General features: G+C 42.5%; 1 protein-coding gene and 1 pseudogene across 2 annotated transcripts; both read left to right on the top strand.

The window, feature by feature from the left end:
* The first annotated feature begins 5454 nt into the window (after window positions 1–5454).
* On the top strand, window positions 5455–6450 carry LOC115862136 (14-3-3 protein gamma-like; annotated as a pseudogene).
* Window positions 6451–31866: 25416 nt separating this feature from the next.
* On the top strand, window positions 31867–55301 carry CLDN18 (claudin 18). Of its 2 annotated transcripts, none has more exons than XM_030873532.2 (5): window positions 31867–32086; window positions 49537–49701; window positions 50321–50438; window positions 52447–52557; window positions 53551–55301. In XM_030873532.2, exons 1-5 carry the CDS (start codon window positions 31867–31869, stop codon window positions 53720–53722), a joined length of 786 nt encoding a protein of 261 aa, XP_030729392.1. In that variant the 3' UTR covers window positions 53723–55301. The 2 variants fall into 2 exon arrangements, with proteins under 2 accessions (XP_030729392.1, XP_030729391.1); XM_030873531.3 differs by lacking the exon at window positions 31867–32086 and adding an exon at window positions 41277–41573.
* Window positions 55302–72089: the final 16788 nt, after the last annotated feature.

Raw genomic sequence — 72089 nt, 5'->3', positions numbered from 1 at the left:
TCACAAGAGCACAGCTGAGCGCTCTAAACATTTAGCCTCAGGTATCACCTCTCCTAGTGACACTGCCTTCCAATGGCAGGAACAACCTTCTTTTCTCAGTCTTCACAAATCTCCAGGAGGAGCCTGAACTCTCTCTCTCTCCCCACCCCCTGGGTGGCGGTGGTCACTTCCAGCAGGTACCACACATCTCTGTATCGCTTGGGAACTCTCATCACGATGTCTACGTTTCATAAAATGAATTCTGAAGGTTGGAAATCAAAATCCTATCGGGGTTGAGTTTCAGGTTTCCTGGTTCAAAGAGGAAACGGGAATCTTTTGGTTCAGTGGCACTTTTCAAAAGAAGTGTAATTGAGGTCTGAAATGTTGCATAAATGGAAGATATAAGTTTTAATTGAAAAATAATTATAACCACTTAATCATTTTTAAATGAGGGCTGTAATTGCAGTCAGCGCACAATAGCCACATACAGACACTGAGATTTGCGCAATAAAGCAGGGATGGTACAGCTCGATTTGCTAATAGCACTTCCACTTCTCCTCCCTTTGTCTCAAAGATTAATTCAGGCAAGGGCTATTAGTGCTGTTAATTGGTTCTGCAATTTAGACCTTGTGCCTGTGAATGAATGACTGATGTAGTCGCTCAGCCAATAAATGGGAGCACTCTGTCAACGCTCCCCATTGTCCAGCAGGGCACCGTCCTGCTGCCCAGCTTCCCTCCCGCCAGCCCTTGGAGACAAAAGAGGCACAGCGCCTATTCTGGGTCACAGCTTCAGCAGGACCTGAGATAGGTCAACAAGATGACTTTGAAATGAGGCTGACTTATTGAGTCTAGTGGACACTCAACTAGCACTCTTCCCCCTCACCGGAGGAAGGGTTTTCTTTTGATTTGAACCCTCCTCTTACTCCATGGGAAGGAATAAGAGGCCCAGTTGTTACGGAGCTTTGGCAAAAGAAAGCGCCAACCGTAACATTAGCTTGAAGATAAATGCACCGCAGAGCTCAGGAAGAAAACATTCTTTAATTGCCGCAGCACCTTCCTGGCATGGGCACGGCACCCCCAGGGACGCTTTGGAGAGTTATCAAACCCAGTGGGGGTCCATACAGATTGTGCCAACCCCTGAGGACTTTGGAGCTAATTGCAAGCTGAAACACCACCAAAGAGGCATCCTGATTGAAGACTCACTCACCAGCGTGGTCATTTGCAAAGCCATGCTGGATTTCAGGATTCAGAAAAATTTCCATTGCTCTACGAAAGAGTCCCCCTCTAGGACGGCAGGTCCCTCCCTCGCTGCCACAGATATTCAAATAGATGCCCTTCAGAATGAAGACATTGGGAATGAACGGGCACCTGCCATTTTAGCTCCTGAGAGCAGCCTCAGGCCAGGGATTGGCAAAGAAGATGGTGTGGAATGCCCTGAAGAGGGGAGGGGATTGGAGATGAAAGGGGCTTCTGTGACCCACTTGACATTGAGCGTGGTTGTTCCCTGAATTCTGTGCAAATCGTGTACTGAGGTTACACATTCGTGCTTCTGCCTCACCCACCCACCCCAAGGGGGGGCGGGGAAGGCTGTGCTTGGTTTGGATCCCATTTACAAAGCGATTCTTCTCTCCAAAATAAAAGTTTAAAATCTCTTCTACCCATACAACGAACTACACTATACGGGCTCAGATGAGAGAGAGAAAGGGGATCAGCAAGAACCAAGAAGCTGTTTCTGGAACAACAAGCTACAGATTTCCAGCCACACACTCAGATGTTTAAGAGAGTAACCTTTTCCATTCTTTAATAACTGAGCATAATTTTTACTTTGAGCCCCATTTCACTCAACAACCGAAACTCACATCTTCCTCCTATGTTTTCCTGAGGGTTGAATCCAAGCTCCAGAGCTGATATGGTATCAAGGCATCAGGTAGGCATCGTCTGTAGAGAATTTAAAAGCAATAATAAAGTCTAATCCACGTCAATCTGATTTTTAGCATCATCATGTGACAACTCTATAGCATGTCAGTGATAAACTTCTCCCCCAAAAGTATCTTTTGTTGGTCTAATATCTAAACAATTGCTGTGGATACTCTTGAGTACTATATATGTAGGCTCCAAATTAGGATATTTTTATTACTTCTCTTTTAATACAGAGTTTCTGCCTGGAAGTTAGTTCAGAAAGTTTCCTGCTGCCCAGTTGGCCCCAACACACTCGAACTTAGCTGCACACATTCGTTTTAAGAGTAAATTTTAAGGGTTCAGAATCATTGTGTTTGCTTCAGGCACAGTTTAATATCTCCAACTCCTGTGGTACTTCATATCCCTGCATTTAATCAGTAGATTTGAAATAAGCCATGATAGCATGGTTATTGTAAAGATAAAGAACATATGTTACTTCAATTCTGTCGTTCTCTGAGACCACTTGGAGTTTTTCTTGGTTTAAAATTTAAAGCCGAGTGCAAACTACAGTGTAATTTTTTCTTTCTTTAAAATAATCATAACCTACGTAGAAAGTATTAATTCACTACTTTTCCCCTTTCCTGTATTGTAGTATTTGTTTTATTTTTACTTACTTTTTGTTACCTGACATGATTATATATGTCATGTTTGAGAAAAGAAAACTTTGAGACATTTGAGAAAAGAAAACTTTCACTGTTTACGTTTTTTTCTTTGGCCATTGTTATTATTTGTTTCCTTTCATGATTATACTGAAAATAATTTGGTCCTATAGAGGGAGGAAATGTTGACAAGTGATCCTCTGTGGGTGTCAAATAACAGTGGACACACACCGTAGTTAGAGTGGACATAGTGATCACTGAAATGGGACCTTTTCTTGGTCTCTGATTTGTGGACCTTTTGTGTCTAAGGATGATTGGGAAAGCAGGGTCTGCTTGGGATGTCATCCACGAGTAGTGGAGGACTATTCCAAGACTGGGTTTGAGTAGACACCGGGGAAGGAAAATTGTCTTAGGTTTGTAACCTGTGTATTCAGCTCCTTCACTGTATTTTGCAAAACATACTGGAGGGAAGAAAATCCCTGAGCTTTACTCTCATGATTACACTGGGCCCTTACACTGAACTGAAACATGACATACATCTCATGTAAAGATGTGTCTAGCACAGCAAGAACTATGGAGACACAAAGAAAAGGTTCCCAGAAACCCGGTCTCTGCCAAAGGGCCAGGAGTGGCCATTCTATTCCTCATCCCAGGTGAAGACTTTCAAAAACCTCCATAGTGAAGAGAAAATTGAAAGTGATGACAGAACCTATCGGTATATGCTTCATCAGATGGATATATTTAAGTTAACTGTCCAGCAAAAAAAGTTGAGTTCAATCTCATTAACAAACTTCTTTTCGGTCTTAATAAACATCCTCAAAGATTGTTTCAAATAGATCTGGATGGTCTGGCTTTTAGAATCGATGAGTAGGTCCCACAGAGAGGCAGCTCCCTTCCCTACCAAAGACCACATTAGCAACCTTATTTCTGTCTGAGCGAGCTTCACGCTACACTCAAATTCTTCTAAAAAATAAATAAAAATACCATAAAACCTTGAGTTGCACAGAAGATAAGAACCTGAAAAGTACTTTAATCCAAGACAGTAATTGGAGGCATTAATCATATATAATTGGAGGGTAGAGACCTCTGCCCACCAATTTGACATTAATTTCACTGAAAGAAGATATTAAGACACAACCTTGTAATGGAATTATTAATCTGATTAAAACTTTACTCATGAACGTGAACAAGCAAATCGAAAGAGAAGAAATAAAGATGTCCGCAAATACAGAAAAAGGTACTTGGCAGACAATAACCAAAGCATTGCAGGTTAAAATGGGGCGTCACTTCCATCTATTCTTTCTTGAAAGTAGTAAATTACTGATAATCCTGTTTTTGAGGGTATGGAAAATTGTCATTTAAATATACTGGTTTTTAGCAGGAGTGTAAGCTGATCTAACTTTTTGAGAGGACAATATGATCAAAATTTTAAATGCGTATTTTTTTATGCTCATACCAGATATTTCACTTCAGGGGGTTTATCCTAAGGAAATAATGAAACGAGGGGGAAAAGATTAATGTTCTAAGATATCAATATCATTGATGTCATTATAAATAATTATAATTTAAAAATTGGAAACAACTGGGCTTCCCTGGTGGCGCAGTGGTTGGGAGTCCGCCTGCCGATGCAGGGGACACGGGTTCGTGCCCCGGTCCGGGAGGATCCCACATGCCGCGCAGCGGCTGGGCCCGTGAGCCATGGCCGCTGAGCCTGCGCGTCCGGAGCCTGTGCTCCGCAACGGGAGAGGCCACAACGGTGAGAGGCCCGCGTACCGCAAAAAAAAAAAAAAAAAAAAAAAAAAAAATTGGAAACAACTAAATATACATTATATGCGATTGATTATTTTTTAAACTAGCTGAATTTTTTCCTTTTTTTTTTTTTTTTTTTTTGGCGGTACGCTGGCCTCTCACTGTTGTGGCCTCTCCCGTTGTGGAGCACAGGCTCTGGACGCGCAGGCTCAGCAGACATGGCTCACGGGCCTAGTCGCTTTGCGGCATGTGGGATCTTCCCGGACCGGGGCACGAACCCGTGTCCCCTGCAGCGGCAGGCGGACTCTCAACCACTGCGCCACCAGGGAAGCCCTTTCCTTTTTTTTAACTGAAGTATAATTGATTACAATGTTTCATGTGTATAGCAAAGTGATTAGAAGATATATATAGATATATAGATATATAGATATACATATATTCTTTTCCATTATAGGTTACTACAAGATATTGAATATAGTTCCCTGTGCTATACAGTAGGTCCTTGTTGGTTATCTATTTTATATATAGTAGTCTATAACTGTTAATCTCAAATTCCAAATTCATCCCTCCCCCCCGTTTCCACTTTGGCAATCATAAATTTGTTTTCTATGTCTGTGAGTCTATTTCTGTTTTATAAATAAGTTCATTTGTATTATTTTTTTAGATTCCATATGTAAGTGATATCATATGATATATGTCTTTCTCTGTCTGGCTTACTTCACTTAGTATGATAATCTCTAAGTCCACCCATGTTGCTGAAAATGGCATCATTTCATTCTTTTTTATGGCTGAGTAATATTCCATCATACCACATCTTTTATCCATTCATCTGTCAATGGACATTTACATTGCTTCCATGCCTTGGCTCTTGTGAATAGTGCTGCTGTGAACATTGGGGTGCGTGTATCTTTTCAGGTTAGAGTTTTCTCTGGATATATGCCCAGGAGTGAGATTGCTGGATCATGTGAAATAAATTACAGTATAGACAAATGATGCAATACTACACAGGGTTTTAAAAGACTGGGGTAAATTTTGATGTAATAGCATAAAAAATTATCCCATTATATTAAAAAAAAATGAAAATAAAGAGGTTAAGAGCCGCCTCGCGCCGGGTCCCGCGGTCTCAGCTTGAGCCGCAGCCTTCACGCCGTCACCTCAGCCGCTCGCTTCGTGGGTCGGTCCTTCCGGCACACAGGCTCCAGCCGCGCCCGCAGCCGCCCTCCAAGCCCTTCAGGCCGCCCCGGTCTCCTCGCCTGGCCCGACCCAGCCCATGAAGATGGTGGACCGCGAGCAACTGGTGCAGAAAGCCCGGCTGGTGGAGCAGGCGGAGCGCTACGATGACATGGCCGAGGCCATGAAGAACGTGAGTCCCCCCACCCCCGCCACCCCACCCTTCGCAGACGCGGGTTTTTGTTGGGTCGACTTGGGAACTAGTCGTCCGTCCCTCCTGCAGGTGACAGAGCTGAATGAGCCACTGTCCAATGAAGAAAGAAATCTCTCTGTGGCCTACAAGAATGTAGTTGGGGCACGCCGTTCTTCCTGGAGGGTCATTAGTAGCATTGAGCAGAAGACATCTGCAGATGGTAATGAGAAGAAGATAGAGATGGTCCGTGCGTACCGTGAAAAAATAGAGAAGGAGTTGGAGGCTGTATGTCAGGATGTGCTGAGCCTACTGGATAACTACCTGATCAAGAATTGCAGTGAGACCCAGTATGAGAGCAAAGTGTTTTACCTGAAGATGAAAGGGGACTATTACCACTACCTGGCCAAAGTCGCCACTGGAGAGAAGGGGGTGACCATCGTGGAGTCATCTGAGAAGGCCTACAGCGAAGCCCATGAGATTAGCCAGGAGCACGTGCAGCCCACTCACCCCATTAGATGAGGCCTGGCCCTTAACTACTCCGTTTTCTACTATGAGATCCAGAACGCCCCAGAGCAAGCCTGCCACTTGGCCAAGACCGCTTTTGATGACGCCATTGCTGAGCTCGATGCTCTCAACAAGACTCCTACAAGGACTCCACGCTCATCATGCAGCTCCTCCGCGACAACCTCACGCTCTGGACAAGCGATCAGCAAGACGACGACGGTGGAGAAGGCAACAATTAAGGCCCCCAGGTGGGCTGGCAGCACACGCTGATGCTACTACTGCAGTCTTTATTTTTTTCCCATGAGTTGTGGGCTGGGTGGGGGAGGGAAAGGGAGCGATGACCTTCCTAGGGAGAAACCCACGACCTGTCCTGTCTTTGATCGCCTCTTTGACATTTTTGCCAAAATACCACTAGTGGAAAGTCAGGCTAGCTGTGCTGGTATTGGAATAGCAGCCTCACACTGGCATATGGACTGTTCTGTAGACTAATGCAAGTGGAGCTGTCCTTAATTTAACTTATTGCTAGAAAATAGGGGTTTTTTTTAACATCTTTATTGGAGTAAAATTGCTTTACAATGGTGTGTTAGTTTCTGCTTTATAACAAAGTGAATCAGTTATACATATACATATGTTCCCATATCTCTTCCCTCTTGCGTCTCCCTCCCTCCCACCCTCCCTATCCCACCCCTCCAGGCGGTCACAAAGCACCGAGCGGATCTCCCTGTGCTATGCAGCTGCTTCCCACTAGCTATGTCTACCTTATGTTTGGTAGTGTATATATGTCCATGCCTCTCTCTCGCTTTGTCACAGCTCACCCTTCCCCCTCCCCATATCCTCAAGTCCGTTCTCCAGTAGGTCTGTGTCTTTATTCCTGTCTTACCCCTAGAAAATAGGGTTTTAAGATGAAAAGAAAACGTAAACGGAATAGCCCCCATTCAATAAGTTCTGTGGTTCCAGTAAGGATTTTTATGTACATATGCTCTTGTCTTTTAAGTTCTGGGTACTTTCTAGCTCATCCGTTTTAGCTGTGCATTTTGTTTTTCAGGGTGTACTCTACCAGACATGGAATAGTTAAAATCCCAAACTGATAGACTTAGAACATAAGGTATATTTATCCTTGTGGTTTAGGCCTTGCCAGTTTTCAGAAGTTTCTGATTAGTTGACAGTATTAACACTAAATTGCAGTTTACAGTATTTCTACATTACAGCCATATATGACATCAAGCCATTGATTGTGTGTTTTTTCTTATTTTGGCTTTTACATCCTTATTCCGCCTCATCCAGGTTGGTTTTGCTGTTATCTGTCTCCTAGGCCAAAAGGCTTGCCTGAGGAGAATCAAAGCTACTTTAGGTTTTGTTGAATAGGTGCTTGGCAGGTGGCTGTGGGATTTTTGTCCTTCTTTCTTCTTAACTTAAATCCACCACAAAAATGATTAATCACTTTAATAGAAACGTTAAACACCACAAAAATAGAGGAAAATTCAGGTCTGTATGTCATTTATTGTGCTGATATTTCCAGAGAGATCCTGATTTTTTTCAGCTGCCATAGCTCCTTCCTCAGGGACTGCACTGCTGTCTCACTCCTCACCTGAGTCTTCCCTACTGTACCTTGTGCCCAGGGTATGCACTCGGGTGGGTTGAAAAGCTGTTGGGTCATAGAAGTTGGCGGTCGTTTTGAGAAAGTTTGTGGTGCAGTGTGTGAAAATTCAGGTGCTAGGAGCTCACTGGTAGAAAAATCCTAAAGGAAGAGCTCTATTCATAAACATTCTGTCCAATTTCGGGAGCCTTGGGTGTCAGTTTTTCCTCCCTGAAAACATTCCTTCCCCAAATAATCGTTGTAGGAAAATAAACTAAAATCATTATCAGATAATAAATACTTAACTCCTATTTGACCAAAACTTTTTCTATGTATTTTTTTTCTTTTTAATGAAAGCATAGAAGTTGGAAATTGATTTGTACCATCTGTACACGTTTTAGAATTGAAGGAACCCACGATGCTATTTCCACAAGTTTGTTCAGTTAGCCTTAGGTCCTTGGTTCTCATTTTGGATAAGTCTTAACACACGACCTGTTGCGTGTACATTCAGCCTTTTTTATAAGGTCAGTAACAGCGTGAACTGCTGAGATAGGTAATGACACCAGACTTGTTTGTTTCTTTGTTTTATTTAGGCAGGGAGAGGAATGAATAGTAATTGAGGAAAACCTGACAGTTGCTTTTGCTAAAACCAAAAGGGAGCTTCCAGTTGTGAAATGCACGTGTTGACCAGGATCTAGGTGACAGTGAAGATAGAAGGGTGTGCCTATCCTCTGTAATGTGGCACAGTTACCCAGCATGACTTTCCTTAGAAGGCCCCCTCCATGTGCTAGAGCGGAAGTCCCAACAAACCAAACCTACCAGAAGAACTAACAGAAGAGAGCTTTATAGCTTCTGTGCCCTAACAGGGGCCTGAGGTCAATGGCACGGATGGGAACAGATTTGGTGGTGGGGGGGGGGGGGAGCGTAAGTGGGGATTTCCTTAATTTATCTTCATGCCCTGTGAGCAGTGTTGGGTCCTTCCTTGTAGCGTTTGGAAATGATTTACTGGAACTACAAAACCTATTTTTCTTTTACATTTCAGTTTAGCTCTGGCTGCTTTTTAGAATAATGCAAGGTAAAACCATATCTGAGGGCTAAAAATGGAGGGAATGGGAGACCTGATTTTTTTTTTGCGGTACGTGGGCCTCTCACTGTTGTGGCCTCTTCCGTTGCGGAGCACAGGCTCCGGACGCGCAGGCTCAGCGGCCATGGCTCACGGGCACAGCCGCTCCGCGGCATGTGGGATCCTCCCGGACCGGGGCACAAACCCGCGTCCCCTGCATCGGCAGGCGGACTCTCAACCACTGCGCCACCAGGGAAGCCCGAGATTTGATATTTAAGCAGCTTGAATGGTTTATTTTCTTTTCTTTATTTTTAAAGAAATGCACTTGCCTATGATGCTGTCTCTCCAGTGAAATGATTACTCCTCCATTACCCTATTGATACAATACTGTGCATGCTAGTGTTGTAGTTCTATACAGTAGCTTGAAATTTAGTAACTTATACTGTAGGTGTTATGTATTTCTATGACAAAAAAGAATTAAGTCTTCAAATTTTTAAAAGTTTTTTTAATTTAATTTTTCCTTTTGGGGGTAAAGTTTGCTCTACCGAATAGTGACCGTAACAAATTGATCTGTTTTGGATGTTGCTATAGTGACATGCAGTTATATATTTTGTTTTTAAGGGTGGGGGGGGAAGCAAAAGAAACACCAGTGTTAGCTTAATCTTAATGTCTGGCGTTTGTCATGGTGAAATTATAACTATTATAGTGTAGGAGAACAACGAATATATTCTCTGAATGAGTCTTTTTGCTTTTTGTCATGTTATGCAGTGAACTATTTTTAAGGTCTAATCAGTAATTATTTTTCCAACTCCATGTTTCTCTAAGGAATTATTTCACACACGGACCATCCTTAGCAGTTTTCCTCAGTGGTGGAAGATCATGAATGTGACTCATTATGTAGCTGTTGTACATTGAGCAAATAAACTTACAGATCTGAAAAAATAAATAAATAGATAAAGAGGTTAAGAATACTGGGTATGACCAGTACATTGAATAGTTACCAATGCTGACATAATAAAAATGCAATTTTATTTTGGGTCTGGTATTGTCACTTTAAAGTTTGGTCAGTGAGTGTAAATTTCCTCTACAACTAGATGAAAACTGTAGCAAGCCCTTGATTTTTCTGCTCACTCTTGGTTGACAATCCTACAGTCACTTTAAGATACAGTTACTGTCTCAAGTGTGAAAAATCAGAATGTTTAATCCATGATATGAATCAAAACTGCAAACTTCATTTAATATCATTTATATATGAGACCTGGTAAGATATTAACCTTTGGGCATTTGTCCTCTAGCTTTGTTTTTGATAGGTTTGCTGTAGAGCAAATCTGTTTCAGACCAAAACCTGCAAAGGTTGTCTTCTTTGTTCTTTCCCACATGGAACTTCTCCTCTTTCCTTCCTCTATGGCACACACCGCCTCCCATGAAGACCTGTCAGCTAAGTCCGGCTCCTTGGGGCTGAGTGAAGTGTGAGACAGGGTGGGGAGTAGGGTGGGAAGAGTGGTGAGGAGATAGAAAAGGCCACATTTGAATTGGCCTAAGGATAAACTCATTGCTCCATCAAAGAAACTGAATCCGAAACCAGGGCGGAGCAATAGGACACTAAAGACAGAATCTAATAAGTCCAAGGGAAGCAAGAAGGCTGTTGGTTTAGCTGGCCCAGCTCGGACAGAGAAAGAAGCGGAGGACATCCCAGTAACAGGAAAGGTGTGGAGTGGTTGGGAGGTGAGAAAGAATGGCCTGTGCAAGAAACAGTAGGAAGGCCAGGGACTTGGGAAAGAGGGGGCATAGGAAGGGGTGGGGAAAGGATGGAGCATGGCTGCCCAGCCCTTACTCTGCCTTATATATCTTACCACCCCCTGGGCAGGGGTCTTATACTGTCTCCTTTAGCAATGGCATGACAGAGGCTCAGAAAAGTTAGGTAAACAGCAAAGCATGAAGTGAAGCCCAGGACCCCTGATTGCGAATCCCGTTCCTTCCACATGTCAGTGGTTCCCACACGAGCCACAAAACCAGTACCAGTCTGGCTTCTCAGAATCACCTGGAGAACTTCTTTAAAATTCATAATCCATAATCCCTGGCCTCATCCCAGAGCTACTGGAGCAGAATCTCTGGGAGGATCAGGAAATAGGATTTATGCGTAAGTTTGTTCAATGATCCTGTGGTACAGCCAAGTTTGGGAGCTAATATGTTAGGTGTGTCACGTTACCTCCAACACATCTGCAGGGGGGCAGGCGGGGAATGAACCGTTACTCCCTGAGCACTACGTCGCTTCATTTTCTTAGGAGTATCTCCTGGACACTAAGTATATCATCACATGTTGTCCTTTCTCGACATGCTTATGCGATTGATAGTATCTCCACACTAGTGAAGAAGCTGGCAATGATTACGGGAAGCCCTGAAAGGGCGCTTGGCTCGTCAGTAGCAGAGCTGGAATACGACCCCAACCTCTAGGACCCCTGGTTCCTAGTTTTCGTACCTTACAAACTGCTAAGGGGGGAAAGACCTTATGATGGTGGGAGAGGGGAGATCAAGATACAGCCGAGGAAAGGGATAATTATGGAGCAACTTAACAGAGAGATCTGCAATAGCGGCCCGGGCTGTGGGAAACCTTGGCTGGGAAAGCGAGTGTAAGGGAAACTGAGGAACAGGTCCAGCTCGTGGATTCGTCCAGGTTTTCCGAGTCCCTGCCTAGTGAAGACCGGGCAGCTTTGAGAAGCCTTTATTCCAAAGGGCTGGCTCCCTCTTGTGGCCGCTGCCGCTCATCACGGAATGATCTGTGACCAGGCAGCCCTGAAGAGCAGAAGTGGTAACCAGGCTGCACATTGGAATCACTGGAGCTTTTAAAGTTCATGCCCCAGGTCAGTGAAATAGGAATAGCTAGGGAGATTTGGACCTGAGCTGTTCAACACAGTAGCCATTAGCCACACGAGGCTACAGAGCACTTGAAATGTGGCTAATTCAAAATGAGATGTAAGTGTAAAATATACACTGGATATCAAAGGCTTAGTACAAAAAAGAGAATGAGAACTATCTCATTAATAATATTTATATTAATAACATGCTGAAATGGTATTTTGGATATATTGGGTTAAATAAAGTATATTCTTTAAATTAATTCACCTACTTCTTTTTACTTTTTAAAATGTAGCTATTAGAAAATTTTAAATTACATATGTGATTCACATTTGTGGCTCAGATCATATATAAGCTTTCCAGATTTAGGAAATAAAAATACTGGATGCCCAGATTAGTTTGAATTTCAAATAAACACAAATTTTTTTTAGTATATTTAGTAAATTTTTAGTATAAATATGTCCCATGCGCTATTTGGGACATACTTATTCTAAAAATAAAATTCATTGTTTATCTGAAATTCATTAATTAAACTGGGTGTCCTAAATATTATCTGGCCACACTAACATGTCTATTGGACAGCACTGATCAAGACTCTTGCTACACAGAATGTGGTCTGAAGACAAGAAACATAGATCTAACCTGGGATCTTGTCAGAGATGCTGCATCTTAAGCCTCACCCATAGCTACAGAACCAAAATCTTTCATTTAACAAGATCCCCAGGTTATCTGTGCGAACATCAGTAGTTGAGAAGCACTTAGCTTGAGAGCCACCAGCCAAGCAGAGGTGTATAGGAGAAGGAAGATGGGTCTGCCCAGTGCCCTTGACCAAAGCAGACAGTTCTGAATTCCAGACTCTGAACTGATCCACCGCTCTTCTCTATCCCCACAATGACCAACACATAAATGTCAGTTGAGTAAATGAGTTAAGTGGGAACGTGTGAGTGAATGAATGAATGAGTAGAGTATGAATGGATGAACGAATTAATTAATAAATGAATGAATAAATAAATACGTAGCTGAATGGGTGAATAAAGTATGGGCACGTTTGAGATAGTAAATAAATTCAAGAGCAACTAGAAGGATGATTGAATGGAGGATTTCATAGTGAACTCTGGACTACACAAGGCCCAGGAGAAGGAGGCAGATGGCTCAGAAAGAAAAGTGACCCAAAGGACTGTCCCTTCCTTGGCCCAGGATGAGCCCATGAAAGGAGGAAGGAAGGAAGGAAGGAAGGAAGGGAGGGAGGGAGGACGGGAGGAAAAGAGGGAGGGAGGGAGGATTAATTGAGTGAGTAGAGAATGAATAAATTCAAGAGCAAATAGAAGGATGATTCAATGGAGAAATACTTAATGGCCTCTGAACTACACAATACCCAGCTGAAGGAGGCAGTGGCTCAGAAAAAAATGAATTAAATGAATGAATGAATAAAAATAATTGAATGAATGAATGTCTCCTCTCTCTCTCTCTCTAGCTGTCTAAGCTCTGGCTTTACCCCTTCTATCTTCTTAGGGACTTCAATCTCTCAATTATCCCCTCTCTCTTCTGAACCTTATTCCTCTTCCTCTCTCCTGTTTATCAGCATTTATACACTAGCCATGCCTTCTCACCCACCCCCCATATTCCTTCAATCCCATATCCCTTTCTCATCTCTCCTTTCATGGCCAAACTTATGGAAAGAGACGTCTACTGCTGTCCTCTCCTTTTCCCCACATCCTATGCACTCCTCCGCTCCCTACATCTGACTTTCTTCCCTCTCACTAGACTTAAATTGCCCTCAAAAGAGAACAGAAGAGAAAAGAATGACCTCTTTATCATTCAATCCACTGGACGCCACTCAGTCCTCCATTTGCTTGACCTCTAGCAGCATTCGACACTGTCACACTCTCTCTTCTCTTCCAAACACTCTTTTCTCTTGCCTTCCATGACCAACATTCCAACTTCCTTCCACCTCTCTGGTCAACGCTTCCCAGTTTCTTTGCTGATGGCTCTTGCTCTGCCTGTCCTCTAGTGTTGGTAGTATTCCCAAGGTTCTTATCTTTGGCCCTCCATGCTACAGATGCTGTACTCTATTCCCATATGATCTCATTCCTCTAATGACTGTCTCGTCTCTCATCAGGTGCCATCCATATACTGATAACTCATTAATCGATACCTCCAGGTGCCTACATCTAACTATCCAGGGGTCACCTTTGTACATACAACCCACAGATATCGCAAAGTCAATCCCTACCCCAATGAACTTATCTCTCCTTTCTCCAGCCTCCAAAGAGGTCCTCCTTCTGCCATGTTTTTACTTTAATAAAAATCTACCATGATACTCTCAGGATCTAAGCTAGAATTAGGGGCTTTTCTTAATACCCTCTTCTCTCTTACTCTCCACAAAATCATTCACCAAAGCCTATCAGCCCTGCCACCTTTGAAACAGGTACTGCAGGTTGACTCACTCAATGCCATTCCAATTACTTTCTAGCATGACTTCCTGTACAGAGATTGTACATTTCTCTTGCTTCCTTGCCACTAGGCGGGACCTATGTGATTAAGGTTCTTCTCATCAGATAAAGTTGCATGATGCTTTGATCAAAACTGAGTTATGTAAAAGAGGCAGGACGTGGGGCATCCATGTTGCCGATGTGGGTAGCAGCAGAGACAGTGTAGTTCTGAGTTTGATAGTGACAGAAGCAGCTGTAGCAGAGGGATTTCTCTACCACCTCCTCTAGCGGTTTTTCTGGAAGCTCAGCCTAGAGTCTATTCCCTGAGTCTTCTTATACATTTTGTGAGCTACTTAATATCTTATAATAAATCCCTTCCTGCTTAAATCACCTGGAATGATTCTGTTTTCTGCAATTAATAACCCAGACTAATACAACCTTTTAAGTAAACCTCAAATCCATCTACTTCTCGCCATTGGCATTGCCACTCCTTCAGTCCAGGCCACCGTAAGTCCAGGCCACCATAAAAGGCTCCCTCAGAAGCCTTCTGGATTGCCTGTTGTTAGTAGTTGCCCACTAGTCAATCCCATTCTCCATACGCAACCAAAGTAAGTAAGCAAGATGTAAAGATGAGCTTATCCCTCCCCTCTCAAGCCCTTCATTGGCTTGCCACCACACTTGGGATGGAGTCCAAAATCCTTAAGAGACCTATTAGACCCTTCATGTTTACTCCATGGCCTACAAGCCCTCCATGTCCTGGCTTCTGTCCAACTCCCCAACTCCCTAGCCCCTCTCTCACATTCACACACAGCCCTCTGTGCTGCAGCCATTCCCAACCCCCTTTAGCACCTGGTCCTCCCATACTTACTTTTCATTCTCAGCCTTTGCACAAACTACTCTGTACCCAAACCACTCTTTACCTCGTTCTTCCCACTTCCCACTTTTATGGCTCACTTCCAATCATCCTCCAGGTCTCTATTAGTTGCCATTTCACTCAGGAATTTTCCATAAATAAAAAGATTAAATGAAATTTTCTGGAGTATCACTCTGTACTTCATCTATTTCGTGTTTTTGGTAATTTGATAATTGTCTTAATCCTTCCTCTAGACCATGAGCTCTCTGATGGCCAAGACCACATCTGTATTATTCACCATTGAATCCCTAGCACCTTCCAGAATTATTAGGATGCTTACTAATTTTTAAAATAAATTTATGCTTTAGTAAACATACTTGAACATAAATTGTACCTAATCTCTCAGTGTCTCAGGTTCTTCATTTGTAAAGTTGGGATATTCCTATCTGATAGAGTTGTTATGAAGATTAAATTAGGCAATACCTCTGAAGTTCTTATAATAATGCTTGGTACAGTGTAAGTGCTCAGTAAATGTCGGTGGTCATTATTATTATTTCTCTACATAAGGATGCTCTATGTGAGTTAGTATCATGGAAATTGAGGAAGAAGCTGAATCTGAGATCTGAGTATACATGGTATGGGACAGGAACAGCTGCAGGGGAGCAGGATCCCAGAGGCAAAATTGATACAAGAACATAAGACTGTCAGGAAATTGCAGAAATTGCGGGCAGGGCTTTGGAGACCCAGGAGATGCAGAATGAGTGATAGAACCAGTCTTATTTAGATCGCAAGAGGCTGAGTGCTCCAGCATACACACACACACATGCATATTCATATCCAGGGAAACAACCAGCCTTCAGGCAAAAAGCAGTTTCATTCTAAAATGAGGAAAAAAAAACTTTTTTTTTTCTTACTCCATTAACTTCTCCTTACAAAAAAAAATAAAAATTCTACAGAGACAAGATTCTGACTCAGGCATACACCCAAAATATGTACTTTACCCATCAGGATACTTGGATTCTCAGTCTACAAACATCTATATTATGGTTGGTGGTGATACTACATTTTCTCCAAGAATAGTAAGTGAGTACTTTACATTTGTGTGATTATATTGTTAATTCCAGTGGTGCCCAGAACAAAATGCAGCCTGTCTTGAAGGAGTATTAGAGCCTCTATCACTAGTGAAACAGAAAACTGCTTACAGTTTTAAGTGTTAGTTTTTTTAAACTTCTAACCATCAAGATTTCAAAAATCAGAGATTCTGGTTTTTCAAAAATCATATTACACGTAAAAAGTAAACACTACTGGGCTTCCCTGGTGGCGTAGTGGTTGAGAGTCCGCCTGCCGATGCAGGGGACACGGGTTCGTGCCCGGGTCTGGGAAGATCCCACATGCCGTGGAGCGGCTGGGCCTGTGAGTCATGGCCGCTGAGCCTGCGCGTCCGGAGCCTGTGCTTCGCAACGGGAGAGGCCACAACAGTGAGAGGCCCGCGTATGGCAAAAAAAAAAAAAAAAAAAGTAAACACTACAAATAACCTAAATACTCAACAGCGGGGGGAAAGGTTAAACAAACATGGTACATCCACATGATAAAGTATTAAAATTTACACTTACAATAAATTTTTGATGAAGTATGAAAATATTTTTGACAGATATAAAGTTAAATAAAAAAGCTTGAGTAAAAACTATACATGTAGTATGATCCTAACTATTTAAAAACCATGTATTCAAGGAAAGAAGACTAGAAGGAAATAAAGCCAAAATGTTAACAATAGTACCTTTTAGAGATAGAGTCACAGTTTATTGTTTTATTCTCTGTGCTTTTCTTGGTTTTATTTTTTTGGATTTTTAAATTTTTTTCTTTTTCTTTTTGAAAAAATTTTATTACATTTTATTTTTTTAGAGCAGTCTTAGGTTCACAGAAAAACTGAGGGGAAGGTACAGAGATTCCTCATATAACCTCCCCCCCACACATGGATAGTCTCCCCCATTATCAACATCCCCCACCAGAGTGGTACATTTGTTACAATTGATGAACCTACACTGACACATCATTAGGGTTCACTCTTGGTGTACATCCCATGGGTTTAGACAAATATAAACTGACAATATAGGATCCTACAGAGTAGTTTCACTGCCTTAAAAATCCTATGCTCCACCTATTCTTCCCTCTTTGGATTTACACATTTTTTTTATTCTGTAACATTTTCTACATTTTATATTACTTTTATAATAATAATAATAATAAAATACTGTCATTTAAAGAAACTCTTTTTTAAAGGAAAATGTACATTGGAGCTTTCATTTTCCCCAACTCAGAAACACTTTGAGAATAGTTTCAGCTCCACTGAATAAAAGCACCAAAAGGTGAACATGCAGTTTCTGTGTGGAGTACCAGGAGAAGTCAGGGTACCTCTGGGCCCAGGCTAATCAAACAGAAACCAGCCAGCCCTCCCACCTTGTTTACTCTCTTGCCTCATTCTCTTTCGGAGAGCAGGAACCACAGAGTACCACTGCTTCCTGATTCTGAGTGTCAGCTCAGATAAGGTGTGTGCCAGTGGTGAATGAAAACTCCTACGACCATATCACTCCAACCACTTGCCATGTAGGGGGTGTCTTCTCATCTCATTGTATACATTAACTAAAGGTGACTCATTTATATTAAATTTTTTTCATTAAAAATTTTTGTTTAAATCAAAAGCGGGGGTGGGGAACCTGCCTCAGTTCACGTACATAATCTCTTTAGTTTGGAAAACAGTCACTGTACAGGACCTTTATCAGGAGTGTTCTGAAGCATCACTGCACTCCCTTTTACTAGCCTTCTCTCCTGGGAGGACTAACAGTATACTTACCTTTAGCATATCTCCATTCTTCAAAGCGAAAATTGGATTTCAAATTCTTAAAACAGATGATTTCCACAGTACCACATTCCACTGGTTCATCTCACTTTTCTTGATCCTGTCCTTTGACACACAAAAATTTTATTCTAATAAAGTCCAGTTTCTTTGTTTTCTTTTGTTGCATGTGCTTTTGGTGTCATATCTAAGAAACCATTGCTTACTCCAAGATCACAAAGATTTATGTCTATGTTTTCTTCTAAGAGTTTTATAGCTTTAGCACTTAACATATAGGTCCATGTTGAGTTAATTTTTGTATGTAGTGTAGGTAAGGGTCGAACTTCATTTTTTTCCATGTGGATATCCAGTTGATCAGCACCATTTGTTGAAGAGATTATTCTTTCCTCTATTGAATTGTCTTGGCACTCTTGTCAAAAACAAGATTTTTGACTTATGACATTATGGTGAGGGTTTATTTCTGGACTCTCAATTCCATTCCATTATTCCTGTACCACACTGTCTTGATTACTGTAGATTTGTAATAAGTTTTGAAATTGGAAAGTGTGAACTCTTCAATTTTGTTCTTTTTCAAGGTTCTTTTGGCTATACCAGATCCTTTGAATTTCCATATGAACTTTAGGATAAGCTTATCATTTTTTATAAAGAAGTCAGCTGGAATTTTTATAGAGATTGCATTGAATTTGAAGATCAGATTGAGGAGTATTGTCACCTTAACAATATTAAGTTTTCCAAGTCATGAACAGGAGTTGTTTTTCCATTTATTTCAATCTTTTTAAATTTATTTCTATAATGTTTTGTAGTTTTCAGAATATAAGTTTTATACTTCTTTCATTAAATTTATTCCTAACCCTTTTGCTCTTTTTTATGCTATTTTAGATGAAATTGTTTTCCTAATGTCCTTTTCAGATTTTTCATTGCAAGAATATAGAAATGCAATTATATATTGACCTTGTAGCCTGTAACCTGCTCAACTCATTATAAGCTCTATTAGCTTTTTAGTGGATTCTTAAGGATTTTCTGTATATGAGATCATGTCATCCGAAAATAGAGATAGTTTCACTTCTTCCTTTTCAATCTGGACATGTTTTATTTCATTTTCTTGACTAATTGCCCAGATTAGAATCTCCAGTAAAATGTTGAATAGAATGATGAGAGTAGACATCCTTGTCTTGTTCCTGATCTTAGGGGGAAATCATTGTCTTTTTAGATATGATGTTAGTTGAGGGTTTAATAGATATTCATTATCAGATTTCAGGTTTAATAGATACTCTTTATCAGATTTAGGATATTTGAAATCACTATTTTTACTGTCTACAAAATTCCTTCAGAATTTCCTTAGTTATAGGTCTACTAATGAAGAACTTACTCATTTTTTGTTTGTTTGAATGCCTTTTCTTTATCACAAGTCTTGAAAGATGTGTTTGCCAAATATAAAATGGTAGGTTGGCAGCTATCTTCTTTCAGCCCCTTGGAGACATCATTCCACTGTCTTCTGCCTTCCATTGTTGCTGACAGTCTACTGCTGCTCCTTTTAAATTACTCTCTTGTTCATCAGCTGCTATTAAAAAACTCTCCTTATCTTTGATTTTCAGTAACGTCATGATATGTCTAGGAATACATTTCTTTTTATTTATCTTGCTAGGGATTTGGGGATTTCTTGAATCTGTGCAATGGTGTCTTTAATCAGTTCTGAAAAACTCTCAGCAATTATCTCTTCACATACAGCATCTGCTGCATTCTCTCTCTCTTCTCTTTGGATTGCTATTAAACATATGTTTATGCCTTATCACTGTATCTTGCAGGATTCTTACCCCCTTTTCTTTCCCTCTCTCTCTCTCTCTCTCTCTCTCTCATCTCTATCTCTAACTCTACCTCTATCTCTGTCATCTCTATCTCTCCCTCATTTTACCTCATACAGTATTGTGAATAATTTCTTTAATGGGTCTATCAGTTCACTAATTCTTTCTTTGACTATGTCTAATCTGCTGTTGTGTTTTGTTTTGCTTTGGTTTTTGGCTGGCTCTTTCTCATGGAGTCTTATTTCTATGTGTGCCTGGTTATCTTTGGCTATATGTTATATATTATATATTTTTTAATTATTTGAAGAAATAATTCAAGGCCCACAATAAAGAGATGTTCTGCAAGGAAGAATTTGAGTTTGCTTTATGCCAGGTGCCTGAGGTTATTGCCAGTCCAAAACAACCTTAAATCAAACTATCTGGAATACCAGGGAATTTTTTTATAGCTTAAGTTCTAAACTTCAGGTACACCCTTATCTTGAGGGTTTAGATTTTTGGATTCCCAGTTAATTGTGGGATAGTCTCTTGAGTCCTCATCTTTAGCTCTCATGGAACTTTGATTTTTCTTCTCCACACATACCTCACTAGGTTGTCAAAACAAAGGTTCTAATTTTGAAAGGTCAGCAAATGCCCTCAATTAAAAGTCACTTCCATGCTCAGTTATTTCCCAGGGTTCTGGTTTTCTTTCACTTTTGGCTGGTGATCCCTTTATTTTTTAAGAACCCTTTTTCCTAATATTTTATTCAGCTTTTTAAATAGTTTCCAGTGGAAGGGTTGATCAAATTACATAGCTCACCATTTCTAGAAACAAGGAATCTCTCCACCTGGCATTTCTACCATTTCTACTGCCCATCCTGAGGACAACAGACCAGTTTTCTTACTCTTTTTTAAAGCATCCTTTCCTGAAGACTCAGAGATCCAAATTCTTCTCCCCCTCAGTATCTGCTACCATGTTTTCTCTCCAGAGCTGGATTAGGCTAACCAGGCAACTGATAGTGATGACAGTCCATATGGGATATTACACCATCACTGAATAAATTGGAAATATGATGTCATTTAACTCATGTTTCCTCACATAACTCTATACCTTGTTGGTGAAAAGTTAAATAGTCCCACTGCCTCCAAACTACAATGTGCCCTCCAGTAAAAGTTTTTCAAGTACATCTCTCCAGCACCTCTTTTGCTCTTGACTGTTCCAACCCAAAGCCAGCCTGCTAATGGCCACCAAAGGTCTCTGTCACAGAGAACTGAAATTATAAAACTGAATCATGCATAGCATAGTGCCATTTACTGAAATTTATTTTTAAAATTTTAAACTTTGTAATAAGCCTACCAAGGAGATGTCTGCTTCAGTAAATCATAAAACTATAGGGAAGAACGAGAACTACAAAAACGTTTTATGGAATGTTTTTAGGACAACTTTAATTAACAGAAGTAAATTTTTAATAAATATGTTTTCCTCATCACTTCTAAGTAAGTGTTGAACAAATACATAAAGACTTTTGGTTGGACAGAGGGCTGTAAATTATTATTCTCACTTGATTTCTTCTTCCCCTAGCTTACCTGCTCCCCAAAAGATGCTTACAAGCTAATTTTTAATATTTTTTTGAAGATTTTAATGTTAATCACTCTGCACAGAGGAATAAATAAAAATAAAGTAAATATAATGGAGTGACAAAAATCTAGAATTTTCCAAATTTCTTGTAGCACTGGTTCTGCACTCTTCTTGACTATTTTCTGAAATACTAACCGAGTTCCATTAGACATCAGTTCTCCACTTTTATTCCTGACTATTAAACTCCACACAACTACTAATTACTTCTTTTACCTTAGAGGAGGGCTAACAGCTATTTGTACCCCTTACCCCAAGCATCAAGATGCAGAATGAAAGATGTCTTCTGGATAGAACAATGTATATTTCCTTGTCTCTATCTGATCACCACAAGCTGTATTTGTCAGGACTCTATCAGTTAAAAGTTAGAAAAACCTAATTCAAATTGGCTTGAGCAGAGGGTGGGATGGTGGGGATGGAGAGATTTGTTGGCTCACATAACTGAAAAGTTTAAGTGTAAACTCTCTTTAGGCGGAGTCTGGTAGAGGGAATCAGACATCATCAAGATCATCAGTATCTCTCACTATCTCTCCTTTCTACTTTTTTCTAAGTTGATTCATTCAAGATTCCAATAAGTGTTTCCAGAATCTTCAAGTGTTCATCAGACTCAATGCCTGCAGTCCCAGTGAAAACAGCCCCTTTTCTTTCCCAACAACCCAACAAAATGCCTAGAATTGAGTCTCTGACCTGGTTTGTATTTTGTGCTCATTCATAATCCAACCACTGTGACCAAGGAGGTGAAAGATACTGATTGGCCAGCTTCAGTCACATGTCTACCCCTAGAGAGGAAACCACTCTACTGGAACCTAATGGACTGAAAGTGATAAGAGGTCATTCCTCAAAAGAGCGAGCAAGATGCTCTAACTTAGGGTGATCAGCTGTCCAAATCTTCCCCAAACTGAGGGGTTTCCCAGAACCTGGGACTTTCAGTGATATAACTGGGACACTCCCAAGCAAACCAGGATGACTGGTAACTCCAGTGCTGGTATCAGATGATTCAAAAAGCTATCATTGAGCCACAGTGCCTTGTGACCTATATATCAGCAGCAGTGCAAGGTTCTCCCTGAAGACTTCTGGTTTTTCTTTATTTCAGGTCTCATGGAAGCCCTTCCCACCCAGTCCTCTGTGGTTGAGCACAGCCATCAGTCATCACTGTATTACTGTGTGGGGCTGAGTGGCTAAATCGCAGACCCAGCCTCATGCTGCTCACTTAGCTGGGTCTAAATGAGCCTGATCCACCCCACCTAAAGTTTCAAGCTCCCTTTCTGTTGATAGGCTCTGCCTCAAGGGTCATTCAACAGGTTTCTTGACCTCTCTACTTTCCTCCCAGGCCCAAGCTACATATTCTTCTCTCTTCTTTTTGCTTCATTTCACTTTTATTCACTCTTTCCCCCTTCTTTTCTCTTTAATCCTAAGGAACTTGGGCTACTCTCTTTGAGCCCCGTGTCTATTCCTCAGCCTTGTATTAATACTTCTCTATGCAAAGCCATCATCGCTCTGACTTAACAGTCTCTCTCTCAACTTGCTCACAGCTGATTTGGCCAGTAATTTCCAAATAGGGAAGCACACAGTGCAATGACAGACAAAACAATACACTGGGATACAGGAAGATTATTTCAGAACTTATATTTACAATCACTTTGTATTATCCTCCTTTAATTTCTTGTTAGGCTATGTTTTGCAATGTAATACATAAATATAGTAGCACATATATATCATTTATAAATAATTTTACATATCTGGGAACAAGGACTGAATCTTATTTATTTCCAGATTTCCAGTGCTTAGTGTACACCTGGCTCCGCAATTCCTTTTTAGGCAAATGCATCCATAAATGAATCAAATAGGTCACACAAAATCAATCAATGATGTTCCTTAGTCTCTGTCTACAGAACATTCTAAATAAGTCCTTGTAAGGTTATAGTCACTGTCTTTAGGAACTTTTCATTGCTTTTCTTCCACGCCTGATGAGAATGATTTTTTAGCAGACACACTGCCCTTCCACCCACCTTAGTCTGTACACTCCCCACCAGATCATCCTGAATCCTCAAGATCTCCCATCTTTGCCCATATATATCTCCTCCCAAAGCTAACAACTCCCTTCAGGATCACCAAAACTCCCACCCTCACCTTCTATTCAATAATCATGCTTCTAGCCCCTATATCCTGGCATTGCTTCCCTTCCAGAAACCTTAGCAGTGAGCATCTCATTGGCTATAGGAAAACACCCAGTCCTCCAGCTCCAGGCTTCTGCAGCCATGCTGCTCCATGGACCATGCTGATCCATGATGATGGTTTTCCCATCTGAAAAGAAATGAGGGCCTTCCCTGGTGGTGCAGTGGTTGAGAGTCCGCCTGCCGATGCAGGGGACGCGGGTTCGTGCCCCGGTCCGGGAAGATCCCACATGCCGCGGAGTGGCTGGGCCCGTGAGCCATGGCCGCTGAGCCTGCGCGTCTGGAGCCTGTGCTCCGCAACGGGAGAGGCCACAACAGTGAGAGGCCCGCGTACCGCAAAAAAAAAAAAAAAAAAAAAGAAAAAGAAAAAAAGAAATGAGGGAAGAAATGAGGACAATGTGGATCATAAATCCAAATATATATATATATATATATATGCATATATTTCTGAGATTGTGGTTTTCTAGCTGTGTGTGACTGTCCTTTATTCTGAGATTATGTTTTTTTATATTTTTTATATCAAAATATTTTTCTCTTACGAATGATGGTGATAATAATTAGTTATTGTCTTTACTGGGAAAAATTAAAATTTGCTGGTCTCCTTTGTGTCCTGGAATCTTTTATATGAAAATTTACTCATTCATACAATCCAAAAGACTGGAGATCACCAAACCATTAACAAAAACACAATGTTTTGTTTTATTTGTCTTTTTAGGGGGAGAGAGGAGAAGTTGATTCATGGGGTAAAACACAGAGTCCGGAAGAGGTTACAAACTAAGCTTTGCCATTCAATCGTCATGCCTTAGCACATCTTTTTCCTGATAGCAGCTCTTAGAGCTGGGAGTGAGTTTGAGGAGCCTGGGGCACGGAGCATCAATGAGCATCAATGAGGAAGCGACATAGGTGAGGGCAGGGGAGTATGAGGATCATCTGTGACATCATCACACCTGCATGAAGGGCTGATTCTGTCCTAGAACATTTGCCCTAAAAGTGTTTCCTATATTTCAGGGGACACCTTGATATTGGTTTGTGCTGGCAACAGAAAAACATGGACACTGTGGATGTGTCCATATTCCTGCTGCATTTTGCTTTATCACCAAAGAAGGAAGGTTTGGGTTTCCCAGCTAAAACCCTGCTTGGCAGACAAATAGGGACCTAATTCTTGTCTAGCCTGAAATGATCCATACTGTCCAAATTCTTTTCCAGGTATGTTAGGCAAATTTTTTATTAAAAATCCATATGCAATTAGTCACTCCAACTAGGACTCAAAAATATAGCCAGGTCTAGAAAGCTGATGAATGCTGGGCAGTATATTGATTATTCTTGCTTACTGGCTTTAGAATTGAATCTTTAAACTCAAATGGGGTGGAGGACTTGAGTCGTTTAGACCCACCACAGTCAAGGGAGTATAATCTTTTTACTCCCACAAGCCAAGCCAAATGGAAATGAGTCACCGTGTGGCTGAGTCCTGTCCTTGGAACACCCACATTAGGCTGAAACTCAGGGTTCAGCAGTCATTTCTCTGAGTCATAGCTAACTCAGGAGCATAAGCTTATGACAAGGACATGCTGAGTTTCTCCTGCAGAATCTGTGGTAGACATTTTACCTGGAAAGAGCAGACTGGCTCTCTCGGGAAATTTGAGTTTGTTTTCTCAGAGCCTACACTCAGTGCCAGAGATCTCTGCACGTAGTGGTATTCAGCCTGTTATTCTTCAAAATATTCCTTATTTCTCTGGGGGAGAGAGGTCCAGTTTTGGTAAAATGGTGTAAGTAAAACCACACAATGTTAGAGTTAGGACATGAACTTCTTCATATGTTAGCGTATATACTGAGATTGGTTTGCCTCTGATTCCAAGATTTTTTTTGATTTTGTTTGTTTGTTTTACATCTTTATTGGAGTATAATTGCTTTACAATGGTGTGTTAGTTTCTGCTTTATAACAAAGTGAATCAGTTATACATATACATATGTTCCCATATCTCTTCCCTCTTGTGTCTCCCTCACTCCCACCCTCCCTATCCCACGCCTCTAGGTGGTCACAAAGCACGGAGCTGATCTTCCTGTGCTATGCAGCTGCTTCCCGCTAGCTATCTATTTTACGTTTGGTAGTGTATATATGTCCATGCCACTCTCTCACTTTGTCACAGCTTACCCTTCCCCCTCCCCATATCCTCACGCCCATTCTCTAGTAGGTCTGTGTCTTTATTCCTGTCTTACCCCTAGGTTCTTCATGACATTTTTTTTTCTTAAATTCCACACATATGTGTTAGCATACGGTATTTGTCTTTCTCTTTCTGACTTACTTCACTCTGTATGACAGACTCTAGGTTCATTCCAAGATTTGATGATAAAAAAAATTCCTACAAGTTTTTTAAAGAATCCTTGACCACTGACCACCTGGACAGAAGGTTACATATAAGGAGTGTTCTCTTGGTCACAGACCTTAAGGTGTACATCTGGCAGCCAGAGGGTCAGAGCTACACGGAGCCAGTCTTGAAGTCACTGAGAATGTTTTGAGTCAGAATTCTCTCTTCCCAATTCAAGACTCACAATCGCCCCGTTACCCAGAGTTTGAAAGTGTTCTGACTTATGTCCTCCCCATGACTGAGCACATCACCAAGATAGTGTCCTTGCTTCTTCTGCTTGTCATGTAACTGAGATTTCCCCTAGGGGCTCCCCTGTCCCTGAAGACCTAAATGAGATTGTTTTGAGCTCTCATGCCACACCTTGAGAAAGTCTACTGCCCACTCCAAGATTTCTCAGAATTCCCAGCGATTTTACCTTTTCACGAGCACTTCTCATTCCAGCTCCCTGCCCCTGTGGAAGTCTTGTTCTCTGCTCTGCACTTCCAGAGCTGTTCTTCTATCTCCACTCAGATATCATCCCAAATACGGAGCTCAGCCCTTTTATTAAAAAGAGACTTTATGTTTAAGAGCAGTTTTAGGCTCACAGCAATATGGAGAGAGTTCCCATATAAGCCCTCCCCCCCCACAGGCACAGCCTTCCCAACGACCTACATTCAACCCCAGAATGGTACCTCTGTTACAATCAATGAACCTACACTGACACATCGTTTTCACCCTAAGTCCATAGTTTACATTAGGGTACACTCTTGATGTTGTACATTCTATGGGTTTTGATAAATGTATAAAGACAGATACCCACCCCCCATTATAGTATCATACAGAATAGCTTCACTGCCCTAAAAATCTTCCGTGCTCCTCCTATACATCCCTCCTGAGCCCCGAGACCTTGGTAACCACTAATCTTTCTTACTGCCTCCATAGTTTTGCCGTTTCTAGAATGTCATATAGTTGGAATCATACAGTATGTAGCCTTCTCAGGTTGGCTTCTTTCACTTAGTAATGTGCATATAAGGTTTCCTCATGTCTTTTCATGCCTTTATAGCCCATTTCTTTTTAGCACTAGCTAATATTCCATTGTCTGGGTGTGCCACAGTTTATTTATCCATTCACCTACTGAAGGACATCTTAGTTACCTACAAGTTTTGTCAATTATGAATAAAGTTTTTATAAACATCTGTGTGCAGGTTTTTGTGTGGACATAAGTTTTCACCTCACGTGGGTAAATACCAAGGAGTGTGATTGGCTGGATCATATGGTAAGAGTATGTTTAGTTTTGTAAGAAACTGCGGAACTGTCTTCCAAATTGGCTGTACCATTTTGCATTATCACCAGCAATAAATGAGAGTTCCTGTTGCTCCACATCCTTGTTAGAATTTGGTGTTAGTGTTTTGGATTTTAGCCATTCTAACAGGTAGGTAGTAGTATCTTGTTGTCGTTTTAATTTGTAATTCCCTAATGACATATGATGTTGAGCATCTTTTCAGATGCTTATTTGCCATCTGTATATTTTCTTTGATGAGGAACTCTTCAGATCTCTTGCCCATTTTTTAATCAGGTTGTTCATTTTCTTCTTGTTGACTTTCAAAAGTTCTTTGTATATTTGGGGTGAGTCTGATTCAAAAATTTTGGGGATAAAAAATAATTTGCAGATATTTTTCTTTCATAAATATGTTCCTTTTGCAAATATTTTCTCTCCATTTGTGGCCTATCTTCTCATTGTCTTGAGGTTGATAGTTATTTTTATTCTCAATTTTTAAAGATATAGTTCTTTCACCTCCTGGTTTCTATTGGTGCAATTGATATAATGGCTATAATTCTCTTCTTTCAGATTTTTAAAAGGTTTCTCTCTTTATCTTTGGTATTTTTGCAATAGTATAATACATGCAGCTATCGTTTTATTTTTATTCACCTTTCATGGAACTACTGTACAACCTTAACATGGAAGTAATGCTCTTCACCAGCTATAGAAAATTCTTAGGCAGTAGCTTAACACATATTGTCTTTCTCTCATTCTCTTTATTCTCTTCTTTCAGTACTCATACATTGGATGAATGTTGGAACTTCTCATTCTATCCTCCATGCCTCTTACTGCTATTTCCTGTTTTCTACCTCTTTATTTGTGTCTAATTTTGCATACTTTCCTCAGTTCTATCTTTTAGTTTATGAATGTTAACTTTAGGTGTATTTAATCTGCTAATTACCTGTTGTTAGTTATCGCTGCCATAACAAATTTTCAGAAACTTTGCAGCTTCAAACAACATCCATTTATTATCTCACAATTTCTGTAGGTCACAAGTCTAGCACGGTGTGGTTTGATACTCTGCTTATGGTCTCACCAGGCTTAAATCAAGGTACCAGCCATGGCTGTGGTTCTTATGTGGGGCTTGAGGTCCTCTTCCAAGATCACTGTTGGTTGGAGGAATTCAGTTCTTTGCAGCTGTAGAACTGAGGTCCCTGTTTCCTTGATTTATGACTCCTTTCATCTTCAAATCAACACTGGTGCATTGAATCCTTCTCGTTCTCCTAATCTCTGACTTCCTTTCCGCTGTATTTCTCTCACTTCTCTCACTATCTGTCCTGCATTCCTCTTTTGCTTCTTAGGGCTCATAGGAATACATTGTGCTTCCTATCCTATAATCTAGGATAATCTCTCTATTTTAAGGTCCCCTGATAAGTAAATTGACATCTGTAAAACTCTTTTTGCCATATGACATAATATAACCATGGTGTAACCTAAAAGGCAGAAATCATCGGGCCAAAAACTGCACCTGTTACACTATCCACTGAGTTTTTTGTTTCACTGACTACATTTTTAATTTCTAGGAATTCTAGGTGGGTGGATAGTGGTTAAAGCTTCCTGTTCTTTTTCTCATGGTGTCTTAGTTACTTGTGATTTTTGTTCCTTCTTTTATGTCTTTAACCAATATTATCTGATTTTCTTAGGGGGTCCATTGTAACCGTTTGTTAAGTCTTGTGATCTTCGTTGTAATCAAGTGATGTGCTGGAGTCAGCTTGTGGGAGCTGATTCATGCATCTCTTCCCACCTTTGCATTCAGTGGCCTCACGATGGTAGCTTGAAGTCAGCCATAATGGGAGTAGTTACGCCATGCAAATTGGCAAATGCTATAAAGTCAGCGATTTTTTTAAAGAGTTGGTTTACCACTGTTCATAATAGACTTAGAATTTTTGAGTTCAAGTTTGACAGCCTTAAATGTAGAAGTCTATTCAGTCTTCACTGAGGGCTGTGCAGTTGCCTCTGCAAGTCGTTCCTGAAGTTTTTTCAGTCTGGAATCACCTTGTAATGCTATTTTCTTAGTGTGGGAGTTCCAGGACCATGATGTGGGATGTGTCCATTCAAACCCAGTCACATATGAAACAAAGTCTCATGGTCATATATTCTCAGAGGACTTTTTCTTTTTTTTTTTCCATATGGAGACCAAGTCAGACTAAGCCTAACAAGCTTCTTTGTTTTCTCCCTGGGCCAGGGAGCTGAATTTTCTAGTCCATCCCTTCACTGTATAAATTGTTGAATCGATTATTGAAAGAATCTTGTCCAGTGGTTTTCAAACTATGTCCCCAGATGCCCTGAGGGATTCTAATAAATGACCCAAGCAGCTGCTTCAGGGAGCAAGAGAAAAGTGGGCAGATTCTTCCCTCCTGCTTCAAAACCAGGGTAGCACACCCCTCTCCTCTCCTTGCACTGCCACACAAGCATACACACACACACACACACACATTTTACCTACACGACATATTAGTCTTCCTGAAAATATCACAGACAACGAAAGGGGTTCCTCTTTTTTTAAATTATGAGATTTCTGAGATATTCCAAGCCTTTTACATTATTTTTTCCTGGTACACAACATAGTGATCCAATACTTCTATACATTACAAATACTTTAATAATTTGGGGAAACTGAGGCACAGAGGTATTAGCCAACAATGTATAATATAGTTCTGTGAGTTGGTAAGAGAGTTGAGACTTGAATCCAGGGTCAAAGTAGGTAGAAATAATATTTGGACCAAAAAATTGTAAAACCTCTCTATAACTAGAGATACTTTGTGTGAGAGGCTGGGGTTTAGTTTCTGATCAATGTGAAGAAACACAATGCAAAAGTGATCCGTAAATTACTAAAGCTTTTAATTCTGCTACTATCAGTTTGCCCTAGTAATATTTGCTATTATTTCTGAGTTCAGAGCTCCACATGTAATACCTAGCATTTCACATGCATTATCACATTGAAGCTACAAAACAATCCAGGGAGATAATCACTCTTATTATCTCATTTTACAGATGAAGACAACGAGACTCAGAGAGCTTAAGCGATTTAGCTGTTGTCTCACACAGCTAGTGCCGTGAGGGTGAACCCAGGCTGCTGACTCCAGAGCCCAGGACCGTCCTGCTTCTTCCCTCTGCCATCTTCCCTCCCCCATGGTCTCTGGGCTGAAGGTGGAGTCAGTGCCACAGAAGCTGCAAACAGCTTGACCACAGTCACTACTCAGTTCCATCACATAACTAGTCGATTATTTGCAGATTCATATTTGACAGTTCACCTATTCACTAGAATGTACTTTAATCAGTGCTCAAGGTGCTTCCTCAGTGGTCACCCGACATGTGCGTATGCAGACGGCAAGATATATTGGGCGGTGGGAGGTACATGTTCCCAGGTGATGCGAAACAGCAAGGTTTTGCCTTCTTGTTTCAGCTCATCCTGTAAACAAATGCCTCTCTCGCAGTATTTTAGTGCCATGTTTTTCACGTCTTTGTGCTTTTATTTGGTGATTTCTCTATTTAAAATGGCCCCGGGCTTCCCTGGTGGCACAGTGGTTGAGAATCTGCCTGCTAATGCAGGGGACACGGGTTCGAGCCCTGGTCTGGGAGGATCCCACATGCCGCGGAGCAACTAGGCCCGTTAGCCACAACCGCTGAGCCTGCGCATCTGGAGCCTGTGCTCCGCAGCAGGAGAGGCCGCGATAGTGAGAGGCCCGCGCACCGCAGTGAGGAGTGGCCCCCGCTCGCCACAAGTAGAGAAAGACCTCACATAGAAACGAAGACCCAACACAGCCAAAAATAAATAAATTTAAAAAAAAATACTACTCATCAATGGCCAATGGATCCATTAAATTGGAGGAAATTCTAACATGAAAAATTAAAAAATAAAAATAAAAATGGCCCCAAGCATAGTGCTTGACGTGCTGGTTAGTGGTCCTAAGGCGGGAAGGCTGGGATGCGCCTTACAGAGAAAAGGATGCGTTAGACGAGCTTCAGGCGTGAGTTCTAGTGCAGATGGCCACGAGCTCAAAGTTAATGAATCAACAATGTAAATTAGGTGTCTTTGGGCAGAAACCCATATATAACAAGGTTATGTATTGATCGGTTGATGGAAATGTGACCCGAGGCTCACAGGAACCGAACCCTGTATCCTCTCAGGAGCAACGATTCGGTATTCGCTAATTCAGTGTTCCCGGAAACCTTATAGAACGTTAGCAACGTGCTTAAGGAGAATCGGCTGTATTTCATCCTGCCTCTTAACCTGCCTTACCTAGGTTTTTAACTAAAGTGGCAGCAGTACCTTGGGAGAGCCACAAGGATGAAGCCCTTTCACCTCCAAGTATTTTTTTTAATTGAAGTATAGTTGATTTACAATGTTGTGTTAATTACTGCTGTACCACAAAGTGATTCAGTTATATGTGTCTAGCTATCTATACATATATGTGTACATCTCCAAGTGTTTTGACATCTCCAAGTGTGTTGTGACTTAGCCACTAGGAGCCCTGCCTGGCCAGCCTGTGGGTCTTGCAGGCATTGCCCTCTGTTCCTGCTTTACTCTCCACAGACGGGAGCCTGGCTAATCAGAAAACTCCCTCAAAAGGTAAACAGTGAGTAGAGTGTACATATGGTGGAAAACAAATGGCTCTTGGTACCATGTTATGGAAATTATCTCACTCAGGTAGATAAAGGAGCAGGGTGAGCCCAGGTGGCACTGTTGAATCCCCTCCTTACACGGCCCATTCGTGACGTGTGTGCCAGCCTCTCTGAGAAAACTCCATCCCTACACTCAGTGCTCTCAGAACTGGACTGGCCTCCTGCTGAGTGGCGCTCTGTGTCAACTCTGCACCCCACCATGTCCGTGACCGCCTGCCAGGGCTTGGGGTTTGTGATTTCACTGCTTGGGGTTGCGGGCATCATTGCCGCCACCTGCATGGACCAGTGGAGCACCCAGGATCTGTACAACAACCCGGTGACAGCTGTATTCAACTACCAAGGGCTGTGGCGCTCCTGTGTCCGAGAGAGCTCTGGGTTCACCGAGTGCCGGGGCTACTTCACCCTGCTGGGGCTGCCAGGTAAGGGCTGGTACCTGGCAGGATGTGGGGGAAGACAGAGGTGGACAGGAGACAGTGGCCTCTGTCTGGCGCACCACAGAAGGACCACGGGGGAGGGAGAAGCAAAAGCCTCCACCACCAAGGTAGGAACAGGAGTGCAGGAAACTTAGGGAGAGGAGCTTCCTAGAGCTGGTAGGGCTCCTGTATCCCTAACTGGATGGTACCCAGTTCTCCCCATTGGGCACATTTTTAAATAACTCCTATGCAAGCAATAGCATTGTCTCAATCACCAACAGGAAGAGGACTCAGGAGGCCCAGATCATAGCCACTTCCTTCCTTTAGCCCTAGAGATCTCCCCTCCCTGAGTTGGGGACTGTGAATCTCCTGAACGGAGTTCCATCTCCAGCCCCCCCTGTGCCTGGTCCCAGCTTCCAGGGGACACCTCAGCATGTAGCAGCAACAGAAAGGGAGCAGAGGAAAGGGACAGAGAAAAAGAACTGGGTGCTGCATTTCTCAGGGACGGAGGCGCCAGATACGCCCCTTCTCTGAGTCTCCCGACCTCCAGAACATATTGGTCACATGGAACCAGCTTCAGGGCACTCTCTGCACAGAGGACCCTTGTAGAAAGTGCACTCCACTGTGCGGGGCAAAGGGGTGTGGGTGTGATGTCCAGACTGGCATATTAGCCACACAAGGATTTGTTTTCAAGGATTTGTAGATGGGTCATGTTAACTTGAAGAAATTCAAGTCTCAAGAGTAGAGAATGTTAAAAGTATCTTTCACTCAGGTAACAGAGTAAGACAATGAATACACGTGTCATTTTTATTTCTTAGTTCTTTTTTCCTTCCATAAATATACATCAAAGTCTGGAGAGAGGCATTTCCTAAGGTGGACACAGTAAAGAGGGTCAGAAATAGAACTAGGGCTTCTCCTGCAGGAATTCCCCATTTGGCTGCAGGGTCAAGACTTAGACCCACACAGAAGGTAAGAGGTAAAGACTCAGTGACGCAGTGACTCAGTCTTTTATACATTCCACACCTATGGATGGAGAGCTCACTACGACCTCAGGATTCTGTGGGCCTGGCGCCCCCCCCCCCCACAAAATGTGAAAGTGCTCTGCGGGCTGGGTATGACAAGGTGACAACGAAGGAGGACAGAAGGCCGGTGCTGCAGTAGATGAGATGAAGATGACCTGCTCAGGAAGAGACCCACCGAGAAGGAAATCCCACAAGTGACCCTTGAAAGGTAGTTAAGAGTTAGAGGGGCAGCATCCCAGGAGGAAAAACAGCATGGGAAAAGGCATGGGGGTGCTTCCACCCAAGTCTGACTTGCGAGAAAATGAAGGAATGACCTTGGCTGGAGAAGAGGGTTTTTACGGAGATGATGATGAAGAGCATCGAATGCCAAGCTAAGAGATGAAGGGCCTGGGTACAAACAGGAGAATGTGAACCAGATCCATGGGTGACCAGCTGCCAATTCAGTGAGGTCTCCCTCCACCAGGGACTGGAGGAAGGCGAGCCACTCCCACATCCCTATGTCCTACTGACCCCTCCTGAGCTTCGGGGCTAACCATCTGCCCTAGGGATTCTCACTCACCTCAAATGCAAAACGCCCCAAATCTCTCAGAGGTCTGGTCCATGGACCTGTGTCCATGCAGAGCTAGAGGCCACGAAGGAGAGAGTCAGCCTGAGGCTGACCTCTCGTGCACAGAGCGCCCACGTGACATCTGAGGAGTCATACGGCTTCACAAAGGGCAAATAACTATGGCAGACCTGGCACTAGCACTTGAGCCGACAACTGCCTTGCAATATTTTGTGTAATCTCTACAAGTCACCCTGTGAACTTGGTGCTATCACTACCACTTTTTTAGAAACAAGGAAGCTGAGCTGGGGTAACTTGCCCAAAGTCACATGCAAATGGAGCCAGGGCTCAGACCTGCCTGCACCTAAGCCCCAGCTCGCAGCCCTAACTGGTAGCCCCAAGGCTCTCAGACACAAAGCAGGAATTCCCAGTGCAAAGACACCTTTCCTATCCTCCCCTCTTGCCTAAGATTGGGGCTGCAGTCTTGGGGAGTGTCCTGGACTAGCAACAGCTGTCAACAACCCCGGTACTTATTTTGCAGGTTAAGAGAGGGAGACTTAGAAGGGCAAAGTGACTTGCCCACGTGCACAGAGCTAAAACTGAGCCAGACTGAAACTGCTCTAGGGCCTTCTCTTAGAAATTTTGTGTGTGTTCATATGTGAAGATCCTGCAACTAGATAGTTCAGAGAAGGATTTTTCAAAGAGAATTTTGTAGGAATCGCTTTTAAAAGAAAGAAATTCTTGCAGCCCCTCAATGTTGATTTCAATTATATTCATTTTAGTGTCACTTTAATATAAACACGTATAACAATAGATTTAAATTCCTAATGCATATAAATCTTATACAAGGACCAAAGCCACACTTGCAAGTGTAATGTAAATACCACTAAAACACTAATAAACACAAACGTCAAAATTCATCTGGTGTTAGGTATATTGTTGGTTTTCGTTTGGAGTTTAACAAGACAGAGACAGCCTCAAGTCCGATTTTGTATTTCACCTTTCTCAATGTTTTGCCTTTAGTATTATTAATGCAGATTCTCTATTCACGTGGGTTTGTTTTACAAAATGGTATTAATAAATTCGAGGTACTCACATGTTACACGTAGGCACCACCCCATCAGAGAATCATCCTCTTGAGTCTGTAGTGATGAGGCATCTGTGACTTGCTGCTTTTTGCAATGGTCTTGTTCATTTGAGGTGAGATTGGGATGTGTAACTACTGAATGTGGCTCTAAGGCTATCAACCCAATTATTTATGGAATTGGGGTGGAATAGTTCTCTGCTGTGTATTTACCACCACTAACTGTTGCAATCGGGTTTATGCAAAGACAGGACAGAATATTGACCACCAGGGCACAGTTGTCTGAGCTCATGGTGCCAGTGCCACAAGGTAGGGAGAAATTCCCCTGACTCCATTTCTATTTGAGCTGGAATGAACCCTTTGTTCAAGTAGCAGCTGAGGCTATCACTTCACTGACCCCTGATATAAACATGATCATAGACACCAAAATGAACCCAAACCGTAAGTGGCTAGCCTGAGGATCTGGAACATACTTGTTTTAACTTCCTTTCCATTGCCATGTAATGGCATGTAATGTAAGCACAGAATATTTTAATTTCCATGGAGAAGCTATATACTCCCAAGAACGCAAACACAGATACTCAGGCTCAGAGGGAAGAAGTCAGGCACAGGCAAACCCTCCAGAGAAATCTGAGCCATAGGACTGGCAGCCAACCTTCCTAGGCAAAGTCTTTTCACCAGAACCATCACTGGCAGCCACCCTGTCCTGGGCTGACCGGGTTTGGACAAGGTCTCCTCTTGGCAGGGATAAGGAAAGAAAGGCAAAGCCTCTGGTCCCCCTACACAGGCAGAAATAATAGGAAATAAACAATAACACAAAATAAATGTTTTAATTAATTAAAATTTGAAATTAAAAAAAATTTTTTTTAAATTTTAAAACCCAGTAACACAGAAATCGTGGCGCTAGAAAGAACGTTTATTTGTTCAACAAACATTTATTGAGCACCTACTATGTCCCAAGCTGTCTGCACACGGGGAACATAGATATCAAAAGGCTCACAAATCTAGAAAGAGAGACAGAGGATGAACAAACCATTGCAATGCAAGGTTTCTCAACCTCGGCACTACTGACAGTTTAGGCCACGTAATTCTTTTTCGTAGGGTACTGTTCTGTACATTATAGGCTATTTAGCAGCATCCTTGGCCTCCATCCACTAGATGGGAGTAGCAGCACCTCTCCCTCCCCAGTTGCGACAACAAAGATGTCTCCAGACATTGCCATGTATCCCCTGGGGCAAAAGCAGCCCCAGTTAAGAATCACTGCAATAAAGCATAGTCAGCAGACATGACGGAAGGGAATTCCTAAAGGAACTGACAGCTGAGCTGAGTTACTAACAAGAAGTATGAGTTACCCAGGAAGATAAAGAGGTAAAGAATTTTCCAGAAAGAGAGGAACATCATTGGAAAAGACACAGTGGCATGAGAGAGTGTAGTGTATTAAGAGAATTAAAATAACTTAGACCTCCTTGTGAGGCAACACAATACAATATGTGTTAAACACTTAGGAATAATATCTTTAAATATTAGGCAAGGATCGCTTCTCGGCCTTTTGGCTAAGATCAAGTGTAAATATTAGGCAAGGATAAAGATGAAAAAAGAGGTTTACTAAGAAAATTTTAAATGTCAATTAAATGGAAATATATACTACAGGTTCCTAGATAGGAATATTATAAAGATGTGAATTTGTTCCTAATTAATGTATAATAATAAATAATATAATTAACTAATTACAAAAATAATAAAATGTATTAAGACCTTACCCTGTGCTAGGCATTGGCTCAAGGAATTAGCATATGTTCATTTATATTTTAAATATAATTTACATGGTTGTATAAATTTACATAAATTACCTTACACTTAACTTTAATTTTCACAACAACACTATGAGGTAAGTAGTGGTATTACCTCCATTTTATAGATAAGGAAACTGAAGCACAAAAAGGCTGTAGAATTTGCCCAGTGACACTGTAGTAGTAAGTGGCAGGTGAGAATTCAAACCCAGGAAGAATTTCTGCAGAGCATAAGCTTGTGTGGATAATATTACAAGAATTCTAATCAAAATGCTAGTAAGAGTTTTCCTTTGGGAACTTGACAAAGTGGTTATCTATAAGAAGAAAGTAGATGAAATTAACTTTTAAATGTTTTTTTTAAGAATAATACAAAAGTAAAGAGCTAACTCGGCCAGATATTCAACCAAATTCTAAAGCTGTGATAATTAAAAGGGTGCTTCGGCCCAAAGATGGACAGAAGGTCAATGGAACAAAGTCTAAAATTAGAAAGACATATACGTGAATTTAATATAGATAGAGGAGGTTTTACAAAGCATGGGGAGAGGGAAGGTTATTCAGTGAGTGCTGTAAAAATTATTGATTAACTTTTTTTGAGGGAAAAAAAGAATCATAGACTATAAACCAAAATAGATTCCAGATTAATTAAATGTAAAGATACATAAAATACTTTTAAACTTTCTATAATTCTAATATCATTTCTAAATGGAAATTAAATTCCTAAGCATAGAAAAGAACAGTCATTTTACTACATCATTCAACAGATTTTTATTAAGCACGTATTATTATGCACCATGTACTGTGAACCTATAAATGGAACATATAAATAAAATATAAATGGAATACGCTGTATTTTTTCTAGAACCATGAAAAACACTAAAAAGGAAATAATTGATGTGAAAAGATCTTTTTAGTAATCATAGCAATATATTAAGATCCTTAACAAATAAATAATTCATATAAATTGGTAGAAAAATGCTAAAATTCCAGCAAATAAATGAGGAAGAAGTACAAACTGACAACTCAAGAAAAGGGAAAAACAAAGGCTCCATAAATATTTGTTTAAAAACTATAGTTTCAAACTCATTAGTAATCAAAGTAATGCAAATCAAAACAAGTGATCGTGTATAACTTACCAAATTCACAGTGTAGGTAAGGGTACGATGAGGCAAGATCTTTCAAATACTGCTGCTAGGAATAAAATTCATAGAAAAAAAAATCTGCTTCTACATAAGAAAGATTTTTTAAAACCTCACACCCTTTGACATCTTAATTCCTCTCTTAGGAATCTGTCCTAAAAGAGTAATCAGAAATGCTAGCAAAGAGTTATGTGAAAAATGTTCATCATAACATTGTTTTTCATACAAAAAAAAAAAAACTGGGGAAGGGATATAATCTAACTATATAAGAATAGATGCTGTTTTAGTGAATAGTAGTACTTCTATTAATGGGATATTAATATACTAAATTAAATATATTAAACAATGTATGCAATCAAGTGAAAAGCACAAAACATGAAATCGTATAATCTCTTAATCATGTAAAAATATATACAGAGAATGGATTAAAAAGAAAGTATGCCAGATATTTTGTCTAGGATTTAAAACTGTAAGATTTTTTTAAATTTTCCCTACTTCTAAATTTTCTATTTTGAGTACCAAAAGGTAGAGTCAGGAATTAAGAATATAAAGTGTGTTAACAGTTTAAAAGAAAAAAATCAATAGATGTATCAATCATTTGTCTTGCTAATAATACTAATTTTACTCCTCCTATATTCCTAGCTATGATATTTTATATTGCTATTTGACCACCATTTTGCCTAATTGCCATAGATGGTGTTATATTAATATTCCTAAAATGAGATAAAGAAAAGGTAGGGGAAATGTTTTCTCCAATGTCAGTAAAATAATACAAGCTCCTGGAAATTTACAACCTGAAATGCCACCACCAGAACCAAATTTAAAGTTGAATATAGGGACGATTCCCCCTAAGAAGTCAGCAAAAATTTTTGCTCTATTTTAAAGGTGATTAAACAAAGTTGTAACAACCTCATTATTGTTAAACACATACCGTGAATTATTACCATTATTATTATATACTATTATAATCAGACCACAAACTATCACTATCATTAGAGATACATTTAATATATTTTAACAAAGCCTGTTGCCATGAACAAGAAAGCCAGATGTTCCTCTGCGGACCCCCATTCACTCTTTGGCAGTGACAGCTAAAGCAGTGGTCCACTCATTTTGGAGCACAGAAAACTCACCAGGAAGTGAAAAATCCCATCTTTCACATGTTTTAAAGCATGTTAGTACTTATTTCATATTTTAAAAAGTGTATAGACTTAGAATTTCTCTCTACTCGTTCAGTATTCTGCCTGGGTAGAGGGAACTTTAGTTTATCCTTTAAACTTAACTTTTCCTTCCTCCAAAAACATAAAGCCACTGTCGCCATTTCAAGCAAGAAAGAAAGCTTAATTCCTTATTACCTGAATAACTTTGTTTTTTCTGTCCTGAAATTTTGCATAAAAACATTTGCATAGGAGAGTGGGTGGGGAAACCTCCATGAATCAGAATAGATAACTATAATAACTTTTTCGTTTTAATGTTTCCATTTTCAATCTACTGTTCTGGTGGTATTGTAGTCAATGTGTGGGGAGGGGGTAGACAGATGTCATAAAATGAACAACTGGAAACCAAACTCTTACAGATCTCTTTGTGGATAAAAAGCCTGCCTCTTAGTTGAAAAAAGAGTAAAATGAGCTCTGTCCACAGACACAGTGGCAGAATCATTCCTGACTTACTCCAACATTTTCCAGTTGAATCGGTCGATCCCTGTCCACAAGCAGAGAACAGTCACTTCTTCTAGCTGCCTTCTACCTACATTTCAGACTTGGCCTTGTAGCTCAGTTCAGGGGATACAGAGCCACGACTTGACTTTAGTCATGTAACTCTTGCCTGCTCTCGTCTTCTGGGTTTCCTGACTCATTCTTTTTCCTCTACAAACACTGATCACAGAACCTAAAGCAAGGTGTGCGGTTGAGGGGAGCATTGCCTCCATTCAAATCAGAGGGGAGACCTTGCATATTTGCTTTCTGTGTTTACTGGGAATAAAGCCGTGGGAGTGGTGGCTGGGTGCACCCAAGATAACATTGAAATGTCCAGATGCACAGGCCTGTTTCCGGGAGAACCTGTCTGCAGGCTAGAGATTGGAACATGGGTGTGTGGGGCTGTGTATCAGGGCCCTGACATCCAGATTTGGGGAAAGTCTCATTAAAATGTGTCTGAATTCGGAGGCCAGACACACACCACCTACGGGAAGCAGCAGGTCCATCAGTTCCCTAACATAATTCTAAAATCAAATTATGTAGACAAAACACCATGGCTGATCTCCAGCCAAGTCTCTCTTTTGTGTGACTATATAATCCTGATATTTTGACCAACTGTAGTGAAAACCGCTTTTGCAAAATGTAGAAGGTGACAGTGTGTGAGACCTGAATGGGCTCTGAAGTGTTCTAGTTTAATCTGTCCATGTTACAGATGAAAAAACTGTGACCCACAGAGGTTGAGCCATTTGTTCCAAATCACACAGCACACGGCGTGTTAGGGACAGTGTCAGGAGCAGATGCTAGGCCTCTCAGTAACCAGGTCAGGGTCTCTGGCCCAGCCTGCCCTGTTCCCTCCTCCTGGCCTTTGTGGAACTTCCATGTCTGCATGCCACGTGGTCTTCACGTGGTTCTTGCAACAGGAGTGAAAGGGTGAGATGGCCGTCAATACAATGCCCTGCTTCTTCTCATCCCAGTTCCAATATCAGTGGACCGAGAGCCTATCTCTAGGATTTGGCTTCCTGTTCTCAAAAGAGGGGACAACTCTGCCTGCCTCTGCCACTCCATATGGAAACAGAGAAGGAGCCCCAGATTGGAAGTTGAGATGGGAGCTCCACCTTTGTCATCTTTAAAGTAGCTGTGGGGGCTTCCCTGGTGGTGCAGTGGTTGAGAGTCCGCCTGCCGATGCAGGGGACACGGGTTCCTGTCCTGGTCCGGGAAGATCCCACATGCCGCGGAGCGGCTGGGCCCGTGAGCCATGGCCGCTGAGCCTGCGCGTCCGGAGCCTGTGCTTCGCAACGGGAGAGGCCGCAACAGTGAGAGGCCCGCGTACCGCAAAAAAAAAAAAAAAAAAAAAAAAAAGTAGCTGTGGCTCAAGGCACTTGGGCAAGTTTCTTAACCTGTTTGTAGGTCGCTTGACTCACAGCCCCCCCCAAAAAAATATGGGTGGGAAATAATAATACCTGCCCCACCCATTTCTGTAAGATCAAAATGGAACTGTCAGTGAAACGTGGTTTTAGTCGTGAGGAGAAAATGTTAACATCTGGTGTAAGAGGAGATTCCTGGAGCCTTTTTTTTTTTAAGTGAGGTCAGGCGAAGTGGTTTCCTGTGATGAGCAGAGCCTAAAGGAAGGGCTTTTTTTTTTTGGTGGTGGTGGTGCGGGGCGGGGGGGTGAGGGGGGTGGGGGGGGTCTCAGCTGCGCTTCTTCCCCAGAGGGTGGCGCCCTCTGGGCAGAGCCCGAGCCAGGATGGGGCGGGGGTGCACTCAGACTGCCTCGCCCTTAAACCAGCTGGGCCTTCGCGGTGCAGCGGGACAAGTGCCTCTTGGGGCTGCTTCCCTAACAAATGAAAAAATAATGCCCTTGAACCAAGAGTGAAACTGAACTATCTAAGGAAAACACTGTGAGCAAACACTAAGGGCTGAGGGAAACCATCTAATCAGAGCAGCTCCCCAGGAGCACAGCAGGACGAAGGAGGCAGCTGGGTGGGAGGACGGTGACCCAAGCCATGTCCACCACCACATGTCAAGTGGTGGGCTTCCTGCTGTCCATGCTGGGCCTGGCCGGCTGCATCACTGCCACGGTGATGGACACGTGGAGCACCCAGGACCTGTACGACAACCCTGTCACCGCCGTGTTCCAGTACGAAGGGCTCTGGCGCAGCTGCGTGCAGCAGAGCTCCGGCTTCACCCAGTGCCGGCCCTACTTCACCATCCTGGGCCTGCCAGGTAGGCGAGGGCACAGGTGAGGCAGGGAAGGGCCTGCTTCTCTCACCGCAGCCAGGAGGGACTGGTGAGATGCGCGCAGGGCATGACCCTTGCAGCACGGGCTTCGGATCGGAGGTGTGAATAAGAGGAGAAGTTGACCCGGTGTCAAAGAGGGCTATAGTCGTAGCGGTGAATATCGGAGACTTCGTACTCAGGTCAAAGGAATTGCTAGTAAGGAAGCAAGTCTTGAAAAGAATGGGTCTATTGTGAGGACAAGCTCATGGTACTAGAATAGACAATGTTTCTCAAGGAGAAAAGTAATCGTGTGCATGTATGTGCATTGCTCTTGCCTGCACACACATGGGAGTAGGTAGGATGGTGAATATTTTCTTCCAGTCCAAAAAGTTTATTGGGAGCTAATATCATTTCATTATCAATTCAATTAATTTTTCCTTTGAAAAGCTGGAGTTCTCTGTAGGTGCCAGAAAGTATACATTGCCATTAAACTATAAATATATTTTCTCTGCATTTGTGTTGAGAGGTTCTGGTCTGCACTCCTAAAAAACAATGCATGTCAAAATATAATTATAGAATTGTAATGATATTATAATAATTTCAGAATATAAGTATAATTATAAATGTGACATCGTTTCACCCCTGAAGATAAAATCAGCTAAATCCCTGTTTCTCATACAGATAATTATTTCAAATAGGAATCACAGGAACTTTGCATTCTAGATATTATGGAAGCTCTACTTGCATTTGTTTTTTAAAGCAAAAAGAAGTAAAAGGTCAGGCTGATCAGTGGCTCTAAGGAGCGGCCCAGATGTGAGTTTGGTGAGGAAAGGAAAGCAGGGCTGGGTTTTGCCTCTCTGAAACAAACACTTTGTGGACAGGTAGAGGGGAATAAGTTTGCACAAAACTGTTAGGAGCCTGTGAAGCCCTTGAAATTGAATTGTAAAGAGCAATTCAATTAATTCATCTCCATGTGTAGAAAGAAATAGAAGGTGGGTGGCAGAGTGGAAGAATTGGGGTATTGACTCCATTTTTAGAAGCCACTTGTGTTGCAGGACAGACCCATCCCTGACTGAGACCTGCTTAGAGAATCAAGGGTGGTAGAACCTGGCCGGAGGGAAGGAAACCCTGGAGGAGGGATGATGCTATAGCGTGAGGGCAAAGGTCAGAAGGGAGGAGATGTGAGACCGTGGATTGTTGAGTTGCTAGCTAATTTTAACTATTAAATGAAAAAATAAGATTGACCTTATGTTGAAAATTAAGGCATGACATTCCATGACTTCAGCTCATTAACCCAGGGCCCCATCACCTGTTATCAATCTCTTGCTCATTCTGTATTTTTCTACACATGGGGCTCCCGAATACCCCCACTCCCCTAAATGGCCAGACCCCATCGCTGCCACTCTCATGGTCTTTCCTGTTCTATCGAGGGATCCCATCCTCCCTGAGCCCTCCCAGAACCTCTCCTCATCTCCCCACCTCTCTGCAGAACAAGATCCCCTCCCTCCCTCCCTCCCGCCCAAGGCCGACCTCTCCACCCTGGCTCTGAAGGCCCCACGCCCTCCTGTCTGGCCGTCACCGCTGCTCAGCCCCTCTCCTTTCTGCCTCTTTCATCTTCCCTCCTCTCTTATGCTCATATCCTCCTTTACTGGAAAACCTTCTCTTGATGCGGATCATCGTCAATTTCTGTCTCTCCCCGGCTCACTGACAATCAAATTAAAAGGCTCAATTTTTCTACCACCCCTCACTCTTAACCTCTGGTTTCTATCCTTCATCTCTTTAGAGTGTTTTCTGCTTTGATTGTGACAGAAGGTCGGGCAGAATCTTCCAGTCACCAACTTCCAGTTCTCACCTCTCATCTCCCTGGATATTTCAAGACCTAACCAGCTTCCATGGTTCCCCACTCCCAGCTTAATTAGGTGCAGACATGACAGCCTGACACCCACACCCTCCTGCATTGCTCACCTCCCTTCCCTGACCCATCTCTTACCAGCCCTTTGCCCACAGCCTAAGGTTTTCCCTGTCCATTTACTAGGCCTTGGGCTTGGTCCTGGATACCCACTGCCCCTACTGCCCAAATGTCCCCACCTTACACCCCAACTGCTACCTGCACAAATCTTCCCATATGTGAGGTCCAGCTCAATACCATCTCCTCCCTGAAGCCCCCTCACATCCCCAAATGAAAAAGGATCCCACAGATCTCTGTACCACTCCCGACAACTGCTCACAAATCTGAAACTCTGAAAAGCTCCAGGCAGCCTTCACAGAGGGGGACCCCAGCCCTGCCGGTCTGCATCGGGGAAACAGGATCCCACCAAAATCCAGGAAAGACATTTCTTGGGACTGAGTGTGTGGGAGAGGAGATACTTTAAATCGTTGATCATGTATGGCCTTGGAGAACAGTGTGGATTTAAGAATAGCCAGTCCTCAAGGCAGCAGGAGTGACTACAGTGTCAACTGGCATCCTGAAATATTGTGAATAAGAGGAGATCTTCCCCCCTACCTTGGTCCAGGCCTTTCTCTTCCTCCTCTTCCCAAGTCTTCTTCCATTCCTGCCCTTCACACTCTCTCACCCATGGCTTTCAAATTCTCAACTATATTAATCACCATGTGAGAGGATTCAGGTTTGTACACGGTTAACACAAATCAAAGCCGTGTCAGGTTGGAGAGAGATAACTGCTTTTTTTCAAATTGTTTTATTGTTTTAAATTAATTTTTATACAATTTTTAAAGCTTACTTTCCAGTTACAGTTATTATCAAATGTTGGCTACATTCCCCGTGTTGTTCAATACATCCCTGTAGCCTAGATTACACCCGATAGTTTGTATCTCCCACTCCCACACCCCTATATTGCCCCGCCCCCGCTCCCCACTGGTAACCACTAGTTTGTTCTCTATGGAGAGATAACTTCTTTTTAGGGAAGGGGAAGAAACTAAAACTTACTGAGGCTGGCTTAGTTCCATGCTGGGGCCAAGCAGCATCTGATCCTCACAACACTTCTTTGCAAGAAATATCTCTATCCCACTCCAGAGTTGAGGAGACTTGGCTTCCGTGAGGTTAAAAGACTTGCCTAATGACACTCACCTGGTATCATGAAGTCTGCAGGTTTTCATGAGATACCCAGGACCTCCATATCAGTTCCCTGGGATCTCTAGAGAATCAAAGCCTTCCCACCTTGTTCTGAAGGGCTTTCCCTCTGAGGTCTGGCCTTAGACTTCCTTCCTCTGGGATCCCCTCCTTTGGGCTCCTCCACCAGCCATTCCTGCCTTCAATCTGAAGCCAAGCTGTGCCTGAAGATATGGGTCCTCCCCCTCCCACCCCAACAAAGGCCCCATTTCCAGTCTTTGGCACTTTGTGACTTGCGGTCTCATCAGCCCCACCCACACCCCCTAGCCAGCTTAGTGATGTCAGCCACTGGGAACTCTTTCCTCTCAACTCTCCATTCTGAGCACCTCCTCCGAAGCCCTCTTGAGGGCTGTTTCCCAGATTATTCCTTGCAATTTTATGTCACTGAACAATTAAATGAAAATCCCTAGGGATCAAGGCAAAACATTAACATTTCTTTAGAAGTTTCCCCAGGAGAGGTTAAGGTACAGCCAGGATTGGGAACCACGCCTTGCCTGTCAGTTCATAGCTACTTTGGGGGAATAAGATATATTGCAACGGTGGGGGGTGGGGGCGGAAACTGAGTTCCCATTTTTCTGTTTGCTTCTGTCAGCCCTGAATCCTGCCCACCTTTCAGGTCTGATAATACGTCTTTGTTCATTGGAAAGAATGCTGTAGTCACACCTTTGGTGCAGGGAATCAGTCTATAGAACCCGTTGACTCACCTGTTATCAGCTGATAAGCCTATGCCCCTTGCTCAGAATATCAAATAAGAGACAGAGAGGCTAAAAGAGAAATCTTACCTCCTTTGGAAGCAGTTCCTCTGGTGACTTATCCATGGAGACGGATTAGTATTCCAGGTGGTAGAATCTTCCAGATGGAAAGGAAGTTCGGGTCACCACCATGCATCCTCATGGTCATTACTAGACATAGGGGGGTTCCAGCAATGAGTAGTGAAGAACATTTCCCCTCGCTTCCTGACAGCTGCCCCCATCACAGCTCCCACCCTCAGAAGAACACCCACAAGTGGTCTCCAAAGCAAGGAAGATCTTGGTTCATCCATCCAGGTCCAGAGTTGTGGCTCTGACAGTGGCCCCGCAAGATTTAAGACAGTGTGTCTTTGCCCAACCACAGGCTAAAAGAAAGTGGTAATCTAACCCTAACCCTAGAAGGAGATTCTAAAAAATAAAAAGGAGCTCAGGGTCAGGGTGGACCCCTGGTTCAAAGCAGGTACCAGTGTTCATCAGAAATCCAGAGATCAAGAGAGAGCAGTAAAGAATGAGGTCTTGTCATGCATACCTGACCCAGCAAAGGCAAGAGGGCATCTGAGAGCCTGAGGCAAAGGCTGTCTTTGCAAAGGCAAAGACAGGCTGGCTACGGCTTCGGTACCCAAAGAATCCTGTGGCACACACAGCAGCAGCTGCTCTCCACATCAGGCAAGCCCGGTGCTTTCACCTCCCACCAGCTGGCATCACCATCCCTTCTAATCCAGCAATGTCAGGGAAGACCACATACTTCAGCCACAGCCATAGCACATACATGGTATGTTTTCAGGAACAAATAGTAGAACCACTCAGTTAAAGAGATTCAGTGACCCCATCCTTGCCAACAGTCCAGGATGAGTAAAATTTTGCATAGAATGAGGAAGGGATATTTTTTATCCTACTTGGTTAATATTGTTTATTTGGCTGGTTGATTGGTTGATTGATTGGTTGGTTGGTTGGTTGGGTTTTAGTTGTTTTAACCAGATGCCTTGCCAGGTGCTTCTCAAAAGGGATAAAGGATTTTGTTCTCTGAATGGCTTAAGGCTTAAAATATCAGAACAAGAGCAGTTTTTAAAACCTTTAACAGGTTCCTGAGTAGATTTGAAGTTCATAAGAGGCCCATGAGGACAAGACGGAAGGAAAGTCAAAGTCCCTTCCTCCTCTCATAGGTCCAGTTTTCTGGTAGCAAAATGCAAAAATAGAAGAGCCCTGAGGGTATTTCCTGAAGTCTGGGGCTGCCCCACAAATGTCCTCTCCACAGCTGTCCTGAACCACAGCCTTAGAGTTTAATTGTGTGTGTGAAAGAGAGCTAGAACCACACGATGAGTGACTGTCAGAAAGGGGTTCTATTATGATTTCTTAGCCAAGGTACTCCCAAGGTGAAAAGAAATTTGAGGTTCAGGATTTCCAGTGAAAATATAATCTTTCCAGGTTGTAAGCTGCTTGAAGACAGAGATTATTTCTCATGAAATTTTATTCTTCCTACAGCATCTGGCAAAGGGCTTTGCAGAGAATTTGAGCTTAAGAATACATGATGGATGAATGAATGGATGAATGAATGAATTCATGGATGAGCGCATGAATCTGTTAATGTTTGACTATGAAAGTATACCAACGTGTGCTGGATGAATACACAAAGGTATAAATAAATACACAAGTAGATGTCACATGCCTGCATTTGTTAATGAGGGAATGGATGAGGTGTTTGTTCCCAGTATGTGTGGGGTCAACAAAGCCATTGGGCAAGGCTTTGGAAAACAGAGGTGACACACTAGAGTCCTCCTATATTAAGGAGTGGATCCAGAGGCCACTCTTAAGCCCTCATGAGTTCTTTTCACCTTATTGGGGCCACCGTGGCTCTAGCATCAGGAAACTGCAAGCCCAAGACGCTAATGTTCAGCAATTCTTCTAGGAATGAATGGTCAGATCCTGGAAGATTGATCCACACCGTACACCAACACATCTACCCCCAGAATATAGTGGTTAATAGGACCAAGACTGAGGATGGATGCTTATAGAAATCTCTTCCCAGCAGGGAAGCAAAGTTAAAAGCAGAAGTTTCTTTAGGGAGAAGAGAATCAGAATTAAGTGAATGGAAGTCAATGGCACAGAGCTAGAGTAGCTGGTTACCATTGTCTCACTACCTGATGAGCAAGTTGCCGGGGCCTCCATTCCTCAGACACTGCAGAAGGCTCTCTAATGAACTGATCTACCTCTCCTGTTTTCAATATCTTTCATTGATTTCCAATTCTTCCATCATGACAAATTGCTTTATGATACACACGTTAGAGTGAATAAGCAGGCAGCTCTCCTGATATTGGCCATATTTGAGATGACATCTTCCCTAAGAGACTGGAGAGAATTCCTCCCAGGGCTCCCTTGTCTTGAGAGTCACATTTATAAATAATCTCCTGGGACAGGCAATTCCCTGAGATGACTTTTGGAGAATATTCCTCTATACATTCTTAGCATCCATTTCAGAGGATGACATTTTATGGTCTAGTCTCCAAGTTTGAAGGATACATTCTGTTAGGAGCTTACAGACCCCCATACCTTGCTGGCAGCCAGAACTCTACCTGTTTTTCCAGGATAAAGGACCTCAGAGCAATGTATTGTGATGGGAAAATAACCATTTTGAAACATTCCAAGGTTTGACCCCCAGCTCTGCCTTTCCCTTGATATGTGTCTTTGGGCAGTTATTTAACCTCTGAGTCTCAATTTCTTCAATCATAAAATAGAGATAATAATACTACCTACATTGCAAGGGAGTTTTTATATGGATTCAATCTCTTAACGTTGAAAAGTCCCTAATAGCTTTCAATTAAAAGTAGAAGTTGGCGGGCTTCCCTGGTGGCGCAGTGGTTGAGAGTCTGCCTGCCGATGCAGGGGACACAGGTTTGAGCCCCGGTCTAGGAAGATCTCACATGCCGCGGAGCGGCTGGGCCCGTGAGCCATGGCCGCTGAGCCTGCGCGTCCGGAGCCTGTGCTCCGCAATGGGAGAGGCCACAACAGTGAGAGGCTCCGCGTACCAGAAAAAAAAAAGTAGCAGTTGGCTATGACAACTAGAATAGGACAGAGCTCTCTGCTTTGCTTCACATGGTTCTTCAGTTCTGCTCTACCAGAACTACCCACACTAGTGGCCTTTCCCTCTGGAAGACACAAGAACTAATTTATCTTCCTTTTGTAAAATTAATTATGCTTGTGGTGGACATGTTTAATGACTTTCTTTCCCCGCTTTGGCATAAGCTCCATGAGGGCAGAGACCATATCCGACCTGTTACTCACGGTCATCCCCATGCCTAGTCATGCAGGCTCAGTAAAAAACTGTTGGGATGAGTCACTGCACCTTAAGGACGCACTAGAAACCTCTTTGGAAATATCTGGAGGGGAGGCCACTGCAGGCGAGTCCCAGCAGGATGTACAGCTTCCATTGATTCCTGGAAAGGGAACTGCTGATAAACTGTGGTTGTGCTGAAAGGCCTGAGATTGATATAATCGTCAAACCTACAGCTCACCACGACCTTAGTAGTCTCTTTGGGAAGAGGCAACAATACAGTGCCCCTGGTATACCACCTAGTGACCTTGCTTCATTATAGGCTGTGAGTGAGTATTGAGCTTTCTGGAAGTGGACACAACCCTATGAAGCACTGAGTTCCTATGGAAAGACTAGAGAAGAAAGATGTTTGGGTTAGAAGTCAAAGCAACACAGTTTTACTATAAGCTCTATCAATAATTTTTCATGGCACCTCAGTCAAGCCATTTCCCCCTTCTTGGACCCCAGGTTATCAAGCTTTAAAATGAGGACATGAAGTAGCTAAATTCCCTTGGCCCTCCCAGCTCCAACAGTTCATAATTTTCTCATTCTATAGACTCCTGCGTGCATGTCTTTCATCAATCAGGGGAGTGTAAGCGATGGTTTTGCGTTTTTCACCATTTCATATCCCCTGAGGATGATAAGGTTCCCAGTTTATGGACTTGCCTTTTCTCAGCAGTTTGGTGCTGGTTGGCTGTAGTTGTTTGGTTGTATTACACCAGAGCCTACTCAATCACGCTGAGGTGGTCTTACTTGTCTGCTTGTGTCTTGCCCCTCGCCCCGCAGCCATGCTGCAGGCAGTGCGAGCCCTGATGATTGTGGGCATCGTCCTGAGCATCATTGGCCTCCTGGTGTCCATCTTCGCCCTCAAGTGCATCCGCATTGGCGGCATGGATGACTCTGCCAAAGCCAAAATGACACTGACCTCCGGGATCATGTTCATCATCTCAGGTAAACAAGGAGCCTGGGGTTCCCTCTCTCACATGCGCATCCAGGAATGTCAAAGCAAAATCATTCTGGCAGAGGACAGGGCTTCTCCCTAGTGAGCGTGGTTTGAACATGGATCAGAGCTTAACACGCTGGGATTCAAGATCTGGGATTAAGGCTCACTTACACTCTACAGAATTATCGTGAGTGCTGGTGTCCCTCTTAGCTGCCACCCTCGCCTCATTATGAGAGATTCTCAACTCTAGGTAGACATGTGACTCAATCCCTAAAGGCATTATTTTGGTGAGACTTTAGAAAATAATTTTAAGGGAAAAGCCCTTGACATCATCAAAGAACCAGGCCCAAAATATTTGTACTACTGACCCCTGGTCCCAAGATGGAAAATCTCTTTCTGCGCACGTACAAATCCTTCCTCAACTGGAGAGATAAAAGAGTGTAGGCACCTAGCACAGGGTCTGACTCACAGTGGGAATTCAATAATCGATGCTTGGATTGACCATCCTGTTATAGGAATAGCATATTCTGCAGCCTGCTCCTCTAAACTCGTTTAAACATACATTGCCTCACAAACAATGTGATCCATTTAAAGCTGACTCCGGAGTTTTCTTTTCCTTGCCCACAGGTCTCTGTGCAATCGCTGGAGTGTCTGTATTTGCCAACATGCTGGTGACTAACTTCTGGATGTCCACAGCTAACATGTACACCAGCATGGGTGGGATGGTGCAGACCGTCCAGACCAGGTAACCCCCTGATCTAGTCTCAGTATTCCGTGGTGAACATTGTTGTAAAAATCCGATTAAACACGTATGCCTAATGTGACTGTCAGCGCCTGAAATAGCAAAAATTTATCAGAGGCAACCATGCCATATCATAAATCAACAATGATCTGTAAATTCATAAGCTTCATTTCAGTGAAATATCCTTGGCGATATGACTTGAGGCTGATCTGACATTTGCATTGAAATACAGCGACAGTTCACAGTATTTATCTACCACTCTGACACAGGCCCCATTGTGGTGGCAATGAAACAGGCACTGCTAACCCAAGCCTGTAAATGAGCGTCACCCCCACATCTCCAGTCCATGACGGGAACCCAGCTAGGGACAGGGCAAAGCTGGAATCGAAATGAGGGAGGTGCGGTACAGATGAGAAAAGTAATGTTTCTTCCTTGTACGGCTGCTCTTTCTCTCATTCATTCATTCATTCATTCTACAAATGTATCGAACATACAGGCACTCTTCTGAGGTCTGGGGATAACGACAAGGTCCTCGTTCTCACGGAGGTCACGGTCTAGTGGAGGGAGATGAAACCTCACTGTAATTTGGTGTCGGAAGCAGAGTAGAACTTTTCAAAGATGGAAGAGCAATTCCAATACCTATATTCATTTAGCCACTTCAAAGGGACGTATTTCATAGCAAGAAGCAGCAGCAAATTCCTGAAGGAGAAAGATCTTGTTCTGGGAGAGCAATGTAAATATTATACCTAAGTGACCCGTCATCTCTGGAGTGGATACACTTGGTATTTCTCTAGCAGCACCATCATGGGAGACAGATGAGCGTGAGCATGTGATAAATCCATTACTCTCTGGCTCCCTGGAACTCCACTCGCCACCCATGTTCCTGCTTTATTTCAAGAATAGGAAAAAATGTGATCCCCATAAGCTGCCCTCATCCTCCTTTACCATCCCCTCATGGTCTCTTGACTACAAGGGCTACTTAGAAGCATGTTGATCAACTCGTCCTGGTTTTCCTGGGATTTTCCCAGTTTTAGCACTGATAGTCCCAGATCCTGGGAAACTTCTCTGTCACAGGCACATCAGGATGGTTGGTCACCCTACTTTGAAGAGCTCGCCTTGACCGCAGTATCTGGGTGCCTGGTGTCACTGCCCCTGCCTGAGGAGTCACCCACCTGCCTGGCACCCAGCGCTAATGCCCGCCATCACTCTCTTACACCATCTCCTTAGAACATTCCCGTGTCCCTTGGGCAGGCAACTTCAGAGATTTTGTTCTCAGACAATTCTGTTTTGATGTAATTGAGTCCCATTGGAGGCAACCCTCCAAGGGGAAGGGCACCAGCCTTGGTGGACTGGAATTCAGTGTGGACTGGAACAGAAGCACCATGAGGGTGGGGTCTATGTCCGTTTTTTTCATCCCTTTGTCCCAGTGCCTGGCAGTGCCAGGCACATAGTAGGAGCTCAATAAATACTTGTTGAACAAATGAGTAAAGAAATGAATGAAAGAATGACTGATCTCTTCACATTAGGTCTTTCTAAACTTAATGCTCCTACCGGCATGGATGGTTACCAGGGTTACTTGAGTTAGAGATTTATCCACAGTAAGAACCCAAGAGACCAAAATTCCTTCTGAAATAATAACTTGAGACTGATTCCCTAATCTCTCAAACTTCTCTTACCAAACCTTCAAGACACTTCCCTTTGCCAATAGGGAGGGAGGGGGATCTCCTGAGATGTTTCTCTGAAATTAGAAGTTTACAATTAATTCTATGCCTGAGTGATGCTAGGGGCCTAAGAATCCCACAGCTTTCTTGCTGAGTAGCTTCAGTCCCAATTCTATTCTCCAGGACACCTGATTCAGTTGACTGCGACCCAAAGGGCTGTGTTCAGGAGCGGGCTGGGATAGATGTAGAATCCCAAAGTGGGGACAGAGAGGATGGGCATGGCCAGGTTCACTGGGTAGAGCCCGGGGAGTTGAGCCAACCACATTCACAGCCACCGTCTCCCCACCCAGGTACACCTTTGGTGCGGCTCTGTTTGTCGGCTGGGTCGCTGGAGGCCTCACGCTAATTGGGGGCGTGCTGATGTGCATCACGTGCCGGGGCCTGACGCCCGAGGAAACCAAGTGAGTCTCCCCGTCCCAATGCAATCCGATGTTTTATCCGAGTCCATTTTAACATATCATTTGCAGGCAGAATGATCAGTATAGGTACACGGAAGAACTCTACTGACAAGAGGATCGTGAACCTTATCTTTTACGAGGAGACCTAAACACGAGAACAGGCCTATTTCAGCCTGAGCAGATTTAGAAAGGATGCTATTGAAGGAAAAACCCAGCCCTCTAGGTTCCCCCCCACCCCCGCCCCGACTCCAGTATTCTGTAACTCAATGGTCCTCAGCTGGGAGCAATTTTACCCACCTCCCACCCCCACCCCCCCCTGCGCTGGTCCCCAGGAGATATTGGGCAACATCTGAAGACTCTTGATGGTTACAGCTTTGGGGTGGAGGGGTTGGGTGATCCTGGAATCTGGTGCTAAATATCCTACAGAGCACAGGACAGGCCCCTACAGCAAAGAAGTATCCGTTCCAAAATGTTAGTAGCACCGCCGCTGAGAATGCCTGTTGTGCCTCTGTAACTGGGCCTGGGGTTGGGAGACCTGGATCCCAGTCAGGTGCTCCTGTTCACCAGCCCCGTGACCTCTAGCCAGTCATTTGCCCTCTCTGAGCCTCTGTTACCTCATCCACATACTAAGCAGATTAGGGGAGATGGGTTGCATGTAAATACCTCCCAGCTCACAAATTCTGTGATTCTTTGGCATGACCATGTTCACCTGGACATCATTTCTGGTTCCGCTTCATCTTAATTGATGAACAGAGGGAACTCACTAGTCACTAACCCCCCAGCTCTAATACAAAGCAAGAAATTCTGCTCTACCACAGAGGCTGAAAAGCCAGTGTCCCAAAGCCCAGGGAAGCAACTGTCTCAGTTTGCCGAGGACTAAGGGTTTCCTGGGACACTGGACTTTCAGTGCTAAAAGTCAGACATCCTAGGGAAAATGAGTAGTTTGTCCTCCTACCAAATACATCTATGATCATAGAATATTTCTTTTGCTTTCAGCTACAAAGCCGTCTCTTATCACGCCTCGGGCCACAATGTTGCCTACAGGCCTGGAGGCTTCAAAGCCAGTACTGTCTTTGAGTCCAACACCAAAAACAAGAAGATATACGATGGGGGTGCCCGCACAGAAGATGAGGGACAATCTCATCCTTCCAAGTACGACTACGTGTAGCCCTCCAAGACACCTCGGCAGGAGCAGAAGAAATCCCCCAACTAGAGCTCACCCCAAAACAAGGACATTTTACCTTGATTTCTAATTGCTTTTGACTCACAGTTGGAAGTTAGAAAGCCTTGGTTTCACCTGTGGTGAGGCCAGATGGTCTTGGACACCGGCCTCTGTCTCTAAATGTTCCATCACGAAACAGCTGAGTTAGCAGATGTGCCTTAGAGACTATAGCCCACATTTTCCAATCCTCCAATCCTTTTCCGATTCATTTTCCAATCTTTCCAATCCTTCCAATCCTTTTCTTTTTTTTAACATAACCTTTTTAATCTGATGATAGAATGTGGTTTGAATTCCTATCAATCACTTAGATAATTTAGGCAGACTCTCCCTCCTCCTTCTAGCCAATGGCCCATTGATGATCTATTTCCCAACTCATCCCCCAGAACAATTATGAAAGGAAAAACAGAGTCAATCAAAAGACATCATTTTCTGCTATTCGATTTTTGCCCCTTCCCCCCACCCCCGCCCTAACTTGGCTACTAATAACACCGATTGAAGGAAAGTTAGTAGGGAAAAATATTTATCGTATCTGCAGCTCATTATCTCAGTTTTCTTACACTATGATCTTGAACGTTACTTGGACCGAAGTGATTTCAGTTTGACGAAACCAACCTTTTCCACTTCTGCTAACATCTGCTAATTCTAGCTGGACTCCCCACTGCAGGTCCTCTTTCTGCCACAGGCCAGAAACTGTCCTCAGAGGAATGAGAAAAGAATTTTTTTTCTTTTTTCTTTATTTTTTTTTGGTAATCTAAATATATTTGGTTCTAAATATACTTAGAATAAATAATGTATTAGTGAAATGATATACTGTCTCTGTGAATCAGCCTCACCACTGCACATGAATAGAAGAAAATGAAACAAATAATTGCTCTGATGTTGCATTGTACTTTGTAAAATCACATTTAAGGCCAAATTTCATGAAATGCTCACTGATCCTATTTCTTTCCCTTTGAGGTCTCCTGGGCTCTGATTATAGATGATAGAATCAGTGTAATCCATGTAAAAACCAAATAATGGAACACAGCAGGTCCTAGGAAGTGAGTTGAAACTGGTTCTTTTTTTAAAAAGTGATGAGCCTGAATGTAATATTTCCAAGTGACAGGTGTCCACACTTCCATGGCTGCAGGCCGCTAAGAGTTGAGGGTAGCACTTACTTGGCACTGTGGTCACCTTGTGACACTGAAAGCTGGTCCCTTCACTAAATTCATCTTGAGTGGTTGGACCGTTGGATGTTCGAGAACTCTCTGCAGCCACACGCCTTCCTTGTGTGCATCACTACTGCCAAAAGCCTAACCTCCTTCTTCCAGGCCACCAGAATCCCATCCCAGCACGAGAGCCAGAATAGGGCCCCCCCAGGAAACTGAGGTAAGGCCAATCTCTCAAAACTACCTACTCAGGGAACAGCGCTGGCACTGGGGGAATCTGACCATTGGGTTATTCTTTGGAGGAAAAAAGTCCTCAGGCCAATAGTGCATATGAAAGTGGCCTCCAAGGAGATGGGTGAATATTCATAGGGGTCTTCAGGCTGTAAAGACTACTTGGGCGGGGGGGGGGGGGGGGGGGGGGGGGGGGGGGGGCAGGGCGGGGGGGCGGGGAAACCAGATCATGGCCCATTAAACAGAGAGGACTTGTGTTCACCAAGAATCCAAGCAGTAAACCCAGAGACACTTCTCAATGAGACAGCAATGGTTTTAGGCCAAACCACATAAGAGCGCTCATGAAAATCATTGTCTAAGATGGGGTAAAGGATGAACAGATAAAACTAGGATGGACCTGGAGATTATCATACTAAGTGAAATAAGTCAGAGAGAGAAAGACAAATATCATATGATATCGCTTACATGCAGAATCTAAAAAAAAATGATACCAATGAACTTATTTACAAAACAGAAACAGACTCACAGACTTAGAGAATGAACTTACGGTCACCAGTGGGGAAGGGTAAGAGGGAGGGACAGATTGGAAGTTTGGGATTGACATGCACACACTGCTATGTTTAAATTACATAACCAACAAGGACCTACTGTAAAAAAAAAAAATTAAAATTAAAAAAAAGTCAGCAAGTGCACGCACACACACACACACACACACACACACACACAAAGTGGAGGTTGGGAGGGAGAAAGCTGAGCAATGTAGGACATGGAGATTGTTCAGGGTTCTCAGGGTTTGAGTGGAAGGCCATGAACACAGTGAACTCTCCCCCGCACCACCACCAAGTCCCTAGTCAGGTCTGAGGCCCTGAGGTGTGGCTCAGCTGGGCTTTTAATTAGCACATTTTCTATCCAACACTTAATTGTTTGAAAGCTTCCATGTAGTTAGAGTGCGCTTTGTAAATTTTTTTTGTTGCTGCTCTGTCTTATTGTACATGCACTGAGTATTGACCTCCATGTTTTGTTACTTAAATATTAAAGATACTGTTTTCTCACATTAGAACAGCTTCTGCTCTTTTTTCCTTAGCTTCAGAATGTGGAGGTGGGAGTCTCAGCACCTCAAAGCCGAGTGCATCTCCCTGGGGTGTTTCTGTTTGCAGAATCTCTGTCTTCTCAGCAGCAGCCTGGCTGCCTGGAGGCCAGCCAGGTCTCATCTGGTCCAGTTAGCAGTTTCTGCAACTTGGGAAGCCTGAATAAAAAGGGATTCCCAGAGCTGCCGGGCACGCAGCATGGGATCCAAAAACCAAGTTTAGCCTGTCTGACCCTGAGTGTGCCAGCCTGGAGTGTCTAATGTCATTGGTAAGCCCATGAGCTAGTAAAACAAGAGAGTCAGTGCCTGTCCCCTTGGTGACATCAAGGTCTGGCTTGACCAGCTCCATTAGCCATACTCACTGAGGCTGCATCAGGCTATGGAAACAGCATGCTCTATAGAAGCAGAACATCCCAATCTCAAATCCAGGCCGCACCATTTCCCAGCTGTGTTAGCTTGAACAAAACACTTAACCTTTCAGAATCTCAGTTTCCTTATCTACAGAATAGGTATAATAAGGCTAATGGAATAATGTGAGTAAAGGATCTATTTAAGTGAAAACATCTGACTTAAACAACTTAAGACAACCAGGGCCTTGGCTTGTGTAGCTAGCGTGAGGCCAGGGTTGGTTTCAGGCACAGAAGGATCAAGGAATATGCTCGAGACCCTACCTTTTTCTGCTCACGTCTCAGTTCTGCTTTCCTCTCAGTTGGTGTGTTTCTCAGGCAGGTTGTTCCCACAGGCTAGCAGGGATGGCTGATCATATTTCCAGGCATAGGCCATCTTTCGGCTCGAGAAACTTGCCAAAAAGGGGGTATCTCTTTCCTGATATCTGTAGGAGAAAAAAATCCTGATAAAACTCATTGGCCTATTTGGGTCATGAATCTATTCCTATCCAGGTATCCATCCATCATCTCTTCCTATAGCCAGAGCAATGGTATTTAGCTTGGCCAAGCCTGGGTCCCACAGTCAAAACGTGGAGATGGGGACTTCCCTGGCGGTACAGTGGTAAAGAATCTGCCTTCCAATGCAGGGGACGCGGGTTCGATCCCTGGTCGGGGAAGTAAGATCCCACACGCCGCGGGGCAACTAAGCCCACATGCCACAACTACTGAGCTCGCGCGCCTGGACGACAGCCCACGTGCTACAAACTAAAGAGCCCACGTGCCCTGGAGCCTGTGGGCCACAACTAGAGAAGAGAAAATCCTGTGCCCGCGTGCACCACAATGAAGAGTCCGCGTGCCACAACTAAGACCCGACGCGGCCAAAAATAAATTAAATAAATAAATAATAAATAAATCTTAAAAAAAAAGAAGTGGAGATTTGTCATATACCACAAAGACTATATCCTAAGGACCCAGAGTCCTTAGCAATCAGGCACTCATTGCTTTGCCTTGATTTTATTTTATTTTTTTACCCCTTTGGTTGAAACTGAACTCCAAAAAAACCTTCAGAGGCACAACCTCTGAACCTCTTTGACCATTTACCAAATAGCACAGTATTTACAGTACAGAGAGGGAAGATCTGGGAGACTTCTTTGTTTCTCCCAGGAAACTGATAATTACAACCTAAAAATGGCAAAAAAAAGAAAAGAAAAGAAAAGAAAACAACCTTCACATTCAATTTTAAACAAGTGGGATTACCAAACTGGATAGTAGAAAACTAAGGTTAAGGACATTTTGAAGACTCTGTGCGAAAACAGTATGTGCAAGTCATAATGTACAAGCTCAAAATATGACTCATCACTGCTATCCATAAAAATCCCTGGGGAATCCTGAGGAGTGGGCTAGTGTTTCGCTGTCATTCATGTTGAGGTCCAAAAGAAAGAGGGTTAAATCAATGTTTCCATGGGATGCCCAATTCTTTTACCTTTTTTCTTGGGTAATATTCAGCCCCATCCTGCCACCACAGATATTATACAGGGTCAACCACTGCAATGACTACAATTTGCGCCAAAGTGCCTGCTATCTCAGAGTTGGAGCATTTCATTGGAGAGAGCACTGGGCTTGGAATCCAGTCTCTGGGGAAACCTGAACTTCTGGTCCCAACTCCACGGCCAACCACTTATGTGACCTTCAGGGATCAATCACAATGATTCACCAACACGTTTTCACTGTTTTGTTTCCTTATCAAGTCCTTGGGATTATCAGTACTGCATTTAGTGCTTTACATACCTTATCTCTAATCCCCCAACAACCCTGATGTCTCCTCATCAACCTCCATCCTGTGACCAGTCTGAGTGGCCCAAAGCTCCCAGATACTTGTCAGGAACCACACACTAGCAAACGTACACTCACCGATACTCACACAGACTCAGTCAGCTGTATCTCTGGGTCCTCAGCGGCACCCACAGTTTCTTTGATTTTTCAGTTCTCAGGCGTTTGCATACACCTCGGAGCTGCTTTGGAACTATTCCATTTGTCCAGCTGAAGCCAGGCTGATTTATCATCCTTCCCAATCCACCCTGAGGAAGGAAAGGGATGATTTTCTTCAGAATAGCCCAAATGAATATGAAATGAGTAAAAGAGGAATTAGGAGTAGGGATAAACAGAGTTTCCTTTTGGTTTAGTATTTAGTGCAAGACACTATATCGTGGAGAAATAATGTCGCTCAAGTTCTTCAAAAGTATTCAAATCCTATTCTGGAGCAAAAGTATTTAATTTAGATACAGAAAAAAGGGTCTAACAGTGATGGTTTTCAGTATGCATAGCACCACAATACTCAGTACTAAAGGCAGCTACTACCTAATGATCAAATAAGATGAAAACCCTTAGCCACCCCTACTATAGGACTGCTAAAAGAAATCAGAGACTGCTTCCTTGGAGAACCTTCCAGGGAGAGTTGGGACCTGCCTGGAGATGAGGAACGTACAAGTCCCTTCTATAGAAAATATCGCATTTTGTCTTATCTTTTAACTTAGATTTTGGGAGGAAATGTAAAGATAATGTAAAACCTAATATGCAAAAGGCTAAAAATATTTGTTCTTTAATCCAGCAATTCTTTTTTTCACATCCTCTATGGAAATAATCATAAATATTTATGCCCAAAGATATATATCAATTGTTTGGAATAGTGAAACTGTATCATCCTAAAATCCAGCTAGAGGAAGACTTACATAAATAATAGTTTATACATGTAAATTAATACACAGCCATTAAATTCTTAAGATTTTTTAAAATATTAATTCTTTTAACTAGTGCATTGAAAAATGCCCTGGAAAGAAATATATTCCAAAATATTTTAAAGTGGTTGTTTTTATAGTGATATAATGATTCTTTTTCTTTATTTGTACTTCTCCGTACTTTCCAAATTTTCTTCAATGAGAATATCTTCATTTCCTATCCAGAGGAAAAACACAAACCTAAGAACTTATGAAGGATCAAAAACTTGAAAATAACATCCAGAAATGGCACAATATGAATGTACTTAACTATACACTTAAAAATAATTAATATGATAAATTTTGTTGTGTGTTTTTTCTTTACCACTATTTAAAAATAATAATAACATCCAAGCAGGAAGTCCACAAGGGCAGGTGCAGCCTGTTACCTGGAGACCAGACCATCTCAGACAGCTTGGAGGGAGGAAGCTGATAAGTCCTGGCTGAATAGAGCTCTCTGTTTATTCTGAACCAATAAAATAAAATGCTTATGAGCCCAGAAACTGGACCTCTACTGAGTTGTCTTAGTTTTTCCCCTTTGGAGACACTTTGGTATTCATTTTTCCATTTCATCACCTCTACTCAAACTTGAAGATGGGAGACAGAGGCCCATACCCCGATAGTGGGCAAGGACCAGGAGAGAGTCAGGGGGAGCTAGAACAAGTGTTGGAGTCCATACGCAGGTTTAACCTCTTACTTTCCTCCCAAGGCCACACGTTTCCACCCCATTGGCCTCCCTGGTTCCCAACGCCTTTTTCTGGACAAAAGGGCCAACTCAGAAGAGCGAGGACAAGCTTGCTGTGGGGCAGGTGATCTAATGTTGGCAGGTGGCCTGGACCTTCACTCTCCTGTGTAGGGAAGTATCCAGAGCAGACCGTCAGTTCCCAAGCCTTCAATACCTGAAACACATCAGACCTGCATCTGGGAAAGAAGGGGCTTTGTAAAAGCCATATGTCTTGTATCTAAAGAGGAAGACCTTAGGGGCCTCAATGACTTTCTCAGGGTTTCTAAAAGATAATCTGAATCTCAGTTGGTGTGTTACCCTTAGACTCCACTCAGAGATGTTAGGCAAAATTTAGTAGCCTTTTTTTAATTGGGAAAGTAACGTTTTAGAAACCTAGGCTTACATGAAAGTGAAGAAAACAAACTAAACTCCCCTTTCCTGAACAGACATTAGAAATTAAGAGAAAAGCATTGATGGCAGAACTGAATGATGATGAAAGATCTCTTCGAGACTTAAAAACTATATAGAAAATTACTAATATTAATACTACTATCAGTATCATCTCCTGAGATCTAGTAGCTCTCAGACATAGCTTCAGGCCCTTTTTGTACACTAGCTCCAATCCTCAAAATAACTCAGGAGACAAGTATTATTATCCTCATTTCACATATGAAGACACCAAGGCTCAGAGAGGTTAAGTGTCTTGCCTAAGTAAGGTGATCAACTGTCCTGGTTTGTGATAAACTGTCCTGAGTTTAGCACTGAAAATCTTGTCTTCCAGGAAACCCCTCAGTCCTCAGCAAATTAGGACATCTGGTCACCCTATGCCAAAGCTACATAGCTAATAGGAAAGCATGCTCCAACCAAGGTTCGTCTGCCTCCACACCTCACTCTCTTTCCACTATGCCAGAGTGAATCCCACTAAGGCAAAATACATACATAAATACAGACAAAGGAGGGAAGGAAGGAAGGAAGGGAAAGAGGGAGGGAGGGAGGGAGGAATAAGTCTACTTTAAAGGAAAAAGTAATTGCCTATGAAACCAAGAAGCATAATACTTAAAACAACATACTGTAAAATTTCAATCTTTAATTCTCCAATTTTAAACAAAAGGTCAAAAAAGAGCAAATCTGGTCTTCCCTGGTGGTGCAGTGGTTGAGAGTCCACCTGCCAATGCAGGGGACACGGGTTTGTGCCCCGGTTCGGGAGGACCCAACATGCCGCAGAGCAGCTGGGCCTGTGAGCCATGGCCGCTGAGCCTGCGCGTCCGGAGCCTGTGCTACGCAACGGGAGAGGCCACAACAGTGAGACGGAGGTGAGGGAGGTGAGGTGAGGAGAGGGAGGTGAGGGAGATGAGGTGAGGGAGGTGAGGTGAGTTTATGGAGGTAAGGAGAGGTGTGGGAGGTGAGATGATGTGAGGGAGGTGAGGTGAGTTGAGGGAGATGAGGAAGGTGAGGTGAGGGTGGTGAGGTGAGGGAGGTGAGCGAGGTGAGGTGATGGAGGTGAGGTGAGGTGAGGGATGTGAGGTGATGTGTGAGAGGTGAGGTGAGGGAAGTGAGGGTGGTGAGGTGAGGGAGGTGAGGGAGGTGAGGTGACTGAGGCGTACCGCCAGAAAAAAAAAAAAGAGCAAATCTACTGTAAGTGGTGGACAGAAGATGGTGGTGATGGAGGAGGACATTAGGCTAGCTCTTCCCTCTGAGCTGATACATTCAGCCTCTGCAAAATTCTCAGTGTGCTGTGTGACATGGGCGCATGTTTAAGGCTGAGGAGACCTGTGGTGTGATGCCAGAGCGTCAGGTAAGGCCCAGAGCCCCCAAAGGGCATTCTCTGCAGGTGAAATCCCTGATCCCTCCAGTGGTGACAACCACCCAAAGGTCACTGAGATTGGGTTTGGGTTGAGGCACATCTCATCTCAGCACTAATCTTATGTTAGAGCTCCCCAGCACTCTGGGTTCTGAGTCAATTTCCATCAATCGAGAGTTTTTTCATTCCTTTCTTGTCTGAAGTGGAGCTGGATGTGACCTGCTCACTCTGGTCTCAGGTTTGTGGCCGGTCCAGGCTTTTCCTGTTATCAAAGCTGCCACCCTTAGCCCTCGTTGACAATAAGAAGCTTATTTATTTTGTTCAACAATCCAACTTGAATTTCCCTGAAGAATTTTTTGAAAGGTAAAATAGCAAACGTGTTAATCATGTAGCACTTTGCCGCCCATACTTATTGCCCAAAGGAGGACAGTTGCTATGGCAATGGCTCTGGTAAGGAGGATGGAGTCTGGCTGAAGGGTGAATAAAATACCATAATAGGGCATAGGCCACCCAGCTAGCCCCCCCTTATGATACTGGGAGCGTTTGCCCAAGTCTTAGGAGTTAAGTCATAATTAAGAGAGAATGAGAGAAAGAAAAATGTCCAACAAGCATTTTGAGGGATGCAGGTGGGGCGTCAGAATGGGTGGGTGTATGTGACTGTGTCTTCTCCTGAGGGCTGGCAAAACCCTCCCACCACTAGCCCTTGTGCAGACAGATCAGCCCCATCCATCTGCAAAGGGGCACAGCCAACGGGGCAGAGAGAAGCCAGTGAAGGGTTCACTGGAGAGCTGGCATTGGAATGACCCTCCTGGCCTCTCTGGCAACATACTCCAAGTCACTACCGGATTCATTCTCTGTGACCCAGTGGTCCCTTCCTGGGAATCTGCCCAAAGGAAATCATCCTGACTCTAAAAAAAGCTTGTTCTGTGGCTAAGGGAACCATCAGCTGAAGGTATTTGGTAGTACTTTTGATAGTATTATCACACCAAATACACGTCTTTCCATGTGCAAGAAATACTAGTGAAATTGGTGGGAGAAAGCTGAACAAAAATAAAACTTTACCTTCTAAAAAAAGCAAAATTCAGCCCCTATGGAGAGAATAAGTTCTCCACTTGCAGAATTTGTAACATTTCTGTGCACCAACCCGCATTCTCATTACTGCCAGGGCTGTGCCTATAAAAAGAATATCTGTGCAATGTGAGGAAAAAGGGTTTGTTACCAAAACCCACCAGCAAACATCTATCTAGATGTATTGATGCAGTTGCTGGCTTTCAGTATGATTTTACTTTCTTCTTGGACTTTTCAAGGCACAACATAGATGTTCAAGTTACAAAATAACATGTTTTAAGGCAAATAAGTAAGTTTAAAGCAGGGGAGTTGATAGGCATTCATTCTTCCGCCCTTAAGAAGTTCTGAATAGCAACAATGTAACTAGCCTTCTGCCTTAAATTGTTATTTTCCTTACAACCATTTTACTGAACTTGAATAAGTGACAAATTTAATGGAAAAAATTTCCTGCTTTATTTGCACTTTTTATTTAACATTATTCATATGATTCTTATTATCCTATTATATTTACAGATATGGCAGATGTGAGCAGGAGACTTAATATTTTGCTCTGAACTTGGCATCCAGACTTAAAATTCTCCCCTTATTCCCTTGTTGGTTGCACAGTTCTTCAAATCAACAGTTGCTAAATTAATTGCAATTTCACAGGGTGTTTAAATATTTGAGACCATTGTGGCTGAATGGTTGCTTGGTAATCAGCCCAGACCCAAATCAAACACAAGTTGTGTTTATGATTTTTTAATTTGTTCTTGAAGCCAAAATGTCAATACCTTCCTTTCTTTTCTTTTTAATTTTTTTAATTGAAGTACAGTTGATTTACAATGCCGAGCCAATGTCTGCTGTACAGCAAAGTGACTCAGTTATACATACATACTGTTCTTTTTTATATTCTTTTCCATTATGGTTTATCACAGGTTATTGAATATAGTTCCCTGTGCTATACATTAGGATCTTATTGTTTATCCATTCTAAATGTAATAGTTTGCATCTACGAACCCCAAACTCCCAGTCTCTCCTCCCTCCCCTCTCCCCCTAGGCAACCACAAGTCTGTTCTCTATGTCTATGAGTCTGCTTCTCTTTTGTAGATAGGTGCATTTGTGCCTTATTTTAGTTTCCACATATAAGTGATATCATATGATATTTGTCTCTCTCTGACTTACTTACTTCACTTAGTACGATAATCTCCAACATGTGGCATCCATGTTGCTGAAAATGGCTTTATTTTGTCCTTTTTTATGACTGAGTAGTATTCCATTGTATATATGTACCACATCTTTATCCATTCATCTGTCGATGGACGTTTAGGTTGTTTCCATGTTTTGGCTATTGTGAACAGTGCTGCTGTCAACATAGGGGTGCATGTATCTTTCTGGTTTTCTGTTTTGTTTTGTTTAACATCTTTATTGGAATATAACTGCTTTACATTGGTGTGTTAGTTTCTGCTGTATAACAAAGTAAATCAGTTATACATAAACATATATCCCCATACCTCCTCCCTCTTGCGTCTCCCTCCCACCCTCCCTATCCCACCCCTCTAGGTGGACTCAAAGCACCGAGCTGATCTCCCTATGCTATGTGGCTGCTTCCCACTAGCTATCTATTCTACATTTGGTAATGTATGTATGTCCATGCCACTGTCTCACTTTGTCCCAGCTTACCCTTCCCCCTCCTTTCATATGAGATCAAGAACACAAGAAACACCCCACACAGGTCCAAATGAATACACCGGACTTCAGAAAAACATTACACACATCACCTTGAATTCAAACTGTCGTGAAAACCAGGAGAGCAGTGTTCATCCATGAGGATGTATAATATAAATGAATCACCACTCTTTGGGAAAGTTCTTTGAAGTAGAAACCAATTTTTTTTTTCTTTATCTCCTCCTCTCTCCCACCAAAATAGATGATAGATGATTGATAGATAGATAGACAGGAACAAAGCAGGGGGGAAGACTTTGGGCACGAAGAAGTTCAGTGCAGCATCGTTTTTAATTCTGTAAAACTGGAAAAGGGAAAACAAAAACCTTAATCTTAACAGCAAGGAAAAAGTTAAGCTATGATGCAGTAGCACAGTGAAATATAATGCAGACAATAAAATGATGTTTAAGAAATCATCATAACATATGGAGAAATTCTCATCCTTTCATGCTACAAGAAAAGGTAAAATTCATCATTGTAAACGCAATATAATTTAATCATAGGGAAAACATGTAAGAATCTGGAAGGAAATGCATCAAACTATTGACAGTTCTTGTCTTGAAGTTCTGAGACCAGGGCAAGTATATTTTCTTCTATTCCATTTTTTCCAAGTTTTCTATAACAGGCATGTAATTTTTGTTTGCAATAACAATCAACTCTTTACAAAACCCAATACCTATCTCTGACCTCATAGCTATTCCCAACCCACATTGCTCTTGTCTACTTCTACTACAGAGGCTGAAAAAGGTGAAGTAGTCACTTTTCCAGCCACCTCTGTCCTAGCAGAAGACACCTGACACAATTCTAGTCAATAAGATGTGAGTGGCAGTCTGAGCCCTGCCTTTCCCCCTTCCTCTTCCTTCTTATCTAGAATGTAGTGACTGAGGCTGCATCAGGCATCTGGGAACCAAGCTGGATAGGCCAAGAGACTCACAGATATGCTGGCTGTAACACTGTCCGGTACTGAGCCAATGCCAGCAGCTGAGAGCTGTTAAGAACATGATGCAAAGTGTTGGAGAAAGCTCTGCAGCAGCAAGGCCAGGAGTGGAGGTTCTCACCCATTAGATTCATGGGGTGAGATTTGGTAAATACTGACGCCTGGGTCCTGACCCTGGAAATTCTGATTTAATTGGTCTGGGCTGTGCTCTGGACAGCATGATTATTTTTAAATTCCCCAGGTCATTCAGCCAGAGTTGAGAACAAAGTTCTGGAGGCATATAGAAGATGAGGTCTGAGACAACATCCCACTACCCAATGGTTCAGACTTCCCATTATGTGAAACCAATAAACCCCACTGTCACTGGATTTTCTGTAACTAGAAGTTGGATGTATTCCTAACTGATGCAATTGTACTGCTTCTTAAGGCTGGCCCAAATGTGTGAAAACATAAGCAAAAAAAATAAAATAAAATTTCATAGCACATAGTCACATAGATATTTCTCCTTCTCAGTGTGGACTTTTCCCCATTTGAAATCACACCCAGGTAAAGACAGATTTATGAAGTATGTAAAAGTACAGTTTCATTGCCAAGAGGGAGCCCCCAAACTTACAATTTCATGCCCTCTCATTCCTTCTATGCCTCCATTGGTATTGCCCCCTTTGTGGCAGAGACCAGGAACTACGGCAAAAATCCCACATCACATCCTGGCCTGGCCCCCAGGCTCTCTCCCCTTGATGTTAGCACCTGGCTATACGTCTGAACTGTAATACCTTAATCCTCAAAGTATGGTCCATGGACCATAAATTTTGGTATTGTAACTGAGCAGGACCCTGTAAGACCTTCCCAGGAAAGACCCCCTCCCCCATATCCTTTAGCTTTAGCTCTTCTCTGAAGTACCTAGATAGTAGTATCTGAAGCACATTTCCTGAGTTGTTTTACAGATGCTAAAATCACCACCAAACGGAAAAAGTTAACTACTTGATGACCATGAGCACATAGCCCCCCTGACCTACTGGTACCTAAGGATTGATAATGTTAACTGCTGTGACACTGCGCTGTTACCTCACCATCAATTACTCAATCAGAGAATTGTGCACAAACTGATCACATACCCTGGGACTCCCCTCCCTCACCTGGCCTTTTAAAATGCTTTGCTGAACCCATCAGGGAGTTCAGGTGATTTGAGCACTAGCTGCCCTGGACTCCTTGCTTGGCGCCCTGCAATAAACACTGCACTTTCCTTCACTTTCCACCACCAGAGGACACTTCACTCCAGTGTCCTGGAGTCAGGACACTGACTTTACTGAGCATGGGCAAGCAGACCCAAGTGTGGTTCCATAACAGTGTTACTTGGGAGCTTGTTAGAAAGGTAGACTCTTGATGCCCAGACCTATTGAATCAGAATCTGCATTTTAATAAGATCCTCAGGTGATTCTTATGCTTGTTAAAATTTGAGAAACCCTGCTGTAAGAAAGCCCTAGAATTAATTATGTTTAAAGTAATGGTTCTCTCTCTAATACACTCTCCTTTTGGTTCCTCTTTTGCTGTTAAAAAGAAATGGAGGAGGGGAAGGCAGAAAGGACAAGAGAAAAGTAAAGCTGTCACTGAGGCTGCTGTGAAAAAAAATGAGTAGGACATGCTTGCCTATGTCACCAGTGGGCTCCCCCTCTTTCCCCTCCCCAGGCTAAGGGCGGGAACTTGAGCCCCCTCACCCTCAGCCCTCTCCCCACTAGTGTCCATCCCAGGTGAATACTCCACCTACCCACCAGAGGAAATGGGAAAGGAGCATATTAAATTCCTTCTTTTAACCTTTTTGCTGCAGCAAGTGTGCCAATCCCACAGCAAGTCCTTTAGGGATGTAAAATTTCAGACAATTTTGAAAGGAAAAAATCACCACTTTTTGTGTGTACACAGAAGAAAATAGGACCCTAGAGGAAATGAAGGGATGGGAGAGGGCAGGAGAAGTGGAGCTGAGTGGAGCCTATATATTCATTGAGGAATTCTCACACAACAGAACATCTACCACAAGGGAGATCTGTTTGCAGGAGGATCTGGGAGAAAGATTGTAGATGTCTATGAGACTGACACTTAGATCTTGGCACACAACGTTAAGGCTTTAGCAACAAGAGAGGACAAAGTCTGTCTCCAAAGTTATAAAGGGAGGGGTTATACGTGGAGAGAAGAAAGTCACTCTGAGGCAGGAGGGAGGCAAGTTGTCCCGATGTGGTCCTGGAACAGTGGTTCAGCATATCTGGTATAGAACGTTTTTAAGTCAGACACAGGTTGGCATTGCTCACCAGCCCCTAGGTGCTTATGCCAAGTTTGGGGCAGAGGAGGCTAGACCTGGGTAGGTGAAGTTCCACTTGGATGAGAGCCTCCCCCCAGCTCAGACAGAGGTAGCTAAGCAAACTGATGCTTGTGTCAGCTGGAGTTATAACCCTTGCCTCTCAGTCAATGAGGCAAGCTGAGCTGACACAGGAAGCTCACCCCCACACCCAGTTCAAACACATAGGTATGCTGTATAAAATTAAACAAAAAGGGGCTTCCCTGGTGGCGCAGTGGTTGAGAGTCCGCCTGCCGATGCAGGGGACACGTGCCCCGGTCCGGGAAAATCCCACATGCCGCAGAGCGGCAGGGCCCGTGAGCCATGGCCGCTGAGGCCCGCGTACCGCAAAAAAAAAAAAAAACTTTTGTTACTTTTTAGCCAAACTGAACTGTGCTGGAAATGAAAAAAAGAACTCAAAGGCAGAGTGATGAGTGGGAGTTGATGGCTCACTGGGGGGGTTCCACTAGACATACACCATGGGGTTTGTATTTTAACCTCTTTTGGAAAGTCTCAGCCCCCACACATTTGATATTTGAACTGAGCTCACTGCATAAAGGGGAATACCGCTCTCACTGGCCCCAAAACACGGAAGAGATACGTGCCACTGATTGTGGACCAAAGATGGGAAAGAAATCACCTGTGAGAAAAATGAACCCACATTCTATGTTGTATATAGAGCTTCATGTCTACAATCTGTGCTTCTCCACGTTCTTCTTGGCTTAGGGGTTTTGCCTGGCAGAAAAATTATTAGCAAAATTCGTCTAGAGGAGCTTCCAGTATGGCTTAGAAAGCTCCTTCCAGACTGATCCTCCTGCAGATAACAAATATAAAAGCTGTAAAAAATAGAAAAAGCAACCACCTGAAGCCACTAGAGAGTGAACAAAGACAGGCATATTCTGGAGGGTAGTTTACACTTGGAAGAAAGAAAACTCACACAAAGCAGGTTTCTGTGGCTTCTAGCCCAAGGGAAGAACAGAGTTAGGCAGCAAAAAGCAGCTAAAACTCTATTAGAAAATCTATAGTCTTTATGGACTGAAGAATCAGAGAAAAGAGTTCAGGGCAACTAGAGCCACCATAAAGTGAGGGGAGAATACTGGAAGAAAGACACCCAGAGGTGTAAGGTCTAAATTTTGTATGTAATATTTTCCCCAAATCTCTGAGTAAACTCTACATGTGCAGGGCTGACTAAAAACAGCTGCCTTAGGTAAAAAACTGAATGGAGATTTGAGATGCCCCCCAAGAAACAGAGTTTGCAGTTCAAATACAAGCAAGTTAATTGTCAACTCAAACAAACAAACAAACAAATCGATACTCTGGAAGAATATAGTAAAATCCAATGTCTCTAGAACATAACATTTACAACATCCAGAATAGAATCCAAATTATTTTACATGCACATGACATGACCCATTTTTAATAGAAAAGGCAATCAATGGAGACTGACTTCAAGATAACATAGATGCTGGAAGTAACAGACAAGGATTTTAAAGTGGCTAATGTAACTATGCTCAAATACATAAAAGAAAATATGCTCATAATGAATGAAAAGATAAGAAATATCAGCAGAAATAGAAACTATGTTTTCAAATGAAATTCTAAAACTGACAATATAATTTCTGTAACAAAAATGTATGAACTTATAATCAAAATGGAGATGACAGGAAACCATCAGTTAACTTGAAGACAGATCTGTAGAAATTACCCAAGGACAGAGAAAAAGAACAGTGACATGTAGGACAATATCAAAAAGAAACAATGGAGGCCAGAAGACGGTGGTATGATATAATTAAGGTGCTGGAAGAAAAAACTGTCAAGCTAAAATGATATATTCAGCTCAATTATCTTTTAATAATAATTAAAAGTGAGTGAAGGCAAAATATAGTTTTCTGATAAAAGGAAATCATGAGAATGCATTGCCAGCAGATCTACACTACAAAAACTGCTAGAGAAAGTTCTTCAGACTGAAGGGAAATGATACCAGATGGAAACTAGGATCTTCAGGAAGAAATGAAGAGCACTAGAAACAAATCTTATTAAATAGGACATTGTATATCACTAGATATAATGCAAGGCTCAAAGCCTGAGAATTTGAGACAATCAGTGCACTACATCCATCCTTCCACCACCACAGCATTTCTGGGCAGCTGTCAGTGTTCCCACACTCCCCCACATGGCCGGGAGTAGCAATAGAGCCACATTAAGAAGGATATATCTGCTTATGTACAGAGAGGAAACACAAGAGCATTGAGTAAGTAATAGTAATAGGCAAATCTTGGCAGTCTTTAAATCCAATACTAAACCAGGAAATTCTTAACTTTGAAAACTTAATTGAAAGAATATTTTCAAAATTGTTACTTTACACATGTGATACAGAGGTGAAATCTTCCAGGATGAGAATTTCCTCACAATCCCCATATCTCAAGGGTATCACTTTGTAGGTCTTTAGGTGATAAACAAAGGCGGTATAGAAGACAAAGAACAAATCAATGGCTATTCTCTGCATGCCTTGTCTCATATTAGGAGATAGTGTCAGCTTTTTAAAAATGTATTTTCATTTTATACTCATCACCAAGCTATTGGTCTGTTAGACATCTCTTCTTGTGTTTTGATCTCTCTGTTTTGTGTGTTAACACTGAATATTTTGAGGAACACATGGGTTTCTTTGATTTGTGTTTATGGATGAAATGTGTAACAGTAAGAACAAAGTCAATTTCATAGGCCTTGGTTCTCAACCAGAATGTGCTAAGGAATGGGAGGCTTCTGGACTCCTAGAAGTATAACAGCCAAAAAAAATGTAATTTTATGCCTAGCACATTGAGTGGATTGATTGAAAATATCTGCTAATATAATTTCTTCACACTAGGGTGATGGTGGGAGAATTATGTGTATATATGAAAGTTGTAGGGTGATAAGATTTTGAAAGAAATGAAACTAAATTCACTCTGCTTTTAATCACCTAGAAATTTTTTTAGAAAGGATTATAAGTGTCAATTACTCATCATAATTGATGGCAAATAGTTCAACTCTCCTCTCCCTTTAAGCATATTTCTCTCCTGAATGTAGAAGAAAAGGCTTTCTGAAGCAGCAGTCCTTATGTTAGACACCCTCAAGGGAATTATTATAGCCCCTGCTGCTGACAGTTTAACCTCAGAGCAGTCACTGAGGAGTATGATTCACAGAGGAGGATGAGACAAAGAGTGTAAAGATATTATTGTGAAACCCAATAGCTGGCTGCCCTCTCGTTCCCCTGCTCTACCCTGATTTCATGTTGCAATGGAATGGAAACTCCAAAAATAGGCTAAACATGGGGCACCTACACTTGGAGAGGATGTGCAACACTTCAACATTCTATTTCCTAAATGGAAGCTAGCTCTTCTTTCTATGAACAGGAGAATTGGCACTTCATTTATTCTTCCCCAAATGGGTTTCAGGCATATAATATACTTTCAATATTCACCTGTATTCACTTATTGGACAAACATGTACTGAATGTCTATTTTACACAAACATGTAGAAAATTTGCCATTAAAATAAAATATTTATAAACCATGTAGCAAAATATTTTTAAAATTATGAAAGGAAGGAAGGAAGGGAGGGAGGAAGGAAGGAAGGAAGGAAGGAAGGAAAGAAGGGAGGGAGGAAGGAAAGGAGGAAGGGAGAGAGAGAGAGGAAGAAAGAAAAAAGAGAGAGAGAGAAAGAAAGAAAGAAAGAAAGAAAGAAAGAAAGAAAGAAAGAAAGAAAGAAAGAAAGAAAGAAAGAAAGAAAGAAAGAAAGAAAGAGGAAGGAAGGAAGAAAGATAATAGCCTGAAATAACTGAAATTATAAGGTCCCAGAGCAGGTACTCCATATGGATGCATCCACATCCCAGCATACACAAGCTTCCCTCACTAAAACATCTTTCACTAAAATTAAGCTCATTATCAAAAATTATAAAGCATGTGAGGAAATAAATCATGATGAGAAAGTCACCAGATTTGAAAACCAAGAGAAATCAAAAATCAAGATCTACAGCTAATAGAAAAATATAAGAGGCTGTAAAATAAGGACACTTTAAATGTGTCCCCAAAAAAGAATTGGGAAAAATGAACAGGTGGTATTTTAAAATGAACCAAATAGAAATGCTGGAA

The sequence above is a fragment of the Globicephala melas genome, chromosome 4 (genome assembly GCF_963455315.2).
Source record: "Globicephala melas chromosome 4, mGloMel1.2, whole genome shotgun sequence".
Lineage (NCBI taxonomy): Eukaryota > Metazoa > Chordata > Mammalia > Artiodactyla > Delphinidae > Globicephala > Globicephala melas.
The sequence above is the reverse complement of the archived record's forward strand: the minus strand, read 5'-3'. Positions and strand labels throughout refer to the sequence as shown.

Bases quoted from the DNA above. Each gene is read 5' to 3' on its own strand.
- CLDN18 (XM_030873532.2), top strand. From the start codon at position 31,867: ATGTCCGTGACCGCCTGCCAGGGCTTGGGGTTTGTGATTTCACTGCTT. The intron at 32,087-49,536 runs GTAAGGGCTGGT...CTCGCCCCGCAG, and splicing joins CACCCTGCTGGGGCTGCCAG to CCATGCTGCAGGCAGTGCGA. The intron at 52,558-53,550 runs GTGAGTCTCCCC...TTTTGCTTTCAG, and splicing joins CTGACGCCCGAGGAAACCAA to CTACAAAGCCGTCTCTTATC.